At 41.8% G+C, this 69,980-nt stretch overlaps 3 protein-coding genes and 1 long non-coding RNA gene across 6 annotated transcripts; 1 reads left to right on the forward strand and 3 right to left on the reverse strand.

The window, feature by feature from the left end:
• Window positions 1-21,617: 21,617 nt before the first annotated feature.
• On the reverse strand, window positions 21,618-35,856 carry LOC123501391. 2 transcript variants are annotated; one of them, XR_006673620.1, is made up of 4 exons: window positions 35,013-35,856; window positions 31,224-31,430; window positions 29,524-29,802; window positions 21,618-21,675 (listed from the first exon to the last, which is right to left on the reverse strand). It is a non-coding gene; the product is annotated as an uncharacterized LOC123501391 (long non-coding RNA). The 2 variants fall into 2 exon arrangements; XR_006673621.1 differs by lacking the exon at window positions 21,618-21,675 and adding an exon at window positions 22,611-22,702.
• An 11,719-nt stretch (window positions 35,857-47,575) lies between these two features.
• LOC123501392 (ficolin-1-like) lies at window positions 47,576-50,186 on the forward strand. Of its 2 annotated transcripts, XM_045250214.1 has the most exons (4): window positions 47,598-48,348; window positions 48,598-49,040; window positions 49,472-49,573; window positions 50,019-50,186. In XM_045250214.1, exons 1-4 carry the CDS (start codon window positions 48,034-48,036, stop codon window positions 50,182-50,184), a joined length of 1,026 nt encoding a protein of 341 aa, XP_045106149.1. In that variant the 5' UTR covers window positions 47,598-48,033; the 3' UTR covers window positions 50,185-50,186. The 2 variants fall into 2 exon arrangements, with proteins under 2 accessions (XP_045106150.1, XP_045106149.1); XM_045250215.1 differs by lacking the exon at window positions 49,472-49,573 and having other exon boundaries at window positions 47,576-48,348.
• Window positions 50,187-58,602: 8,416 nt separating this feature from the next.
• Window positions 58,603-59,445, reverse strand: LOC123501713. Its single transcript, XM_045250718.1, has one exon. The coding sequence runs from the start codon at window positions 59,443-59,445 to the stop codon at window positions 58,603-58,605; it is 843 nt and encodes a 280-aa protein (XP_045106653.1).
• A 7,912-nt stretch (window positions 59,446-67,357) lies between these two features.
• On the reverse strand, window positions 67,358-68,320 carry LOC123501714. Its single transcript, XM_045250719.1, has one exon. The coding sequence runs from the start codon at window positions 68,318-68,320 to the stop codon at window positions 67,358-67,360; it is 963 nt and encodes a 320-aa protein (XP_045106654.1).
• Window positions 68,321-69,980: the final 1,660 nt, after the last annotated feature.

The following is a 69,980-nucleotide window of genomic DNA, read 5'->3' on the forward strand; positions in this document are numbered from 1 at the left end:
GAAGTTCGCCTACATTCAGCCTGTTCCTAAAAGGGTGACCGTTCTAACCCCTCAAACTACCGTCCTATAGCTTTAATCTCTTGCTTGTCTAAAGTTTTTAATCTATCCTGAATAGGAAGATTCTCAAACATCTGTCACTTCACAATCTTCTGTCTGATCGCCAGTATGGCTTCCGTCAAGGTCGCTCTACTGGTGATCTGGCTTTCCTTACTGAGTCTTGGTCATCCTCTTTTAGAGATTTCGGTGAAACTTTTGCTGTTGCGTTAGACATATCAAAAGCTTTTGATAGAGTCTGGCATAAAGCTTTGATTTCAAAACTGCCCTCCTACGGCTTCTATCCTTCTCTCTGCAACTTTATCTCAAGTTTCCTTTCCGACCGCTCTATTGCTGCTGTGGTAGACGGCTACTGTTCTTCTCCTAAACCTATTAATAGTGGTGTTCCTCAGGGTTCTGTCCTGTCACCCACTCTCTTTCTATTATTCATTAATGACCTTCTTAACCAAACTTCTTGCCCTATCCACTCCTACGCTGATGATACCACCCTACATCTTTCCACGTTCTTTCAGAGACGTCCAACCCTTCAGGAAATCAACAGATCACGCAGGGACGCCACGGAACGCCTGACTTCCGATCTTTCTAAGATTTCCGATTGGGGCAGAGAAAATCTAGTAGTTTTCAATGCCTCAAAACTCAATTCCTCCATCTATCAACTCGACACAACCTTCCAGACAACTATCCCCTCTTCTTCAATGACACTCAACTGTCTCCCTCTTCCACAATGAATATCCTCGGTCTGTCCTTTGCTCATAATCTTAACTGGAAACTTCACATCTCATCTCTTGCTAAAACAGCTTCTATGAAATTAGGTGTTCTGAGGCGTCTCCGCCAGTTTTTCTCGCCCTCCAACTGCTTACTCTGTTTAAGGGCCTTATCCGTCCCTGTATGGAGTACTCTTCGCATGTTTGGGGGTTCCAGTCACAGCTTTGCTTGATAGGGTGGAATCGAAAGCTCTTCGTCTCATCAACTCCCTCCTCTGACTAACTGTCTTCAGTCTCTTTCTCACCGCCGAAATGTTGCATCCCTTTCTATATTTTATCGCTATTTTCATGGTAACTGTTCTACTGATCTTGCTAACTGCATGCCTCCCCTCCTCCTGCGGCCACGCTGCACAAGGCTTTCTTCTTCCTCTCATCCCTATTCTGTCCAACTCTCTAATGCAAGAGTTAACCAGTACGCTCAATCATTCATCCCTTTTACTGGTAAACTCTGGAACTCCCTTCCTGCATCTGTATTTCCGAATTCCTACAACTTGTCTTCTTTTAAGAGGGAGGTATCGAGGCATTTGCTCCCCTAATTCTGGCTGACGGTTTTGGCACTTTTTGAACTCTTTGGAGAGCCAGCGCTCAAGTGGGCCTTTTTCTAACTTTCTTTTTTTTGCCCTTGGCTGGCCCTCTTCCCTACGTAAAAAAAAAAAAAAATGTGTTATGTGAGGAGTTTACCGAGTGATATTACCAAAGACTATAGATAAAACAAGACTGAAAAGATTGCCATTCACCATAAGAAATTCGTGTCGCCAGTAAAGATGCCAGATACCGCTAGAATAGTGGATAACAGCGCCATCCATTGAGTGAACTGCAAACTAACGTCTTTGTAAACAAACAGCGCCACGATTTGAATAATCGCTTTGAGTTCCTTCCTCCACACACACACACACACACACACACACACACACACACACACACACACACACACACACACACACACACACACACACACACAGGCCCGGTAGCTCAGTGGTTAGAGCGCTGGCTTCACAAGCCAGATGACCGGGGTTCGATTCCCCGGCCAGGTGGAGATATTTGGGTGTGTCTCCTTTCACGTGTAGCCCCTGTTCACCTAGCAGTGAGTAGGTACGGGATGTAAATCGAGGAGTTGTGACCTTGTTGTCCCGGTGTGTGGTGTGTGCCTGGTCTCAGACCTATCCCAAGATCGGAAATAATGAGCTCTGAGCTCGTTCCGTAGGGTAACGTCTGGCTGTCTCGTCAGAGACTGCAGCAGATCAAACAGTGAATTACACACACACTACCAATAATGTATTGTAGTACAGTACATATTTACTTCATCCACCTGTGACCCCGTTCAAGCTCCCTTGTATCCAACTTGAGTTATAAGTATATCATAGAGATATATGTATATTGTACATGTGCGATAACTATTTATAATTAGGGAGTCGACACACACACACACACACACACACACACACACACACACACACACACACACACACACACATAATGAGCTCTCAGATCGCACCGTAATGGGCAACGTCTGGCTGTCTCGTTAGAGACTGCAGCAGATCAAACAGTGAACACACACACACACGTGTGTGTGTCGCCTCACTAATTATAAATAGTTATCGCACATGTACAATATACATAATATACATATATCTCTATGATATACTTATAACTCAAGTCGGATACAAGGGAGCTTGAACGGGGTCACAGGTGGATGAAGTAAATATGTACTGTACTACAGTACATTATTGGTAGTGTGTGTGTGTGTGTGTGTGTGTGTGTGTTTATTTACCTATAGTTGTGCTGTACAGCATGGCACATTATCCTGTCTCCATATCTATAGCTATGCATCTAGCTTGTCTTTAAAGATGTGTGTGGTGGCTGCAGTAACCACCCTTTCACTTATTTCACTTAAGCTATTCCAGATGTCCACTGTTCTTTGTGTGTGTGTGTGTGTGTGTGTGTGTGTGTGTGTGTGTGTGTACTTTCTCTATTTATAATGTACTTTGGTAAATTACATGTCACCTACTTAGTTACATATTTTCAAATTGGTTCAAATAAGCCAAATTACAGATATATATATATATATATATATATATATATATATATATATATATATATATATATATATATATATATATATATATATATATATATACACATACATATACAAACTCCATTAATTCGGCTCTTAATACCCTCAAAAGGCCAGAAATCCAGATTTTTAAGGCCAAAAAATTAACAATTAAAATCAGGAAAAATAATTAAAGTTTCACAGAGTATGTTTTTTGTAGTTGAATTCTTCATTTTCTTTCATTTATATGGAAATACAGAACAGTGTTTGATATGCATACTTTATGTACTGAAAAGAGATAAAACAGTATGCTGAAAATATGTAATATTCCTGTGTTTTGTAACTGTTGTGTTTGGTGTTTTTTGTTGGCGTTGGGTACTACACAGTAAGAAAGTAATATGCGTATGTACTGTACCTGTTTGGTGCTCTACACATGGATTACTTCAGCATATTAATGGTAAATACAAACACAATGTTTTTGTAAGTCATACTTTTTATTTATTTGCCAATTTTGAGTGCAATGAATTTTTTTTTAAGTGTTATCCAGAAATCTGGATTGATTGATTGATACATTTATTGTTGAATTAATAAATAATTACAACAAAGGAGGAGGATGGGCCTTGCCACCACCCCCCTGGGCAAGGACTTAAGGTTAAAGTATCACAAAAATAACTCTGGACAGTAAACACAGCAAGAATACAAGTATTTCAATAAATAAATACACATATTGCACACCTTATTGCCTAAGACATCCTACAGTCTGGGAGCAAACTGAGGATATTCCCTGAGTATTTCCTTGAGGGTGGCAGAGTCTAGGAGATGGTCAATGAGGCTGTACAAGTCATGCTGACCTTGTGGGCTAAATTCAGCAATGAGAGGACATTCCATGATATAGTGACACAGAGTGTGTCCCCTTGGTGCAGCACACAGCACACAGCACACACCAGGAGAAGCACTGACTTCCCAAAAGTATTTGTAGCCTAATCTGAGCCTCATTGCCACCCTGTCATGTGATGCAGTATGTCTCCCGTAGGTGTAAGCACAGCTCAGGGAGACATGTGCATAGTGAAGACTAGTGACCCTATGGCAACAAAGCTCCAACTGATCACTAATGCTACTTTATACAAAGTCTTTAATGCTACTCTTAACATAACCCAGAGTGTACTCAGTGCCAGGGTTCACTGTGTCATCTTGTAGGGCACACTGAGCAAGGTGGTCTGCTTTTTCATTTAGCAGGATACCCACATGAGAGGGTATCCAGATGAAATGGACCGTGGCACCAGCACCTTCAAGGGCGTGGATGAGATCAAGACACTTATTAACTAGGTCACAGTCCATGGGGGAGATGGATTGAAGGACGTACAATGCAGCCTGACTGTCAATAAAGAAATATACATTCTTATGGAGAGGCGCCACAATGTAGAGCGCCTCCAGAACAGCATACAGTTCTGCTCTAGTGGAAGACATGGGTGTAGGGAGCTGCCTGGAAACCTCAGTGTCAGTGTAGAGACTGGCAGAGATGTAGTCACGGATGAACAGCCCACATCTAGATCTGCTACCATTGACTGACCCATCACAATAAACATGAATAGCCTTAACATGTGGGTACTTGGATAATTTAGTCATGAACATGTCTTGCAGCACATGAGGGAGCCAGTCCCTCTTGGGCTGATGCAGTGAGTGAATATCAACACTTGACACGGTGAGGGTTCCAGGCGGGTTGCAGCGGTGACATAACAACGTTAATACAAGCCACGGCTACACCTACACTTGTCGGTACTCCCAAGATCTTCCTGAGGTATGGTGTTGTAGGAGTGCAAGGATCATGATACAGGAGGGTCAGTGATCCCTTTAGAGAGTCAGAGCCCGTGCATAGCATCCGACTAATTGTGCAACAAGTAATTTCCTGTACCCTACACATAATACTCGGCAGGTGCAGTTCAGCTCTGAGGACTTCAATCCGTGCAGTCCTGGGGCATCCCAAGATTATCCGCATGGCTTCATTCTGTACAAGCTCCAGGGGACGGAGTTGAGTTGCACTAAACTGTATTAAAACAGGGGCAGCATAATCAATAAGGGACCGTATGACAGATATATAGAACATTCTTAGGACTGGAATGCCCGCCCCAGGCCCCTGTTGGCTAGCAGCCGAAGTGGTGCTAGCCGTGGCAGACAGAGGTCTCGAACATAGTGGACGCCTTGAAGAGACTTCCTAAAGCTCATCTGAACACCCAGGTACTTGTGTATATGAACTCTAGGGATGGGAATGTTATTTACAATGGGCAGCCGAGAGACCTTCCCTTTAGCTTGAAATTTTGTTTTACATTCATTAATCACTAGTCCCATTTGGACACACAACACTGCCAGTTGTGACAAAGCAACCTGGAGAATCCTGGGTGTGGGGCATTGGAGGAGTATGTCATCAGCATAGATGAGGACCTGGGTGCCCTGTGGAAAGGAACAGCACGCAATTTTGTACATTAAAACATTGAAAAGCATTGGACTAAGGACTCCACCCTGTGGTGTTCCAAGCTCAAAAACTTCCTCAGAGGAGATTGCACCTTGAAACCAAACCTGTGCTGTTCTATTGTACAAATAGTCCCTGATCCATCCTAATAATCTACCTTTGACACTTTGAGAATGAGTTCCTCCATAATAACATCTTTGTTGGCCCTGTCAAAGGCACCCTTGAGATCAACGAAAGCTCTGCAGGTAGCATCCTTATTTATAAGACACTCAACAAAACAAAGACTTGTAGAGTGACCTTTTAGGAAGCCATGTACATTGCCAGAGAGTACATGGCCCACCTTGTATATAAGCCTGTTCAATATTACCCGTTCCATCATCTTACACAGACAGCTGGTGAGACAAATAGGGCGAAAAGTGTCATCACCTTTGGGAATTGGGATGACGATGGCTATTTTCCAAGAGCAGGGAAGCTAGAAATCTGGAATTCTCATGAAAGGAAAAGCACATATCTAAGCAAGTTTAATAAGTTCATTGGAAATTATAAACATAAACAATTACTAAAACAAGAGGCCTAGATTTTAGAATGGAAGCTGTTACAAATATAGCAGAAGCAGGCAAGCATAAGCAAACAAATATCATGCAGGTTTATACTGATTTGTACAGGTCTCAACCAAATCAAGTATACTACGATCCACATATTATACACCAGTACTTACCTGTCATGATCTTTAGGAAAGCGATGGAAGACCAAGTGTGGGTGGGTGCCCTTTGTCCTGCAACAAATAACACATGGATGCCCCACTCTAGTGTTCATTTTTGCGGATTTCTTGAGAACATGCGGCGTGTAACCTGTCACTGCTGTGGGTCCACTTGTTTGAGTGTTGACACATGTAAACATGCAGACGGATCAACGGTGCTGATCTTGATCTTAAGCTGCAACAGCAGCGCCATCGCGTGAGTGAACCGCAAACAAGAAGAGTTGCCAGTTTCCCTAGGCTACGCTTTCCAGTCTTGTTTATTTATATAGTCTTTGATATTACGCCTAATCCAGTCATCATATCAAAGGTGTTATACAGAATCGGACGGGTGTGGGGTACTCGCCTAACCCCTCCACCACCACCACCACCCTGAAGAAACCCTAGACCACTCCTTCTCTACCCCAGTATCGCATGACCCTCTTCCCCGATTCCCTCTTAGTCTGGTGGCAGAATGAGGATTTTTTGCCTGGGTGTGTTTTGGCGTACATACAATGTTTTATTGGTGATTCTGGTAAAACAAACCATACAGAACCCAAATCCGCGTGATGCCACTCTGTCATCCTTGAGCAATTTTTTTTACTGCCAAAATTCAAAATGGCCGCCGCCGAGATCACCGAAATTCGATTTTCGCCTATACCTTCGCCAAAAATGGACATAGAAATCTGATTTTGGTGTCTAAACATATGTTTTAAGGGTCTGGTAATCCATTAGAACACACAAATAAACTCTATCTCCCCTCTGATGATTTGTTTTACCGCACAATACAGTCATTGGCATAGAACGCATAGTAGAATAGTTGTTCTTATGGGCATGGTCTCTGTTGCTTTCAAAATATTTCCTACACAATGCACCTCTGACCGCTGGCGTATATTAATCATGCTAATATTGCAGAAACCTAATAACATAACTCTTTAAACTCGCTTTCTATCATATATTCCTTTGGTGATGGTGTATCCTCATTTTCAGGCTGTCAAACAAGATGGATTCTTCATCACAGCCCAACACCGCTTGCCTTTTGGAAAGTTGCATGACCTGTAGTGATGGTGAAGCACCTCTAACAGTTGCGGGACCCGACAGACTCAATTCCATTGTAGCTGCTAGTAAACGTAGGGGTGATGGGCTGCATGCTTCATTGACATCCACATTACAAGATACATCTAGATCATTGTTCGTGCATAGAAACTGTGCTTCAACATACACATCAAAGACTCACATAAAACGCTTCTTACAAAAACAGAGGAAATTGTCAGAAGAACCAGATGTGAAACGATCTCGGCGTTCGACTATCACACCCTTCAAATTCAAAGAGCATTGTTTAATATGTGGTGAACAGTGTTCTTCAGAACCAGATTCGAAAACCCTGAACGATGGCGCCGTGTCGTTCAATGCCGAACTGCTGATCGCGGACATAACCAAGACACCTTGAAGGATGTTATCCTGAAAGCATGTGATGCGCGAAATGATGAGTGGGCACAACAAGTACGCATCAGGGTGGAAGGTGCTGTCAGCGACTTACATGCTGCTGATGCTCAGTACCACAAAGACTGTATGTCAACTTTTCGTGGTCCTCGCAACATCCATTTTGCTTCTCATAAGCCTGTACAAGTTGAAGATGAAGCTTTCAACGGAGTCATACATGATCTAAATGAAGACCGTACACGCATCTGGAACTCCATAGAACTGCATGAACAATACATTGCTCACGGAGGAGAGTCCCTGACGCGCCGCAATCTGATGTCGAAACTATCACAACATTTTGGACATGATATTCTGGTCCTGTCCGGTGCGGGTGTAGCGAGTATTCTCTCGTTCAGGAGTAAATCGTCTAGCATTCTGAAGCTCGTGGCAAATGATGAAGACGATGACGATGCAGCAGTATCGAAGGTGGCAAAGCTCATTGTCGCTGAAACTAAGACACTCAAACATGACAAGTCCAAATACCAAACTAGAGTCAGCTTAGAAAACTCACTGGATGATGCAAGCCAAACCCTGCTGCACCTGCTGTCCCTGCTCTCCACTAAATTAGACTCCACATTACCCGCAGCTATGATAGGAAACATCGTAACTAGTATCGTTACAAACAGACACACAACTTTGCAGGTCTCGCTTGGCGTTACAGTCAGAGAGAAGTCCCTCATTGAATGTCTACATAACTTCCGAGTCACGGCGTCGTATGATGAAATACTGCGATTCAAGGCCTCTGTAGCCCATGCTGCTGCCCAGAGCCAAGAACTCACAGGTCTGAAAGAATGCAGCTCTGGGCTAGTTCAGACAATAGCTGATAACTTTGACGCTAACATTTCGTCACAGAACGGATGTCACGGTGCAGAAAACTGCGGCAACGATCAAACTAAATCATCTGTCCTGGCAAATGAGGATTCGGATGAAGACTAATGATGACATTTTGGGATTGTCACAAGATTTGTGTGGTTATGTTGGCAAATTAGCATATAATTTCCGTCTTGCATACAACGGATCTCTGCTTGGTTCATTTGACTGTTTCCGTTCTTGACTGCTGTTTGTTTCTTTCATCCCTATGACTTGTTAATCACGTTAACTGTAGCGTGTGAATATATATGTTTTCAGCTTAACTGTGGGATATAAGTGTGAATAAAACATTTTGCTAAACCCATATTTGTCTAAACCCTATGCAGCCATCACTGGCATCACACTTTGAGCACTTTTATCGTCGAAATGTGAAAATCCATATTCACAGAAGGCAAATCGAGCTTATTTGTGTGTTCTAATGGATTCCCAGACCCTTAAAACATATGTTTTGACATCAAAACCAGATCTCTATGTCCATTTTTGGCGAAGGTATAGGCGAAAATCGAATTTCGGTGATCTCGACGGCGGCCATTTTGAATTTTGGCAGTAAAAAAAATTGCTCAAGGATGACAGAGTGGCATCACGCGGATTTGGGTTCTGTATGGTTTGTTTTACCAGAATCACCAATAAAACATTGTATGTACGCCAAAACACACCTACACCCCTCTGCCACCAGACTATCTTCACCCTCTATTCACACCATCAGCCTTCCACCTATGATTTTTTTTTCCCTATTGTAATTACATACGTATAGGTATAATAGTTATATACGTCAGTATGTACATACATATCATACATTAATAATATTATTTAATACAATTGCTGGTATATGTGGACATGAAAACCAGAGTGGGTCAAACGACCGTGAAAACAATAGCTAATTCCGCTGTTAATGGCCGTATAGCTGGATAATAAGCAACGTATCTAACAACAAAATAATATTATATATAAACTGGACCACTTTTTTATGATCAATAGGTAGACAGTACGCAATAAGAGTATCAACTTTTCCTAACAGTAGAAGGTCCAGGTCACAAGTAATTCCAGCACATCATGTTCACATGGTTGACCATAACGACTGCAAACATGGCCCTTCTATATACTACACGTAAACGTGCTGTTGTACAGTAATTATCAACGTGAACCACTTCTTGCCTTCATGATATTGTACCATATTCGTTAATAATCATATCTATACATACACACTTACAGAACATTATAATGTATAAATACAGTGGTGGGAGAAGTAGGGAGGGACACAGAAGTGAGGGAGGCGAGGAGCTAGGGAGAGGAGAGGAGGGATAAAGAGGGCGAGAACTTCCGAGGCGGGGGAGACGTAGTAGTGGTTAGGAATGGTTTGGGTGGGTGTGTGGGGGGGCCACACTTTCATTCGAATGTGTCAGCATGACTCGTCGGCTTTGTGTTATTTTTCACGAGTAAACTCCTCACATAACACATATAGCACTGTGGTATGTTAACCATAAATTACGAACGGGTGTTCAAGGTAGTGTGTTGAAATATCATACTCATCCAACGATTCGTTTAGGAGATATCTGCAAAAAACACCGTTTGTCCACCGCTGAAATGTATAGTAGTAAAAACTCTCTCAGACATGAGAAAATCCATCTGAGATTTTTTTAGTTAGTAGGTATTTCCCCTGGCATTATTTCCCCAGTGGCAGCTTCAAATTTCTTTGTTAGTCATAACATAACAGTTTGGGAACCACTGTTATAGAGTATCTGTAGTGACCTCGTCATCTTCTTTGTTAGTCGATACATTATATACTAATTCTAGATATTTGGCCCATTAACAGGGGTAAGTTGCTCCTCTACAGTGTTGGGGATCATGTCTTGTTTAACTATAGTAAATTTCTTATAAAAACTATCATGCAGTGCTATACATAATCATAAATCTAATAAATTTAAGTGCTTATCTAATCTGTTTTAAACATTGTCAAACTAGTGCTATTTACAACCGTCTCTGGCAATGCATTCCAGAAGTCTACCACTCTATGACTAAAGAAATATTTTCGTGATTCTGCCATGATTTCTAGTCCTATTTCCTCCTCTACTCACTACTACTACTACTACTACTACTACTACTACTACTACTACGCTTTAATGCTGGTACATCCTAGTTGCTCTTCTCTGAACTGCTTCTAACATGTTGATATCCTGCCTATAGTGGGGTGACCAGGCCTGTATGCAATACTCTAAATGGGGCCTAACATAGGAATTATATAAGCTACGCACCACTTCCTTACTTTTATAACTAACATTTCTATTTATAAAACCCAGGATCCTATTTGCCCTATTTCTTGCTTCTAAACATTGCTTTGACTATCACTACTAAATCTACTACCCATGCTATCAGCCTACTACTACTACTACTGCACATGCTATCTTAGTATCATCTGCAAACTTTGATACTTTGCTACTAATTCCTATATCTAAATCGTTAATGTACACCAAGAAAAGAAGAGGTCTTAATGATTTTCTCTAGTATCTTACATACTATACTAGTTAAACTGATCGGTCTATAATTATTCGCATCATCCTTCCTACCTTTTTAAATATTGGAGTAACATTAGCTAACTTCCAGTCCTGAGGTATCTCAGCAAACCTAAGTGATCTTTCAAAGATTAACTTACAATACTGTTTGTCATGTAGCTCATCAGGACCACTGGCTTTCCTATCAGTTCAACAAAAGCTGTAACTCTCAAAATCTTGGACTGTATTTTGTAAGGGTATTGTCAACATATTAACGTGTAAGGCTCTGGGAAGACGCCAAATAGAAGGACTGAGGCTACATCGGATCACTGTTCAGGTTAGGGTTCCCACATGTCCAGATCTTCCCAGACATGTTCGTAATTCACGTCCTGAAATCTGCGTTCCGAGGAAATTTTTAAAAACTTTAAATGTTCGGAATTTTACCTTCCATCGAAAGCTTTAAGAAAAAAAAGTCATATTTCCGTAGGTTAAAAAGGTGGGAGAGAGGAAGAAGGAAGTGTTTATCGGGTGGCAGCTGATTGGGGGGGAGAGGGATTGCCTCATCTGAATTCCTGTAGGCCTACCCCTTGAGATTGGTGGTGCGCCGCTGCCAGCGAAGCGAGCCTTATCAGCTGGAGGTGCCCTGGAGAAATTTTATGAAAACAGCAATTTTTATGCTATTTTTAAGCTGTTTTCTCTCTCTCTCTCTCTCTCTCTCTCTCTCTCTCTCTCTCTCTCTCTCTCTCTCTCTCTCTCTCTCTCTCTCTCTCTCTTCCCTTTTCCCAGTTAAAGATGAACAGTCTACCATAATTTGGTGTGATAGTTATCGCTCAACACTTGTACAATTATCATGTTGTCTAAAATTTAATGCATAGAATAAATTAATACAGCGACTTCTTGGCCAATTTGAATCACAGGAGATTAAACACAAAGGATGATCTTTCTAGTATTGATGGTTAGTGATTAATAACCAAGTGTGTTGCAGGTGTTTTGTTGTGCCTCTCAATATCAATGAAGCAATCTACCAATTTACTTATTACTTCACTGTAAAGAAAAATGTTGAAATGTTTATATAATTGAGTCTTTCTATAATGTATACTGGGTTTTGAGTTCCTGTGCGAATTTGGAGTAGATCATTAGGCGTGAAGCTTGTACAGTATCGAAACATTCCCCCGAGGCCTCACTCACTCACCCTCCCTCAGCCTTTCTCACGGTGTTTGTTGCCTTGTCTCTAAATCTACATAGCTTTAATTGATGGATTTAATGTTGCACTAAGGGAATAGGCTCTTAACAAGGTTGGTTGACTTTAGTGCGAGGCGGACAGGTGAAGTTGATGCCTGTCTGGGTTCAAAGGTTGATTTGGAGATTCAAGACGCGGTCGAGAAGGAAGTGAGTGGGTGGGTTGGGTGGGAGGGGAGAATAAGTGAGGTGAGGAGAGGAAGCCGGCAGGGCCGCGCGTCGTAGTTAGCAAGATAGCAAGGATGATGGTGGAAGTGTTGTGGTATGCAGAGTGAAGTTGAAGGCGGCGGGTTTTCGAGTCCTTAGTCTAAAGGAGGTCAGTGTTAACGGTGGATGTGGTGTTATTACGGCTAAGTGTTGTGTGATTAAGTGTATGAGTACGAGTTGGGACAGATTATACAGTACCTCTATAGGTCATCTCGTACGAATAAGCCTGTAGACATGAACGATAACTGTTGATGTATATCATTTGCTTCAGTACTGTGATGTGGTAATTCACTGTTCCGCCAATTTTCGTTAATGCCTAGGCTGGCTGGCTGAACGACGGTACTGCTTGTTATGCATGGTGGCTGGCGCGGCGACTCGTCTGTGTCTCCGCCAGTGCCAAGCAGCTGTACCAGGTATTGTCAAGGAATGTTGTGTGGATATGATCATGGTTTTGTAATCTTAAAGGATGTTGTGTATGAACGCGAGTAAGTTTTTTTCATGGCTTGTTTCAGTAGTGTTGTGTGGAGTTAAGTGATTAGTTTTCATTAGGTGTATGTAGATTGGCTGGATGAGTGACTGGGCTGCTTGGCGTGCGGCGTGTCTCATGTGTGGCAACAGTGAAACGTGCTTAGAAGCGTCTCTACCAACAATGGTTGTCTCGCGATTCTCTGCCAGCGGTAAGGTAAGTATAGTATTAAAGGTCGTTACGTGAGTGATCGTTATCGATTTGCAATATTCTTCAGAGTGCAAGGTTGTGAATATGTGCTATCATCTATGTGCTGTCTTTAGAGCCTGAGCGATGTTGTCATTGCGAGCAGATAAGTCGGATGATTGACTACTGACAGGCTAACTGCTGTTTGACGCGTGTGAAGCAGCGGTAACTAGGTCAAACAAGCACGCCTCCACTACCTATGGTCTACTCAAATCTGTGGTCGCCAAGCAGGTGTGGTGGGTGTTGCATTGCATAGAGCTATGGAACAGATGAAGTGAACCTGTTTGCAATATTTAGATAAGAAATTAGAGCTATTATTTGTGTTAGTGGTAAAATTAATGGTTTTACATTACGTGTTAGAGTTTAGCGGAGTGACTGGGATTACCATGTGCATTGGCTGCATGACTGACTAGCGGAGCTGTGACACGTGTCAGTGGCGAGGGTGTCTACAGAGTTTAGCGGAGTGACTGGGATTACCATGTGCATTGGCTGCATGACTGACTAGCGGAGCTGTGACACGTCTCAAAGTGGCGAGGGTGTCTTGTCTATGTGCAAGCATCCCTTCAAGCACTACAGCTAGTCGCCGAGCAGGTAAGTAATGTAAGGACGAGATCATAAGTTATTTGCCGTTTAGAAGATATTTCATGCGTGCAGATATGAATGAATGTATTTTTACGGAATGAGTAACTTGCAGACTGCCTGAATGGTCGACTGACGGCGACTGGTTTACTTGACCCGTGAGTGAGGCGGCGCGGCGGTGAGCCATGAGACTGCCTGGGGCGTCTGCCAGTGACAAGTGGGTATGTTAAATGTAGTGATAAAGTACACTTGAATTTTTAAGGCTTAGGTTAGTAATATGCTTCTGTTGCGTGCTGGTTGGTAGGATGTTTGACGGAGAGGAGTGACAGATGGCGCTGATGTCTCGAGCCTGACTTACAAACGGTATTGGTGGCTGCTTCGTCTTCCAGCGCCGAACAGCAACGTGGAGGGGGATGGATGGGTGCTCTCGACGAAGTTGGTCGACTCGTGTGGTGGCAACGGTGAGGCTATGGGTGAGACAAGGTGGCGGTGGTGGTGACATGCGCGTTACTACAACTTCGGATGTTTTTTTTTTTTTTTTTTTTTTTTTTTGCAATACTAGCCAGCGGACAGCGGTAGTGACGAGTGCCAGGATTTGCAGCTATAGCTTTTGACTGGTAGTGTGGGGCTATAATAGTAATCTGGTGTTTATATGCACGATTTCCAATTAATTTAGGGACTTAAACCAGTTGTCATACTTCATTCCGTTACAATTTTGTCAATTTATTTTCCTTGCAGATCATTCGTTGTTCCTGGTCGCTGGCCCCTTACCTGCTGCCGCTGTCGCCGCCGCCGCCTGTTCAAGACTTCCTCTCGTCACCTGCGCTTGAGTAGCGGCCGAGGACGCTACGTACTGCATATCCAGAGGGGCGCCTCCCCATTCCCCGGCGTGGGTGAGCCGCCTACCGACCCTCCACTCATGGATCAGTAGTGTTGCTGGTTAAATGAGTACATGGTCTGAAGAGTTTGAGAGACTCTCCACTTTTGAATTTTTTTTTTTTTTTTAATAAATTTTTCGCTGGGAATTCGAGATACCCGTTCTCCGGACGCTCTTCGAGGTATTTATTTCGTGAAATAAATTTTTTTAAGCAAAATGGTTTATTAATTTGCATAATTCTTTGAACCACTTCCAAACAACTTCCAATCAATTTACTAAAATGTGAAATGCTTTAAAAGGCCTTCACAATTAGTTCGTACACACTACCGTACACACTACATGTAAGAACGTTTGTATTTACAATGTGTAAATATACAAAGGTGTAGATTGTAGTATCAGATCAAATCAAAACAAAAACTACTGCCTCCACACACAAATCAAATTAAAACTATCCTAAAATAAAATTTCTTTAACTGCCTTCAAAAATTTCTTTTTAAAAACTGCCTAAAAAAAAAGCCTATTTTTTTTACAAAACTACCTCCAAAACAAATTTATTAAAACAAATTTAATTAAATTTGTACTGCATACACAACACAAATTTAATTAAATTTGTACTGCATACACAACAAAGTAAAATTGAACGAAGTATTAAATAAAAAACTGCCACAAATTTATTTAAACTGCCACAAATTTATAAAAAAAACTGCCTCCACAAATTTATTCAGCTATAGTATATTATTGTCACTGTATATCTAAAAACTAGGTTTCTTTTCATTGTCAACCTGAAAAGAAACTTACGGACCCCAAAGTATGGAAATAGGGACAGGAGGGGACACCCCAATGTATGGAAATAGGGGTGTGGGACAGGAGGGGACACCCCAATGTATATATACATAACCTACACATTCTACTAGAGCCAACTAACACATTTCTGGCACTGTATAACCCAAGGTATAGAGGGTAACACACCCAACCCCCCTGGCACCTACACATTCTACTATACCAACAAGACCTGCCCTACCCATTCGTAACCTACCCTATTTATTCACTTGGTATATACCAACTAAATCCCCCTACAAAAACACCCTCCCGGCCACATTACCCCAACTAATACTATCCAAACACCACATTACCCCACCTAATTATCCATCTACTCTATGCTGCTACTACTACTCCTCCCTCCTACTATCCATTATCCATCACTCTATACTCCTCCCCACCTACTATCCATTATCCATCACTCTATACTCCTCCCCATCTACTCTATAGTATACCACCACCTCCTCTATACTATAGAGTGTATATATGGTAGAGTATAGATTAGAGGAGGTATAGTGTACTCTACCTCCTCACACTCGTACACCAACAACTTCTGCTTGAGGGTGGATGTGTGAGGATGAGAGGGGGACTTGGAAATGATGTTGTTGATATTATAATCTCAGCCAGTATCCTAAGAAGGCTGAACAGATAACATTGTGGTAATAAGAAGGGCCCCTTCCACCATGTCCCTGGTCAAGTCCCCTTTATACTATTGAGGAAGCCCAGCCAGCCAGCTTACGTGCAGTAGGATCTCCTCCTGTCATGTAAACAGGAAAGGTGAGTCCACTGTACAGAAACTTCCAACAATACAAAGGCCACTGGACTAGGGACTTAGTTACAGGAGGCCCTACCTATCAGGCTCATTAAATCTATCTATAGTCTTCATAAAAATAACAACAATAAAAATAATAATGAATGAAGGCTTCAGATAAGAATAATAATAATAATAATAATAATGAAATAATGAATGAATGCTTTAGATAAAAGAAGTGATTTTTAATAAGAAAGATATGATTTAGGGACTTTGGGATGCCAAGCAACAAAGTGACATGAGACAAAATTAAGGTAATGGATGGAAATGAAGAAGTCACTGTAGTCTTGCCTCAACCAATCTTGTTCTCTCTGGAATCTTTGTAGTCTTGTGGCAGCGAGTTTGTTGCACTCTGGAATTGTACAATGACAAAGAATTAATATGAATAACCACAAGGACAAAAATATCAATAGACCTATATCATTAATTGTTATAAAATCATTATTGCACTTGCTCACACCTAGTTAATCCTGTTGTGTCTCTCCATCTCTTAAGATATTCAAGAGAAATTCACTCTATCTTTTTGGGTACTTCTTCAAGACACAGAGACAACACAAGACATAACTGAACTTACCCACAGTTGGGGTGAACCAGTGCAAATCAGCCATGGAAACAACCACCTCTTGGATGCAAACTAACATTGCATCTGTGCTTCCTGCCACCACTTGGAGAGACTAAAGTTTGAAAATGGTTTGAGAGAAGGCAGGGAAAGAACACAAAGATGGCATGTGGTACGGTAGAGGACACCAACCCTCACTTCTGGAAGAGACCAGCCACCACCGATCTAGCCTGCCTGGCCACACAGTCCCCTCCCATGGTAGTCTGCTTCATCCAAACTCATGCCAACACACACAATCTTCTACATACTCCGTCACTCTCACCATCACAAACACTACACCACCATCAAATCCATCACCAAAACAGTAATTTCTTGATTCTTCAAACTCAATGTTGTGCACATCAAGACCACTCCCAGCTTGCCAGATTCCTTACTTTATCATGAACAAAATACATATGTCCATGTAGAGGATTTTGCAATGTGATACCAGTTCTTTTTGTAGAATTTTAATGCACAACTTATCATTATTCACAAAGATTTTTCCAAACTTCATAGACGCTGATCTCGTGACATACATGTGAATGTAGAAAATATGTGTGAATACCATACATGGCTCCAGCAACAGTATGAACCAATGACCGGAATGAAGAAGACCTTCCCTGGCATGTTAGCAGCATATTGTTTGACATGATAGCACTTCCTCACTCATCTGCATGAGATGGGTGCTGGAAAGTGAATGCCTACCACAACAGAACCACAGACTGGGATACAATGAAAGGAAAAGAGTATAAACTGAAAATGTATTGGCAATAACAATATATAGACTATTGCCACTGAAGTAACACTCTCTAGACACCTCTTCCAAGAAGGTGTGGGGGAAGAAATAGTTCTAACTCATTTTTCTCAAGCAAGTGTAAACACTAAAGCTACGTTAAAAACAAAGCATTATCTGCAATTGCTTCTATACACTACACATACAATTAAATACTTACAAATGTCTACTTTTGTAAGCAATGAAATATTGAACAGCAAAGCTAAGACAAAACTTGAAAAGACGATCTGGATGGTTCTTCTCTATCCAGCAGACAATGTATCATCAAAAAGTCTCACAGTGTGACTCAAGAACAGTGGCTCAGGAACATATGGAACACACACACACAATCAAAGAAAGCTGTCGCCACTGATGCAAATGCATGAACAAGCAATACATTTCTTGGTGTCCACTGTTCCTTTCAACAAACACATTCATTCTCCACTCTCACCATGAACACTATGATGTGAGTGCAACACTGTCACTGCACACCACCATATTTTGAAAGGCTCCATACATACAGCCTTGTTCACTCTCACATCATTGCTTTCAAATATAAAGTGCCCAAACAATAAAAACATTGTGATTTTTCTATGTAAATAAAAAAAAATATGACAGATATATTGTCTACATTCCTACTAGAAAAATGGCAAAAACATTCCCTTAGATATGGTTAGTGTAATGTACTGTGACTGACAGAGAGCACCACACTCCAGGCAGGGACAAACCCACAACTACAGTGCACCTCAAGATTGCCAAAGAAATAATACTCAATCATTATGAGAAAAATATTATGTGTACATATGATGAAATATGGACAGAGAGGTTTGCTTGTTCATATAGTTCACCAAATTCACAGGAAACATCCACACAGTGAGTGAGTGATGCAGGCATACAGAGGTGGGCTGCCAGAGCATGACTGGAGAGGGAAAGAGGCTGTGGAGCAGAGGGATGAGGGATGCTAAGAGTATACAGAACAAGGGACAGACACCGGACAATGGCACACTTATACCTGTTGTGGTCACTCTCTGGAGGGAACACAGTACCAGATGGAGATGGTTCAGTAGCCTTAAGCCGTCATGAAATGCACCTCAATGTGTATTAGCAAAGATTCTTTCACACCCACTTGGGACAACAGGGCAAACTTGACCTCAAAAACAGACCTTTAGTCCTGCCATCCTACTCTGACCCAACTCGCCACCACTCATCACTTAGGGAGGAACACTTCCACTCACTGTGTGGCATCAGGTGTGCTCTCACTCACTCACAACCAAGAGACCAAAGAGATGAGAACAAAAAACAAAATTTGGTGTGTGAAATAAAACCCAGAAATGCTGGAAAACCAGACATTAATTAATCAGAGCATCAAGAGTCAATGAAGGAGGAACCATAGCAGGCAAGATGTTAAAGACAATGATGGTGAGACTGATAAATGAAGGAAGATCTCACGGAACAAAAGAGGAACTGAGTGCAGCCAACAACGAAAAGTGGACCAAATAACACCTATAAAACTAACTCTCTTTGATGAAAGAGAGATATGACAGGAATGGACAAGGAGACAGAACACAGAGAGCTTAGCTTGGGCCCTGTAATACACAAATAGGTAAATACACACACACACACACACACACACACACACACACACACACACACACACACACACACACACACACACACACAGGAAATGTGCACATGGAGGACATTAAGATACCTAAAAAAGTTATATAAAATGTTGGAGGAACTTAAAAGATGATAAAGCGATGGGACCAGATGAAGTTTCAGGAAAATTATTGAAGGACTGTAGAGAAGAATTGATTGATCCATTATATGATATTATAAGGTGCTCATTAGAAACAGGGGAAGTACCAATAGAGTGGAAGAGAGCTGAAGTGGTGCCCATTTATAAGGGAGGCAGTAAGGAAGAGCCTCTTAACTATAGACCTGTGTCTCTAACAAGTGTGGTCGGTAAGATTTGTGAGAGGGTGATAAAGAAATATTGGATACGGTTCCTGGAGGATCATAAGTTATTATCGGATCATCAATTTGGCTTCAGGAAAGGGAGGTCATGTGTAACAAATCTACTGAGCTTTTATTCAAGAGTGGTTGACAAAATACAGGAGAGAGAGGATGGATGGACTGTGTATATTTGGATTTAAAGAAAGCTTTTGACAAGGTACCTCACGAGAGACTTATGGAAAGTAGAGATTTATGGAGGACTGAAAGGAAAAGTGTTAAAGTGGATGGAAAACTACTTGAGATGGAGGAGATGAGAACGGTAATAAGGGATGCAAGGTCGGACTGGTTGGTGGTGGAGAGTGGAGTCCCACAAGGCTCAGTGCTGGCACCAATACTTTTCCTGGTATATATAAATGACATGCCAGAGGAGTAAACAGTTATATTAATTTGTTTGCGGATGATGCGAAGTTGTGTAGGTGTGTGAAGAGTGAAGAAGATTGTGAAATTTTACAGGCAGACCTGGATAAGATTTGGGAGTGGAGCAAGAGGTGGCAAATGGAATTTAATCTGAGCAAAAGTCATGTGATGGAGATGGGAAAGAGTGGAAGACGGCCAAGAGGGTCATATAAGATGGGTGAAGAAGTAGTGTTGAAAAAGGTGGAAAAGGAAAAGGATTTGGGAGTGATAATACAAGACCATGGGCAGTTTGAGGCTCATATTGATAAGATGTTTGGAGAAACGTATAATTTGATAAAAATATTGGATTAGCCTTCCATTATATGGATAAAGATATGATGAAGAAATTAATTAGTATGGTAATTAGACCAAGATTGGAATATGCTGGAGTGGTTTGGTCCCCTTATAAAAAGAAGCATATAAGGAAGTTGGAGAGATTGCAGAGAATGGCAACAAAATGGTTCCGGAATTGGCAGAAATGACCTATGAGGAGAGATTAAAAGAAATGAATTTGCCTACCTTGGAACAAAGAAGAGAAAGAGGAGATTTAATACAGGTTTATAAACTGTTGAATGGACTGGATGAAGTGGATAATGAGCAAATGATGTTGAGAGAGGAAAACTTAAGTAGAACTACAAGATCGCATAGTAAAAGATAGCCAAGGAATATGCTTGAAGGATGTGAAAAAATATAGTTTCCCACAAAGATGTGTGGAGGTGTGGAATGGTTTGAGTGAGGAGGTGGTGTCAGCAAGGAGTGTGCATAGTTTTAAAGGAAAGTTGGATGTGTGTAGATATGGAGACGGGGCCACACGAGTATGATACCCAGGCCCTGTAAAAATTACAACTAGGTGAATACAACTAGGTGAATACACACACACACACACACATACACACACACACACTACAATATCTAACAGGGAGTAAAAGTGGTGACATGACACTCATGTCAAATAAACACCAGTGATCACCAAGCATTCTCACCTTCTCTTTGCTAACACTGAACTGTGATGAGGAACATAACAAAATGATGGCTTTCTCTTTGATAAGCCTATAAAAATCTCTCTCTCTCTCTCTCTCTCTCTCTCTCTCTCTCTCTCTCTCTCTCAACAGTCACAACCCACAGTCTCTCTATCACACAATACCAATAAAATACAAAGCAAATACAATTGTTGTCTTTCCTTTAAATGGAATGTACATAAGAGAAGGAAAGGAAGAGCAGGGAAGGATAGAAGACTGGAGGAGGTGGAGGAAGTGACGAGGGAAATGATGTGGGATTGTGGGAGGAAGGAAGAGAAAAAAAGGAGGATAAAGAGAATAAGAAAAGATTATGAGATTACAGAAGGATGAAGAAAGGCTGAAATAGGAGGAGGAACAGGAAAAAAGGTTGAAAAACACAGAAGAGGATGAGAGGTAGATCAATGAAGAGAAAGGGAGGAGGAGGAGGAGGAGGAGAGAGAGAGAGAGAGAGAGAGAGAGAGAGAGAGAGAGAGAGAGAGAGAGAGAGAGAGAGAGAGAGAGAGAGAGAGAGAGAGAGAGAGAGAGAGAGAGAGAGAGAGAGAGAGAGAGAGAGAGAGAGAGAGAGAGAATCTTACAAAACTAACATTTTTTCTTTTCTCTTTTCCTTCCTTTGTTTTTTCTTTTCATCTGAGTTCCTCCTCTTCCTCCTCCTCTTCTCTGCCTCCTCTCCTGATTTTCTTCCTCTTCTCTCACTTTTCCTCCATGTCTTTGCAATCTGAAGTCAAGAAAATGGATTAATACCAAAGAGAGAGAGAGAGAGAGAGAGAGAGAGAGAGAGAGAGAGAGAGAGAGAGAGAGAGAGAGAGAGAGAGAGAGAGAGAGAGAGAGAGAGAGAGAGAGAGAGAGAGAGAGAGAGAGAGAGAGAGAGAGAAGAGAGAGAGAGAGAAGAGAAGAGAAGAGAAGAGAAGAGAAGAGAAGAGAAGAGAAGAGAAGAGAAGAGAAGAGAAGAGAAGAGAAGAGAAGAAGAGAAGAGAATTTATTTCCATTATTCCAGTGGTTATTCTTGACATAGCTGGTATATATTCAATAAATTAATAGAACTGAATAGGAGTCCCATACAATACGGCCAACGGAGAAACTAAATTTAGGCACAGAGTAGTAGACAAATACGTAAAAAGTAGCAGACCTACATTAACCTAATAAAGAAAACACACCAACAGCGCTGAGTCAAAAATATAATAAATAAAATAAACAAAAGAAAAAAAATGAAAAAAAATACAAGGTGTTAAAATAGCACACAGTGATACAGGACGAGGCCTGTCACAGTCAGTAATAAAATAACTAACATGTTGTGTGGGACCAGAAAATTACTGAAAAAACTAATATGAGAGAGAGAGAGAGAGAGAGAGAGAGAGAGAGAGAGAGAGAGAGAGAGAGAGAGAGAGAGAGAGAGAGAGAGAGAGAGAGAGAGACTTTGTGACAGCATTAATATTGTGTGTTTGCTTACAGAAGTGATTGAGAAGGAAGAAGAGGAAGAGGAAGAGGAAAAGGAATATGAGAAAAAAGGAAAGATAAGATGAAAGAAGAGAAAGGAAGAGGATATGAAAGAAGAGAAAGAATTAAGAAAAGAAAAGAATATAGATAGGAAGGAAGAAAGAAGATAACGAAGAATTCTCTCTCTCTCTCTCTCTCTCTCTCTCTCTCTCTCTCTCTCTCTCTCTTCAAGACCCCAATCAGTTCACATTGGAAACTTCAGAACCTTTCCTTGAGTTCCACCAAGAGTTCCTTCATGGCGGCATGGCCTGCAAATAAATTGAAGGATTAAATAAAAGGAACAATTGTGAGCAAAATGTTTGTTATTCTATTCCTGTGATGTAAGTGGAGGGAATGGAATGGATGGACACACACACACACACACACATGCACACACACATGCACACACACACACACACACACTAAAGAAACTTACATATGAGCGAAATGTAATGTATTCCAACATAAATGGAGTGATATCGGGGATTTTAGAACTCAACGATTACTTGAGGGACAAGAACCCAGATATTGTGGGTCTTACTGAAACAAAACTGAGAGAGGGAGAAGACCTGATGATGGTTGGAGAAGGGAAATATAATGTTTGGAAAAGAAATAGAGTAGGTAAGATGGGAGGAGGAGTGATGTTGCTGGTTAAAAAGATATAAAGGTGGATCAAGTGAAAAAGGTATGGGAAAGGCAGAAGTGCTAAAGATCAGAGCAGAAACTAATGAAGGAAAAAGAGGCACTACATAGTGGTGTACGTACCACCTAAGACAAATGCATGGTCAGTACAGGAATATGAAGAAATGATAAGTGATACAGGAACATGTCTGGAAGAAATGTTGGGTGGCTGTGAACGAACTATAATGATGGGAGATTTTAATTGTAAAGAGGTGTGTTGGGAGGACTGGTCAATGGAAGGATCAGAGACAACATGGGAAATACACTATTGACACTGGCAATGGAAAATGTGTTAACTCAGTGGGTCAAAGAAGATACTAGGTTTGGAGGAGAGGGAGCATCGTCAAGACTGGACTTGGTCTTTAGTACAGAGCCAATGGTCATTGAGGAGATGAGGGTGGAGTGCCCTTTAGCAAAGAGTGATCATGCAGTTTTGGAGTTCAAGGTGATAGATGAAGAGAAATCTAGAAGAAATGAAGAATATAAAGTGGGAAGATGGAATTATGCCAAGACAGATTTTGGAAACCTAAAGAAATTCTTTCAAGAGACAAATTGGATGAAATTCAAGAGTGCTAAGGAGCAAATGAAAAGTGGAAGGAATTTATAAAATATACAAAGAAGGTGAGAAAAATTTGTACCAATAAGACAACATAGAGAAGTTGGAAAGCAGGACTGGTTTAACGATAGATGTGAAAAGGCTAGAACAAGAAAAGAGGATGCATGGAAGAGGTGGAGAAGGAAAAGACGGATTAAGCAGTGGGAAAGTTACAAAAGAGCAAGAAATGAATATGTGTTGATTAGAAGAGAAGAAAGAAAGAAACAAGAAAAGGATATAATTGATAAATGTAAAGACCAACCAAGGCTTTTTACAGACATGTGAACAACAACATCAAAAATAGAGAAAGTATTGAAAGTTTAGAAGTAAATGGAGTATGCAGTGAAGATCCCAGGAAATGGCAGAGGCTATGAATGGATGCTTTCGGAAGGTATTCACAAAGGAGACTGCTTTTGACAAACCACTGGTAATGGAACAGAAAGGGATTATGAAGGAGTTTCAAGTAACTGTGGAGGAGATCAAGAACATGATGGGGAGTTTAGAAGTGAGAAAAGCTGTGGGACCTGATGGGGTATCAGGATGGATTTTAAGAGAATGCAGGAGCAATTGGCAGAAAAAGTTTGTGAAGTAATTGATGCCTCATTAAGGGAAGGTGTAGTGCCCCAAGACTGGAAAAGAGCTAACATTGTCCCAATCTATAAATCAGGTAACAAGAGAGACCCATTGAACTATAGACCAGTGTCACTTACAAGTGTGGTAGCTAAGATGTGTGAGAGGGTGGTGAAGAATAGATGGACAGACTTCTTGGAGAAAAATGACATACTTTGTGAGTGTCAATTTGGTTTTAGAAAAGGGCGTTCATGCACGACAAACCTGATATGTTACTATTCGAGGGTGATAGATGTAATACAGGAAAGAGATGGTTGGGCTGATGGAATATATCTGGATTTAAAAAGGCCTTTGATAAGGTACCACACCAGAGACTGATCTGGAAACTTGAAATGGTAGGAGGAGTGCATGGCAGTTTACTAAAATGGATGGAAGACTTTTGGTAGGAAGAGAAATGAGAACAATAATTAAGGACAGACCATCAGAATGGGGATTGGTGGAGAGTGGAGTTCCACAGGGATCAGTGTTGGCACCAGTAATGTTCGCGGTCTACATAAATGACATGGTGGATGGGGTGTCCAGTTATGTGAGCCTATTTGCAGACGATGCAAAATTGTTAAGAAAAGTGAGATGTGACAAAGATTGCGAACTACTCCAGGAAGACTTGGACAGAATATGGAAATGGAGCTGTACATGGCAAATGGAGTTCAACACGACAAAATGCAAGAAAATAGAGTTTGGCAAGAGTGAAAGAAGAATCAGGAGTATGTACAAGATAGGAAATGAAGACATAAAACCAGTCATGAAGAAAAAGACCTTGGGGTGACAATTACCAATGACCTATCGCCAGAGAGACATATAAACAAAATAATTGGAGAAGTATTGAACTTATTGAGGAACATAAGAGTGGCGTTCGTATATTTAGATGAAGAAATGATGAAGAAAATAATTACTGCAATGATAAGACCGAGGCTTGAATATGCAACAATACAGTGGGCTCGAACTTAAAGAAACACATAAGGAAACTAGAGAAAGTACAGAGGGCTGCAACAAAATGGTGCCTGACTTAAGAGATTTGACTTATGAAGACAGACTGAAAAGAATGCAACTTCCAACCCTGGAAAACAGAAGAGAAAGGGGAGACCTGATAGCAATATACAGAGTGATGATTGGCATGGAAAAATGGATAGGGAAGATCTGTGTATGTGGAATGAAAGAATGTCGAGAGGGCATGGGAAAAACTAAAATGGCCACTTATAGGAGAGATGTGAAAAATATAGCTTCCCTCATAGAAGGGTGGAAGCATGGAATAGTTTAGACGTGGAAGTGGTCAACGCAAGGAATATTCATGATTTTAAGAAAAAGCTGGACATTAATAGATATGGAGACGGGACAACACGAGCATAGCTCTTTTCCCGTATGTTACAATTAGGTAAATACAATTAGGTAAATACACACACACACACACACACACACGCTGTCGCTGAGAGGACTCGTCGTCGCTGTGGACGGGAAGAAGGAAAATACCTATGGTGTTACAGGGCCCGGGTAACTCTAAGTTAGTGTCCTGTTAATGTCCTACTGTCGCTTAGTGTTGAAAGTGAGGGATATGGAAAGTGATCCCTGAGAGAAGAGTGTGGGCGGTGATTGTTTCGGCAGTAATCAGCTGACGATAACAAACATGGTGTCTAGACAAGCCAGAGACTTTGAAAGTTTTATAACTATGCCAAAAGGACTGGAGAAATTAGATATGGATGCAAGAATCCAGGCACTGGAAAGTAAGTTCCTAAACATTTTATCCATAGAAGAAAAACTGGATAGAGTTCTAGCCGAGAATGATTCGTTCAAAAAAGAGATCTATTTGTTAACGTTAGCGAATAAAGAGCTATTGAAGGAAAAAGTAGAGATGGAGAAAGAAAACCAACAACTAAGGAAACAATGTGAAGAGATGAAGGCTAAACTCATGGAAATGGAGATAAAAATATCCGAAGGGGACTTGAGGAAGGAGGAATGCCTTAATCTAATTGATACCAGGATGAAAGAAGTGAACCATGAACATCAGGAGGTACAAAGGTCGTTTAGGGAGATAGTAAAAAAGCAGGAAGAGAAAAATAAAGGGATTACGCAGAGGGAAATGGTAAAGGCACTAAAGGAAAATGAGTATGTGGTGAGAGATATTGCTGAAAAGAAAAAATGTGTGATCATAATAGGATTGCGGGAGGAAACTAACAGGAATTGGCAGGACAGGAGGGATAAGGAAAATGACAGGATTAAGTCTTTACTGAACAAGATCTCTGTGGAAGAAGAGGACCTATATGCTGAGGTAGAAGAAAGTGTGATATTGGGAGCTTTTGAGGAAGGCAAGAATAGACCATTAAAATTGAAATTAAAGTCTCAGGTGGCAGCGAAGGCCTTGTTGACGAGGGCTTGGAAACTTAAAGACTCTGAGGAAACCAGAACAATTTACATACATCATTGTGTGGTTGGGATATGGGTACTACTACTACTACTACTACTACTAGTACTACTACGGGTGCAAGATAATGATTTTACAGATGTGCTACAACTGAATTTTGCAGATTTTTCATAAGTGCGCAATAACGCCTAAACGCGATAACGGAAGGGCGCGATAATGTAGTGTTAGGTGTATAGCCATAGATGCAAAAGTTTAAAAAATACATACTGAAGAAGATAAAAGGATCACAATACTGTACTTGAAAAAATAGCAAAAAAATTAAGGAATAAAACACAAAGACACTATTACAATACCTTAAATCAAACAAATAATATGCCAACAAACTACCAAACACTGTCTGTGCTGAACACTGAACAGCTGCATGATGTGGGAAGAGGCAGGCCAGCAGTGAGTGGCAAGCCTCATGAATTAACCCCTTCAACACTGAGACACATTTTTACCTTGATTTTTGGGAACGATTAGACAATTTTATTTGCATTAGGAAGGGTCTATGGAGGTCAGAAGATTAATGGCCAGAGTCTTCACTATTCTAATCTCAACATATGTTTCTGAAGCTGTATAAAATTGCCAAATAGTAATCAGAAAGAATATGAAAACGAGTCCAGGTACTGAAGAGATTAAGCCAGTTACAGTTACCATCATGCAATATTCCCTTTTCTCCCCTTAATTCTTCAATGTGGTCTGGTTTTCAGAAACAGTTTGTCAGACATGCCACAAACTGAGATTCACACTTCACTTTTCATGAGAACTTTACCCTTTATTACCACGATGCATTTCCACATTCATCCTGGTTACTATTTGCTGATTTATACAGCTTCAGAAACTCATGTGAGGGATTAAAATAATGAAAAGTCTGGCCTTTAATCTTCTGACCTACATAGACCCTTCTTAATGTCAATAGAATGGTCTAATCGTATGCAAAACTCACGGTAAAAAAGTGTTCCAGTACATATTGAAAAGATTAATTCTTTATTGTGGGCTGAGAGTCAAACTTCACCTTTTGACAAAAACTCAAGCACAGACTCAGGACTGTTGGAGTTTTGACAGCAGCTCTGTAACTCCTTCAGTACTTTTACAGTGAGTTTTGGATGTGATTAGAAAACTGTATTTACATTAGGAGCTCTGGAGGTCAGCAGATTAATGGGAACAGTCTTCACTATTTTACTCCCCACATGAGTTTCTGAAGCTGTATAAAATCACCAAACAGTAACCAGAATAAATATGAAAGATGTGTCAAGGTACTAAAGAGGCTATTAGGTTAGGAGAGCAAAGTACTGGTAACTAACTATACCTGTAAATTTGTGATGGATGTGTCATGGTGGTGATTGTGATGTCTACAGAGTGTTACTGTGAGGCATGTGGTGGTGGTGGTGGTGGTGGTGGTGGTGGTGGTGGTGGTGGTGGTGGTGGTGATGGTGGTGGTGGTGGTGGTGACGTGTAGGGGCAAACTGTGACGTGTGGTGATCTGAGAAGAGATGTAATACTGTGTGGTGATGATGCCAGATGAAGATGCTGTGTTGTCTGTGGCAGTGATGGTGTTGTGGTGCTGTGGTGTGCTGACAGTGTTACAGTGATGCTGTTAGGTTGTTCTTAGTCAACATATCACCTCAACATCTTTATCTTAGACTTAACATTACCATTTTTACATCTAACAACATCACACCATCATTATCTGAGGTCTAACACCATCACACCATCATTATCTGAGGTCTAACACCATCACACCATCATTATCTAAGGTCTAACACCATCACACCATCATTATCTAAGGTCTAACACCATCACACCATCATTATCTAAGGTCTAACACCATCATCATTATCTAAGGTCTAACACCATCACACCATCATTATCTAAGGTCTAACACCATCACACCATCATTATCTAAGGTCTAACACCATCACAATCTAAGGTCTAACACCATCACAATCATTATCTAAGGTCTAACACCATCAAATCATCATTATCTGAGGTCTAACACCATCACACCATCATTATCTAAGGTCTAACAATCACACCATCATTATCTAAGGTCTAACACCATCACAATCATTATCTAAGGTCTAACACCATCACACCATCATTATCTAAGGTCTAACACCATCACACCATCATTATCTAAGGTCTAACACCATCACACCATCATTATCTCAGGTCTAACACCATCACAATCTGAGGTCTAACACCATCACACCATCATTATCTAAGGTCTAACACCATCACACCATTATTATCTCAGGTCTAACACCATCACACCATCATTATCTGAAGTCTAACATCATCACACCATCATTATCTGAGGTCTAACACCATCACACCATCATTATCTCAGGTCTAACACCATCACACCATCATTATCTCAGGTCTAACACCATCACACCATCATTATCTGAGGTCTAACACCATCACACCATCATTATCTGAGGTCTAACACCATCACACCATCATTATCTGAGGTCTAACACCATCACACCATCATTATCTGAGGTCTAATACCATCACACCATCATTATCTCAGGTCTAACACCATCACACCATCATTATCTTAGATCTAACACCATCACACCATCAATCTTAGCAATGCTGTGATGCTGTTTTACTTGTGATGGTGTAATGCCTAAAATGATGGTGCTGTTACAGTTATGCGATGCTGCTGCTGCTGCTGCTGTAATGCCTGAAATACTGATAATGATGCTGCTCTGTCTGAAATAATGATGCTGTGATTCTGCAATGCTGAAAAAATTAACAGACACTCTTCTGTATCCTACCATGAATCCTGCTGTCCTGTCCAAATCCTAACAGCATTCCTCCCGGTAGGGCTGGACTACAGCAGCTTAGGGGGATGGGTACAGCAACAGCAGCAGCAGCAGCAGCAGCAGCAGCAGTGGCAGCAAGGAGTCTGAGCTGCAGTCCTTCCTCATGATGGAGCAGCAGTAGGAGCAGCAGCAGGTACAGATGCAGGCCATGGTGAGGCACTGGGGCACTGAGGCAAGCTGCTGTGTCACCTGCTCCATGCTTGCTTCTCTTCTTCTTCTTTTGGTTGTTTCCTATAAAGTATGAGCCTCCAATTATATCTACTTCATGCATCTTCCTTCTATCATCTCGCAGTTCTCCTCTGGACATTTCCTGAGTAGTGGCTCTCAAACTGCAACTTTCATGGAGGTAAACAAGCACCACACTGAGAAGCAAACTTGTGCACCACTAACCAGTAACATTTGAGAACCTCTGCTCTGAAGTGAAGGATTGCCACTCTTGATCATTCAAACTCCACAAAGAAGAAAAAGAATGAAATAGCAATGATGGAAATACAGAATAAGACCTGGAGAACTGGAAAGCAAGAAGAGTTGGTAGCATGTACTGTGCCAAGTACCTTCATTACAAATTCAAACTCCACTCAGAGAGAAGAAGAAAAGACTGAACCAAATAGCAGTGATGGAAACACAAAATAAGCCTTGCAAAATTGAAAAGGGTAAACATTTGAGCAGAGAGAGATGCATAACCCATTCAGGCCTGTAAAGATAAAACACAAACAAATCTACAAACATAACTCCAGAAAAGATAAACTAAGAACATTCAACCAAATAGCAAGCTTCCTCTAACCCAAGGATTGTCAACCTTTTTCTCGTTAAGAACCCTGAGTTACAAGGCCACCTACCCCCTACCCAAACCCACAGTAATCTGGCACCAAACACAACGTTAGTTTAATGACTGACACTAACTCAATATGCAATGGTGCTGCAAAGGACATTATTAGATCAGTCATCTAAGTAACCTTGGAAATTTTCTTGTGAACCCCTGTGGGTCTGCAAATCCTAAATTGATAGCCCCTGCTCTAACCTAACACAACCCAACCCAACCTAACCCCAAACCAAAACCAGCACAAAAAAAACCCAACCCAACCCTATCCCTCTAATCCAGGGATTCTCAACCTTTTCCTCATCAAGAACCCCCTGAGTTATAAGACCATCAACCCAAACCCACAGTAATCTGATATCAAACACAATGTTAATTTGTGACAGACACTAACTCAATTTGCAATGGCGCTGCAAAGGACATCACTAGAACAGCTATCTAAGTACCCCTGGAAATCTTCCTATGAAAGGCTGAGAATGCTCTAAAAAATAACTACCTAACCAAAAAACACAAAAAAAAAATCAACCTAATCTAACAAAATACAATTCAACACAGCCTACACTAGTCCAACTCAGCCCAACCCAACCAGGTGGTGAATGTGCACAGGGACGAATGCTGCTGGCTAGGGAACAGGTGGAACAGATGACCGAGTGGAGGAATTGAAGGATTGCACACCAAAAAACAGGAAGGAATAGATATTTGAGATTAGAACTGAAGGAATATAAGATAAGGATGAAATAAATCATTAAAGAAAAGAATATGCAATGTGGATACTAAGTACTGCTACTGTATTAAAGACATGTGAACTGGAAGGCAGGAAAACTTGAAGACTCACCTGGCACCACCTGGATGGAGGGCTGTGAGGGACAGGAGCACAACAGGAGACATGTCCATCAGATGAGTCACAACCATCAGAGTGAGGGAGAAGTTAGCAAGCCGGCAGCCAATGTGGGAAGAGGTGGTGCCATGGCACTGAACCCACGACCACCACCACCGCCACACGGCTGTCCAATGAGCCGTACAGGTGCAGCATTAAACTCACCTGTGAGGGAGAATAACAGTGAATAAATGAAAGAATGAATGAGTGAATGAATGAATTTCTAACCAAGAGGTGACCAAAATTAGGACAGAACCCTTTCAGAATAATGAACACCATGATAAGATCAACTCTCATCAACCTTCCTTTCATGGAATAAAGACTCAATCTAGCAAGATGTTCACTATATGACAGATCATGAATACAGGCAATTTTCTTAGTCCACCTCCTCTCAATATTTTCTCAAAGCCTAATGTCACCTGTATCACCAGTGAACCAAACCACAAAGGCAAAGTCCAGAATAGGGCCAATATGTGAAATGAAAGCTGCCTTCATGAAACCAGATCTGCACAGGGTAGGTGTCCTTTGACAGTAGCTACTGTAAGCAATGACTTCAGCCTTGCCAGTGATTTCTCTCATATGCAAGTGAAACTTCAGGGAGGAATCCTCTGACTAGATGAGATTTACAGTCATCTACATCTTGAAAGGTTTGGTTTCCTATGAAGTAAGGAAAAGAGCAGGAGCATCTAGGAAATTTCCGACAAAAGATCATTCTGGCACATTTACCAACTGAGAAGGATAATCCCAAGAACTGCTTGTGTTGCAAAGTGTGTTATTGTCGCTCTGCTAAATACCGTGAGATATAAAATGGTTAGACTTAGGCCATATTTGGCAGACGGGAAAAAGTAAAGAATGGCAACTCCTTTCTAATCATTGAAACAATTAACCATGCAGGTGATAGAGTACTTACTGTACAACATGTCTGTGATGTTTTTAATGTGGGGACGGCTTTTGTAAGGCCATAGTAATTAAATGAATATTCCGGTGCCTGCAGAATCTAAGTCCACAATGATCAGTCATATCATTTCTCGTATGTTACCAGTACCTTACAGGAATGGAAACTACTTGGTATCACTGTGGTACTTCTTGTCTTAAACCTATGAGTAAAATTACATGCCATTATTCTACACATTTTCAACCCAAAATAATTAGTTTCCCTGAAAATACCAGTTTTTGCTATTTGGTTTTTTGGTATTTTTGGTTAGTGTCTGCATTTTGGTTAGACTGGATTGGTGTTCATGGTAAGGTTAGGTTAGGTTAGAATAGTTTAGGGAGGGTCATGGGAGCGCAGCCCCCAGGCTAGCAGGTTATTATGTTAGGTTAGGCTAGTTTCAGCGAAAATTATCCATGAATTTTTACATTTTTCAAATTTTTCCTTAAAAAACTGCAGTTTTTGTCCTTAGATTTTTTCGGATCGATATTTTCCTCTTTGGCTCCCTCCCCTAAAACATGATTACACAGTAAGCTTGCTGGGACAGGTGGGGGATGGAGGAAAAGGAGGTCCTATGTACTACAGAAAGGACCTCTTGTAAATATTACAAAGCTGATTCACTACACCAAAACACACACAATGAAAAGATGACCAGCTGGGAGGAGAGGCGACCGTGAATTTAATACAAGAGAAATATAACTTATTTTTGGAAATATACAAAACTGGGGTCAGGAATATGTTCCGAAATATAGACCTAAAGAAGAAGGAAAGAAAGATTGGTTTAATGCAAGATGTGCTAGGGCAAAGGAGAAACGAGATGGAGCATGGAAAAGGTGGAGAAGAAACAGAAATCCAGAAAATAAGGAAAACTTCAAAACAGCAAGAAATGAATATGCTAAGGTGAGAAAGGAAGAAGAAAAGAACTATGAAAAGGACATTGTTGAAAAATGTAAGGAACAACCAAAATTGTTCTACAGATTCATAAATGGAAAAATAAGACAAAAAGAAACAATAGAAAGGTTAAAAGGAGAAAACGGAATGGTGGAAGACCCAAAAAGTATGGCAGAACTGTTAAATAGTAAATTTAATGACATCTTTACTAAGGAATCCAAATTTGAAAGACCACAGGGTAATAGAGAGACTGTCTATATGAAAGAGATTAAAGTAACCAAGCTTGAAATAAAAAAGTTGATGACGGAATTGGATGAGGAAAAGGCAATGGGACCGGATGAAGTCTCAGGCAGAATACTGAAAGAATGTAGGGAAGAACTAGCAAGTCCAATATACAACATCATAAAATGCTCAATACAAAATGGAACAGTGCCAGTGGAGTGGAAAAGAGCTGAGGTGGTTCCCATATATAAGAGCGGAAGGAAGGAAGAACCTTTAAATTACAGACCGGTATCACTAACTAGTGTAATATGCAAGATGTGTGAAAAAGTAATAAAGAAGCAATGGATTGAGTTTCTTGAAGACAACAAAATATTATCAAATAGCCAATTTGGTTTTAGAAAAGGTCGGTCATGTGTGACAAATTTATTGAGTTTCTACTCTAGAATAGTTGATAAAGTACAAGAGAGAGAGGATGGGTTGACTGTATTTATTTAGATCTAAAAAAGGCTTTTGATAAAGTGCCACATGAAAGATTACTATGGAAGTTAGAGGAGAAGGGTGGCTTAAAAGGAAGCACATTGAGATGGATGAAGAATTACTTAAGGGGGAGAGAAATAAGGACGATAGTTAAAGATATGAAGTCCAAGTGGAGAACAGTAGACAGCGGAGTGCCACAGGGGTCAGTATTGGCACCAATACTTTTTCTCGTATATATAAATGACATGCCAGAGGGAGTGAACAGCTACATAAATCTGTTTGCGGACGATGCGAAACTGTGCAGAGTCATTAAACAAAAAGAGGATTGTGAAATACTACAGGAAGACTTAAACAAGATCTGGAAATGGAGCAAAAAATTGGAGATGGAATTCAATGTGGACAAAAGCCATGTCATGGAAATGGGAAAAAGTGAAAGACGACCAGTGGGAATCTATAAGATGGGAGATGGAGTAGAACTAGAAAAAGTAAAAAGGAAAAGGACTTGGGAGTGACAATGGAAGAAAATAATCAACCGGTAAGCCATATTGATAGAATTTTCAGAGACGTATAATTTGCTAAGGAATATTGGAGTAGCATTTCACTATATGGACAAGGAAATGATGAAGAAATTGATAAGTACTAAAATAAGACCTAGATTGGAATATGCAGGAGTTGTGTGGACTCCCATAAAAAGAAACACATAAGAAAATTAGAGACTACAAAAAATGGCTACAAGAATGGTTCCAGAATTTAAAAGGATGACATATGAGGAGAGACTAAAGGCAATGGATCTACCAACCTTGGAGCAGAGAAGAGAGAGAGGGGATCTGATACAAGTTTATAAATTGATTAACGGAATGGATCAAGTGGATAATGAGAAACTGATCCTGAGAGAAGAATATGACTTTAGAAGCACAAGATCGCATAGTAAGAAACTAAGGAAGGGACGATGTCTGAGAGATGTTACAAAATTTAGTTTCCCGCAAAGATGTGTTGAGACTTGGAACAGTTTGAGTGAGGAAGTAGTGTCAGCAAAGAGTGTACATAGTTTTAAAGAAAAATTGGATAAGTGTAGATATGGAGACGGGACCACACGAGCATAAAGCCCAGGCCCTGTAAAACTACAACTAGGTAAATAAATACACACACAAGGAAAATCGAGAAACCTAAAAAAGTTCAGTGTGATCACCTCCCAAAACAGGTTATTTTGTGAGGTGTCACCTTACCTTTGTGCTTATATCTGCGTTATTACTCTTCCCAGCTGCTCTCTCTGGGTCAGCATTTTGGCAGGGAGGTCAGCAAGGTGCAGTGACGAGGTGATCTTCCAGGGCAAGGAACGTCAGCAGTGAGAAAAAAATGGTGCAGTGTGGCTGCGTGGCAGTGTCTCCGGCAGCCAGTGTCATCAGCGGTGGCGTATCGTGGCATTGCATTCCCATTCGCCAAATTGCTTCACTGTCACTGGCGGCGGCGGGAAGCGGGGAGGGCTCCACAACTTCCTCCCATCTTGCCTCAAGCTGTGGCTGTTTCTCAATACATTATTGGAATTCTGATATAGTTCATATAATTTTTTTTATTTGTCTTGTTTGCTCAGAAATTGGTTTAATTTTTCTCAAGTATATATTGATGCTTATAATGTATATTTTGTAACTTTGGCTCAAAATTTGGCTATTTTTTTATAAGTTATTGTTTCCTAAATCTGAACTTTATTTTGCTATTTGCTTGTTATGAAATATTTGCAATCTATTTGTTTGTTGATTCCTTTCATGCTGAATTGCCCACTTCGAGCCCTAATTTGCATATTTCTTCGCGCTGCTCAAGCAGTTTCAGTATTCATTATATCTGCCTTATGAAGTTATGAGTCTCAAATACTCCTGGCTAGTCGGCACGGCTTCATTATTTGCTATGTAAGTGTCTATTTCGGCTCTCTTTCACTTATCTCATTACAAAGGTACGTACCTAGCCTACCGTTTTGAGGCTTCGTTAATTATCTTGCTAGTTTCAAGTTATATGGCTCGTTTATGCCTCACACAGATATTCCAAATTCTTTACCTTATTTCACTCTCAATTATTTGGTCTCTATGTGAAATATCTTCGTTCAGCCTCAAAGTGTGTAATTCACCACGGTCGTCTGCTGGTCACCCAGCCAGTTTTCCCTACTATAGAGCGAGCTCAGAGCTCATAGACCGATCTTCGGGTAGGACTGAGACCACAACACACTCCACACACTGGGAAAGCGAGGCCACAACCCCTCGAGTTACATCCCGTGCCTTTCTAGGTGAACTGACACATTTAAGAGGCATGCCCATTTGCCTCGCCGCTTCCCGGAAATCGAACCCAGGCCCTTCGTTCCGGCTTCAAAGTGACTACACTGTGTGTGTGTGTGTGTGTGTGTGTGTGTGTGTGTGTGTGAATGAAAATTCAATTTCATTATCATGTAGGAAAATAATGAGCACACAATCTATAATGCAGATATGTAGCTACATAGAGTCTATGAATGTTTGTTTATAAATATTCCTTTTGTTGGTGGGAACTCCGGAAGAATAGTGCGTGTGGTGACCTGACAGTCAGTCTCTCTCTCTCTCTCTCTCTCTCTCTCTCTCTCTCTCTCTCTCCTACTTCTTACATTAAAAAGTTTTATTTGAAAGTAGGAATTGCAATGAACTCTAGTAGAGGCTAATGAATGGAGGACAGGCCTACTATAGCTGAAAACAGTGCCTACCTAAAGAGTAACCCTTTGATAACTGTGGTTAATGAAATATTTGGATGCAAGAGAGGAGTGTGATTTCCAAAGACTTAAGTGTTGGAAAATTCAAGGCGTTTCTTTTCTTCTTTGGGGTCTTCATTTTAATAGTCTCAATGGAGTTATAAGTGTTAGTCACTTAAAAGTAGCATCACATGTGGTTATGCAGATATATATATATATATATATATATATATATATATATATATATATATATATATATATATATTAAGAGAGCAACCACAACCAGCGGCAAAACAACCTCAGACGTGAACCCAAAAATAAGAGTGTGAAAAAGCTGTTGAATCTAAAGAGTCATTGAATTCATCATGTTAAGCAAACAAATTAACGCTTTCATTTTAAAGAAACCAACCGTTGAACTAACACAACATAATTATCATATTGTCTGACTTCATATACGAGTGTGAGAGAGCTATTGAATTTAAAATGCTATTGAATTTAGATAATCAAATTTAGATTAACAAAACGCTACACACACACCGCTACACTTACCCTTGCCTCGTTGATCTCCTCAAAATCCTTGTTGCAATCCCAGGCGATTATGTTACGGTCCCGCCAACCTCCTCTTCACAGCATGCACTGCGCCCTCGCTGACCAACTTGAGAGCATTGATGGCGCTCTAGTTGGCCTGAAGGCGGAGCAAGAGAGGCGTGAATAGGCCAGAAGAGAAAGAAAGAGACAGTTAGACCAGGAGATAACAGAAACAGAGGGTTACTGAGTGGATATAGATGGAAAGTATCTGCACTCTTGATAGTAAGATGAGTTGGTATGAAACAGGAGTGAGCATGTGTGAGTACGAGTGAGTGTGTGTGAGTAAGCTGTGAGATGGGAATTCCTTACGACTGTTTATAGGTGTTTGTTTTATGCCACTCCAGGACGTAACTGCATGAAAATTACCTTATGACTGTTTATACGTGCTTGTTTGTAAAACACCTAGACATTTCTTTTCTACAGCCATCTCTAAACACCATGTAGTACTAGCTAGTCAATCAATCAATCAGGCAGCTTGTAACCCTCAGGGCATACAGCTCAATGAACTCTCGCCACCACTGGCTATCTTGTGCTATCTCCTGAAGGTCTGTAACATTTATCACCTACTTCTAGTTTCATTGTCCTACAGCCACCTCTAAACACCATATACTGCTAACTAGACCGTGAAAATATATTCTTTTAATGTTTTAAAGATCTCGTAGTTCCACCACTTAACTCCTAAAATTCTTCTAAGTGCCTTATTTTCAAATACCAGTATGTACTAACTGGACTGTGAAAATATATTCTTTTAATGTTTTGTAGTTTTTTTTTTTTTTTTTTGTGAAGAGTGGAATGCTGCAGTTAAGAGGCAGTGTTAGTGGCAGTGATTGCCGAGTGGTTAATTAAGGCGTCTCATGCGCTAGACATCCACAGATCACTGACTTACACTGTACACATTATCGCCAAAAAGTCACCAAAATAGGAAAAGCACTATCATTGAGCTTCTTACTAGATACTATTACATATATCTCAATCTCCTCCCCTCATCAGGCCAGCCACTGTCACACGACAATGTCATCTGCAATTACATAATTCATTCTCCTTAATGTCTTTTCTTTCCTTTTCAGGACACTTACTGCCATGTGCTGATGGAATTGTATTTCCATATATCATCGCTTCTCAGGTCACTGTCATGCGCTAATACACTTATATTTTCACATATAGAGAGTTTTTCATCGCTTCTCAGGCAACTGTCATGTGCTAAAACACTTATATTTTCTTATATAGAGTCTTTCATCGCTTCTCAGGCCACTGTCATGTGCTAAAACACATATTTTCACATATAGAGAGTTTTTCATCGCTTCTCAGGCCACTGTCATGTGCTAAAACACATATTTTCACATATAGAGAGTTTTTCATCGCTTCTCCGGCCACTGTCATGTGCTATAACACATATTTTCACATATAGAGAGTTTTTCATCGCTTCTCAGGCCACTGTCATGTGCTAAACCATATATATTTTCACATATAGAAAGAGTCTTTCATCGCTTCTCAGGCCACTGTCATGTGCTAAAACACATATATTTTCACATATAGAAAGAGTCTTTCATCGCTTGTCAGGCCACTGTCCTAATGTTAATGTCACCAAGTTCTTTATTTTAGTTTACTTCTCTTTCCTCTGACATCTGCTGGCTTCATCAGTGTCTACCTAGGGGGTTGTGTAGTGCAGAATAGGCACCCATATAGGTCCGAGTTACAAAACCTTACAGGGTGCCGAAAGAGTTCTTAATTAACTTCTGAGGTATGTAAGAAGTATTTCGTAACTATTTAGTGAATAATTCTTAGTATATATAGGCATTTCTAGAAATCCGTAGCTGTTTAGTGTGTGTGTGTGTGTGTGTGTGTGTGTGTGTGTGTATAGGCATTTCTATAAATTCGTAGCTGTTTAGTGAATAAAGGATTGCATTAGTGGCGGATGCGGTGCCAAGAAACACTTCACGGAAGTTTCAAGGAAAAAAAAAGATGGCAACTTGAAAATATATTAGGTACCAGAAGACAAAACATTAATTAAGAGGTTGACACAAGCTTTGGGAAATATAAACAAGTCAAGGGAGGAAAAGGAGGGAGAGAGGACGAGAGAAATACACTGACACCGGAAACAATGGGAAGAGAAGTATGGGAAAAATACAAACAGATAGGTAAATACAGTCAAACAGAATACACCTGGCAATAACCACGCCATCCCAGTCAGTCACAGCACACATAGGTCAGCCCCAAGGAATATACAAGGTCTAGAATCCTTGGTCAGCCCCTTCCAGCAGCCCCTATACAGCTGTCAGAGAACCCCATGACGATCACTTCGCCCTTCGTGTGTACATACAGTACTTTAAACTCCACGCCTTCCTTCAGGTAGTCAACTCGCCAGTACGTACTACAACTTGGTGATGTGAGTCGTTCAAATAAAGCGCCACGTCGCAGATCAGTCTCCAAGCGGGTGTGTTGCGAGGAAAACGACCCCAGGAGGACTAGTGAGCAGGACCTCGACACGCACCACCTTCACCTACATCTCTCTCAGCGACCGACCCCTCATGTTCCACTGCCTGTGCCTTGTGCCGCTGAAGGAGCCACGTCGCTGAGTCCGGCACAGGCTCTGACACGTTTCATCTCACTCTCATTAATATCCCCCACCATCTCATTATACTACGTTTATAGAGTCTAGTCCCTCATCATCATAATATCTACAACCCTAGTCCCCATGACTACGATATCTACATTCCCAACTCTCATTCCTATAAATCCTCTTAGCCCCATCACTACAAAATCACACATACACGGTCCTATATACTGTATAGTGCTTACATAACCCATCCCTTCCCGTCCGTAGCCGCTTCCTGCATCCACCCATTCACCAGCCTGAAGTGTGTGTGCTTCTAAACCTTCTCCTCAAGAAAAGTTATAGTCCCCAACCACCTCTGACAGTCTTTGCCCCTCATCTTTACGTAAAGCCTTCAGATCCCAAAATGAGCCTATAAGCATAAATCTCACCAGAAATACCTAAACAATGAAAATTGGTGAAAAAAGGATCAGTAATAGGAACATAAGAGTGAAAGATGCATAGACGAAAGAAATGCGTTGTAGGTAAATGTAATGAGAAGAGAATCGTTAGTAAAGAAAAGACACAAAGAAATAAGTGATTGAATGAAAACATGAACACATAAATGAATGATAAACGTCCAAGGAAGACTGAGTGAATAGAAACAATAAAGATACGTATTTACTACCACCACCACCACCACCACCACTACTACTACTACGACTCTTTTCCCCACAAACACCCTCCACTCCCAGCACACGTGTACTAAGACTCTTGTGCACTCTCCCCTCACCTCCAGCATCTCCCCGTCCTCCTCCTCCTCCCACTATCAGGATGTGTTCTTTAGCCCCACCTCTCCTTTAATTCTGCATCAATACATCACCTCTCCTCCCACACCACACCCCTCCATCCATTACCCATTCACCCCTCCTCTTCCCGGCCCTTCCCCTACTAAACAGTCTTGGTCTCACAATTAACCCTCTCTCTCTCTCTCTCTCTGTGTGTGTTTTCATACTGTGCTAGTTAATTAAGAGATGACTCAGAAACTACGCATTTAATACTCAGAGAGAGAGAGAGAGAGAGAGAGATTAGTCTCCATTCCTATGAAAGAATAATAAGTGAAGAATAAAAATCCAAACAATTGAGATAATGACTTTCCTTACTAGAAGCGTCACAAAAGTATGCAACTAACAGCAGATCCAAACTAAACTATATAATTAATACCAGATCTAACCAAACCTAACCTGACGTAACCTGACCTGACCTGAGCTAACCTCACTTCACCTGGCCCTGTGCTTGGCACCTACAGTGCACATGGATTCATTAAGCACCCAGTTATGTAGCGTTTGCCGGCATAAACATCGCCGGTTACGTTTCCCTCGTGACGGTGGAGAATGCTAGCCTGCCTGCTGGCCTACACCGCGTTGGCACCACCTGCACTGCTCTGCACTGCTGTGTTATCGCTGCCGCCGCCGTGCGTGTGTCGTGTCACAGCTGCTGCACATATTGAACATTTGTGAAGATTTACGAAATTGGTTATGAAATCTTCATCTCTTTTAATATTTTGCTCAAAGTTTAATAAACAATGTTTTTTTTTAACACTAAATCAAATATTTTAGTTTGTCTATAAGTAGACATGTAGTTACTCATATATTCACATTTCAAATGATATCGATTTGGGGAGACATCCTGTAGCTACACACACACACACACACACACACACACACACACACACACACACACACACACTGCCTATAGGTCCTACGAGGACGCCCTGACCTGCCTGAGTCTGCCGAGGCTGGCCACAAGACACCAAGAAGCCTTGGAAAAATTTGGGGAAGGGCTGCTGCATCATCCACATCTCCGCCACCTGCTACCCTCAGACGTGCCTCTCCCTGCCCGCGCCACCGGACACCAGAATCGCGTGGCGCCCTTAAGAGCAACGCGCACTGACAGGTACCACATTAGCGCGGTGCCCACTATGGTGCGAGCCATAAATAAATAAATTAATTAAATAAATAAGTTAATTCTTGGTTAAGTTAGATTCATAGTTAGGTTAAGGATTTCATTGTTTTAATGCCCCCGCCCCCGGAACATTTTCAGTGTAAACTTTTTGAGGCACTGCCAAATTAATAAACCGTATATTATTATTATTATTATTACACACACACACACACACACCGCGTAGTGTAGTGGTTAGCATGCTCGACTCACAGTCGAAAGGGCCCAGTTCGAGTCCCGGGAAGTGGCGAAGCAAATGGGCAAGCCTCTTAATGTGTGGCCCCTGTTCACCTAGCAGTAAATAGGCACGGGATGTAACTCGAGGGGTTGTGGCCTCGCTGTCCCGGTGTGTGGAGTGTGATGTGGTCTCAGTTCTACCCGAAGATCGGTCACTACGAGCTCTGAACTCTTTCCGTCGGGACAAGGCTGGCTGGGTGACCAACAGACGACCGTGGTGAATAACACACACACACACACACACACACACACACACACACACACACACAGACACACACACACACACACACATGAGGGAATTTGGGCAGTGGCTAACACTTCATCCGTGGACCGAGGTACTGGAGGTGGAAGACGTCCACACAAAATGGCGGAACTACTTCACTACCACAACGGAAGCGTTCCACCACTACTTTCCCACCAAGGACATCACAGTAGACCCATCTGATGCCCCTTGGATGACGCCCTGTATCAAACGACTCCTTCGTCAGCGTGACAGGGCTTTCCACTCTAGCCCTGACCAGTACAGGAGTTTAAGGAACAGAGTTATCAGGGAGATCAAAACAGCCAAGGCAAGCTACTACCCAGACAAAATTCACCATCTCAAGCTTACTAACAACAGACAGTGGTACGACAAGATTAAGTCTTTGTGTGGTTTACAAAAGCAAGCCTCTTCTTTCCCCTGTGTTTCACACCTTTCACCTGACAGCGCGGCCGAAGAGATTAACGGTCACTTCGCTGCGATCTGTCAGACACTCCCTCCCCTTCACTCCACTACTCTCCCAGCCTACCTCCCTGCCTCCTCCCCTCCACCCCTTGTCCAGGAGGTTGATGTTTACAGGAAGCTTCTTAAATTTAAACTAAACAGATCCACCACTCCCACTGACCTCCCCATCAAAATTTACAGAGAATTTGCCCCAGAACTTGCCACACCCCTTTGCTCTATCATCAATGCCTCCCTTGCTCAACATTCCTGCCCCGATGACTGGAAGACATCTTACGTCACCCCCCCCTCCCCAAAATTTCTAATCCACAGTCACTGAATGATCTAAGACCAGTCGCCATCACCCCTATACCCAGCCTTATCTGTGAAGATTTTGTTTTCGACTGGGCCTATAACAAAATTTGTAACTCTATTGACACACAACAATTTGGCAATATTAAATCCACCTCCACATCTCACTACCTTGTCAGCTTCCTGGAATTCGTCCACAGCCACCTGGACAAACGCAACACTTCTCTAGCTATTGCTTTTGTGGACTTCAGAAAGGCCTTTGATCTTGTTGATCACACTGTTGTGATAAATAAAGCCATCACTCTGGGCCTCTCTCCCTACCTGATAGCGTGGTTGGCAGACTTCCTCACGGGAAGGCGTCAGGCCGTTCGTTATCAGGGCTCTGTCTCCTCTTTCCAACAGCTCACATGCGGGGTCCCTCAGGGGACCAGGATGGGTCCCCTGTGTTTCCTCATCCTGATCAACGATGCTCTCGTCCACACCCCCCACCGCTGGAAGTATGTGGACGACTGCACCGTGGGCGTACCCGTCAACAACACCAACCCAGACTTCTCAGCACTGCAGTCCACTCTAAACCAACTACAGACGTGGACGGAGGACAACAAATGACCATCAACCACACCAAGACCGTGGTGATGCACATTTGTACCTCCACAGCAGCAGTTCCCCTCCCAGCTTTCTGTGGGCCCTCACTCCCTCCAGGTGGTCCGCAGCACCAAGCTTCTAGGTGTCTTGGTGGATGATCAGTTAACATGGAAGCAGCATGTTTCCAACATCATCAGGTCAGCCTCATATAAAATCTATTTACTGCGCCGACTCAGGTCCCTGGGAGCACCGGCAGATGAGCTGAGGGGAGTGTACCTCATCTTTATACTCCCTAAGCTCATGTACGCCGCCCCAGCGTGGTCCTCCTCCTGAACCTCACACAACGACAACAGCTGGAGAGGGTTCAGAGGAGGGCGTTCAGGGTCATCCTTGGGCCTGCCTACAGGTCCTACGAGGACGCCCTGACCTGCCTGAGTCTGCCGAGGCTGGCCACAAGACACCAGGAAGCCTTGGAAAAATTTGGGGAAGGACTGCTGCGTCATCCACGTCTCCGCCACCTGCTACCACCCGACGTGCCTCCCCCTGCTCGCGCCACCCGACACCATAATCGCGTGGCGCCTTTGAGAGCACCGCGCACGGATCGGTACCGGCTCAGCGCGGTGCCCACTATTGTGCGAGCTTTAAATAAATAAGTGAATTTCTAGGTTAAGTTTATCCATAGTTAGGTTAAGCATTTTTAGTTCATTGTGGTAATGTCCCCCTGTACATTTTCAGTGTATTTTTTTTACATTGCCTAATTAATAAACCGTTTATTATTATTATTATTATTATTATTATTACACACACACACACACACACACACACACACACACACACACACACACACACACACACACACACACACACACACACACACACACACACACACACACACACACACACACACACACACACACACACACACACACACACACACACCACAAGCAAGAACACAACAGAACAATGAGTCTTGTACGATGAACAGTGTTTGCTACGAGTGATGCAGCGAATAACATGTGAACATCAAGGAATTTTCATCCATTTCATGTGCATGTTTTTCAATGGCACAGGACTCATACCAATAGACGCAGCATTGAATATACTACCATCTGATCCTCAACTCCAGACACAATTTGAGTTATAGCGAGTTGAAAGTTGTATTTGTCTGGCAAAGTACAGGTAGATGTTCCTATTAGGTATTCTGCGCTGCATGGGCGGTTATCGACGCTCACTCATGGCTATCAAAGAGTGTTACCGGTAATAATTTACTTCAGAATTATATAAATGTAACGACAATAATGAATATTCTCCGAGGCAGATCAAGGTACCGGTACATCTTGATTGGCCAGCCAGCCAGCCAGCCAGTCAGGCAGTCTCCTCATCTCTTGCCAACAACACAGCCAGCCTTGACTCCCTGCTTCCTCTGTAGGTTAGTTTGTAAGTGGTTCCCGCCATCCTTATTTCATGTCTTTCACATAAACAACCAGACGAAACCAGACTTATTGTGTTGCTGTTGATGTTGTTGTTGGTTGTTGATGTTGGTTAAATGTTGTTGTTGTTGTTGGTTAATTATTGCTGTTGTTGTTGTTCCACTCCCCTCTTACTCTCTCCCCTTTCATTCTCTCCCTTCTCCCTCTCTCCCTCAGATCAATAGGAACTCTACTCCGATGGCGCCAGAGGGGGCAGAACTCCCCTCTCCCTCCCACATTATTGCATCTTTTAATTCATGAGGTTTTTCGTGTGTGAGGTGGTCAGTACATTCACACGTACTGACTGGCTGGCCTCCTCTCTTTTCGAACTCAAGATCAGTGACTGAAAATTACTGACAGGGAACCGTCGTTTGTTTTGGCAGACTGTGGTGGCAGAGGCGCAGTGAGTCACTCATGCAACGTATGTGTACTGCTCATTGGTCCTCCTTAGCTTACTTAGTCCATGTCTGTAGCTTGTCGGTGTTTGTGAGTCACCAGGTGTGTGTGTGTGTGTGTGTGTGTATGTGTTCTAGATAGTTGTCTTGTTTATTCATGTTAACAAGAAAATTAACTGGATGATTAGGGTCAATTAGCCTGTTCGCACTCAGCGTTTTGATGCCAGACAGCGCTAGATTTTGTAATTCTTGCTGGAAAATAAGTACTTTTTGGGGCAAGTTTTACAAGCTGACACGGGTGTATAGTTGCACACAAATGCATCTGAAATTTAAGTAAATTAATTTCATGATAACTGACTGCATATAACATTGTTTGAGCCTCAATTCATAATTTCAGATGATGTTCTTAAAACAGCATAAAATTGTATCAAGGCAAGCAATTTATCATTTCATACTATTATCAACAGATGTATACTGATACATAATTTCATTTGAGTATAGTAAATAACAGACAAGTCCATGCAATACATAGAAAACATAGTATTGTGTCGCAGACTTAATGCTTTCCGGTACGATATCGTCAGCTGCTGGCAGCAAATCCAAGCCTTACCAGTCTTCTTAACGGCTCGAAGTTCAGTGCGTCTTACGTCCGCCAGGATGCTGATTGTTTTTCTTTCACTGATTATCTTTATATATAGGACGTGACAGTGATATCCATATTTTTCAACACTCAGATAAAATGCAGATACCGAAATTGGCATAATTTTATTTTTAGTGCTCATACTTACTTGAATAAATATGATTCTTTTTTTTTTTTAACTTTATCTTATAATTTCATTAACAAAGACTTTTCATACACCAGCAAGTTAGAATAATAACATTGAATTATACTTTTAATTTTAAATGCACATGTGCAACAATTCATGTTGTACTTTTTTCTACACATCGATTTCCAGATTAGCTAAGTCACCCTTTTGCCCCCAGGAACTCTGAGAATATTAAAAATTCTAGCGCTGATAGGTGTCTACAAGCCTATATAGCTATATAGCTGCGAACAGGCTAATTACGGCGGTGGAGACAGGCCTGAATATTAGGTGAAGAAGCACAACACTAACAGCAGCAGCACTAGCAGGCCCGCCACCTGCATGGAGCGTGAGAAGCTGCAACCAGACACGGGTAGCGGGGCATCTCAGCCCCTCGGTGGTGGATCACATGCTCTGCAGAACATGACACGTTCCTTCAGCGTCGCCAGCTGATCCTTCAATTTTAGGACGCCGGAATCCCTGCGTCGACTTCGCTGCACAACACTTTCTACTTTTCCTCATCCCTTTTCTGTCCACCTCACTAGTGTAAAAGTTAACCAGTATTCTCAATACTTATTCATCCCTTCCTGTGGTAAACTCTGGAACTTCCTGCCGACATTCTTTTGGGGAACTGGCGGCCAAAAGGGACTTTTCCTAGTTTGTTTTTTTTCTCTCATGTATGTGTGCTGTCCTTGGCCAGTGTCCTCCAACACAATAATGGGAAAAAAGAAAAGAGAAAAGAGATCGTCCCAAGGTGACGATGCATCCGAGAGCCGAGATGATGTACTACGTGGTATTCAGCTCATGTCACCACATTGCTTGCTGTCTGCGTGGTGATGTTGACTTGAAATATAGTGGTTTGATAACACGCACATGACGTGAAGATTCTACTCCAGCTAACTGAACTTTTGTGAAAAAGTAAGTAGGCTTGTGAATCTTGCAGTTTTACTAGTAACTAGAAAATTGCGAACCAACCAAACCTAATGATTTGCATCTCTCTCTCTCTCTCTCTCTCTCTCTCTCTCTCTCTCTCTCTCTCTCTCTCTCTCTCTCTCTCTCTCTTCACAGATCACAAACATTATTACTTGGCTTCCCTGGATGATTTGTTTTCCCAGACAGCCTTAAATCTCCGTTAATTTATTACTAGGATCCAGGAAACACTCTTAAAGCCCTTTGTAAAATGCTTAGTAAAATGCTTGCGAATGTTTCACTACCAGCGCCTTGGGATTCCCCTCCTGCATGGTACAGTGAACGTGGAGGGGGTAAACTGTGAAGCAAGGCTGACGTGGCGGCGCCGCCAGGCAAACCTTCAGTAGAGGAAAAACGAGTTTGTCTTTCATTACAACTATGAGGCAGCCATCCCGACAATAACTGTATACTCGTCATATATGCAAGATTGCAATAGAGCTAAGTGATTACCACGTGAGTGATGAGTTTTGGGCCTCACTCATAAAACCATGACACAGACAAACTAAATTTTGTTTATGTAATTTGCCAAATAACATTATTATTCAACTTTATATGTGAACACTTACCACTTATTTTTGTCAGGCTCTCCAAGTGAAGATTGGTCTGTGATCAAGTACGTACATATATCTTCAATGGAAGACCATTACTCTATCTATCCTCCATACATGAGGTTGTGGCCACCGTTCAAAGGTGTAGTACCTACCTTCAGCACATCATTTCAGAAATCTCTCCAAACTGTGCTTAGCTTTACCAATACGTCAGCCTTGCTCATGGCAGCATCACATTCTACTTATGTAGTACATGACGTCACAACTCCTAACACCCACAACACTATAAAGATGGGAAGATCCTGCTGGTGTATCTGTTGCTAGCGCGATAACAGGCGAACTGGCATCCTTACCAGATGATCGCCATATTCTTGCGACTTTCGTGACCAAGACTAAGTTGCCCATGGAGAGTCAAAGGCTACAAGACATGCCACTCCACTCCACACTGCTCACCGCCACGGTCACCTTGGTTAGCTGCTCTGGACAGCAATTACTTGCGATGAAGTTCCTTGTGCTCCTCACCATGAGTGTGGCCGTGACCCAGGTAAACAGCGCGCTTCCCGTTGCTGAGAAGAATAGCTGTTCAGGCCTCAAGAACGATCGCTCTCTTTTATCCAGTCTACTGACGGTCGCAGGCTACAGTGACACTTGCGTGGCTGCCGCCCTGGACTCCTGTAGGACGGGGCAAGAGGTCAGCCGCTACGCGTCCCTCGTGGAGGTAAGAGTCAAGTTAGCACTATACCTGACACGTTGTCTGGCTCTTCAACAAGACGTCGTGTTATCCTAAACAGAATCTTCTAGACCTATCGAGCTGTGATGGTTTCCATAATGCATTTTGATGTAAGCTTGAGACTCAAATGAGTCACCATCCTTGTGTTGGATGTTAATGAATGGCAATGCAGGACGCCGAGCTCCGTCTCCACGTGTGACGTAAACATGGCCTCTCTCTTTGCCCTATGCTTTGCAGGATGCAAGGGAAGTGGTGCAGCAGGTCAGTGTTGCTGTAAACAAATGGGAGTCTCGGCCACGTCACTGCAAGGACTTACTGGACTCCGGGGACAGTGGGAGCGGCCTGCGCCAGGTATACCCTTTCCCTGGACAACCCCACCACCGCGTCACCGTGTTTTGCGACCACACCGTCGACGGCGGGGGTTGGACCGTCTTCCAGCGGCGCACCAGTGATGCCGTCCGCCAAGATTTCTTCCGTACTTGGATCGAGTATCAGTTGGGCTTCGGCGACCTGGAGGGTGAATTCTGGCTGGGCCTTGACCTTCTGCACCAGCTGACCTCCACCACCTTGCAGGAGCTACGGATTGACCTGCACGATTACGAGGGTGAACATCGGTGGGCTAAGTACGGATTCTTCCACGTGGGCACACCAGAAACCAAGTTCCGCCTCAGTGTTGGAAGGTGAGACTCCCCCCACCCCCATCCCTCTCTCTCTCTCTCTCTCTCTCTCTCTCTCTCTCTCTCTCTCTCTCTCTCTCTCTCTCTCTCTCTCTCTCTCTCTCAAGTATATACCAGATGGAAATAATGTATGTTAATGTTTTTGCCTGCGCCACACCCTTCCCACCTTTACCACCCACCTCCGCCTCGCCAGTGATTCAGCCACCAATGGTGCATCAGCAGCGGCCACCACGTCACTAAGATTGTACTGTGCCATCACCGCTCATTATATTCAATTCTTTTATATTCATCTTGTTTACAGTAATAACCATAACAGCCGTACACAAACACCATCACCACATGCATGATTGCTGCCGTGCCTGAAAATATACTATTCTCTCAATTCATTGTAACCATTTAGTGTGTGTGTGTGTGTGTGTGTGTGTGTGTGACAGGTACAGTGGCGATGCAGGGGACAGCCTAGCAGGTCAGAGCGGTGTCTCATTCAGCACACGTGATGCTGACAACGACAAGGCAAATGACAGCTGCGCCCAAAAGTAAGCAATGTTGCACGACACAACACGACACGATGCAACACAACACAACATAAAAGTGCAGCAGAATCTGCTGGAACAACAACAACAACTTACTTTGGTTGTCTTTGTTAAGATTGTAATAATTACTAATCTTAGTCAGTTTCACAATAGCTACAGGAAATACAAGAGTTAGCACTCGGGAGGACGCCAGTTTTTGTCTGAAAGAGAGACCAGTTAGGCTGTCAATGAAGAGAAAGTAGTAATTCAGAATTGACTGCTTCATCTTAGGAAATGGAGAGTAAGGCACCATGACTTTCGTCTTTGGTGGCAACGTCCTGGCCATGAGTGGAGCATAGTGCATTACATCTTTAGAGTTCTAACCATTTCAGCCCTCAAGGCACAAGGTCAAGCCTCTCTCCAATGTATGGCAGCATGAACACCTTAGTGAGTGCTCTGTTGCTTTCAGATTCCGGGGAGGCTTTTGGTACGCTGCGTGCCACAGAGCAAACCTGAACGGCTATCAGCACGTGGGCAACCACACCTCCTTCGCCGACGGCATCAACTGGTTTGACTGGAAGGGCTACCACTACTCCCTCAAACAAACGTCCATTATGACCCGCCCCGCCTTCTGAGCCGCTCTCTTGTTGGCAGCGGAAGGCACGATGAGAGGCGCGCACACTGCACACAAGCACACACCACACTGTACCTAAGCACAGGACGCTGTGCCAGACCACAACTGTTATGTATCACTATTTACAGGACGCTGTGCCAGACCACCACTGTTATGTATCACTATGCACAGGACGCTGTGCCAGACCACAACTGTTATGTATCACTATGCACAGGACGCTGTGCCAGACCACAACTGTTATGTATCACTATGCACAGGACGCTGTGCCAGACCACAACTGTTATGTATCACTATGCACAGGACGCTGTGCCAGACCACAACTGTTATGTATCACTATTTACAGGACGCTGTGCCAGACCACAACTGTTATGTATCACTATGCACAGGACGCTGTGCCAGACCACAACTGTTATGTATCACTATGCACAGGACGCTGTGCCAGACCACAACTGTTATGTATCACTATGCACAGGACGCTGTGCCAGACCACCACTGTTATGTATCACTATGCACAGGACGCTGTGCCAGACCACAACTGTTATGTATCACTATGCACAGGACGCTGTGCCAGACCACAACTGTTATGTATCACTATGCACAGGACGCTGTGCCAGACCACAACTGTTATGTATCACTATGCACAGGACGCTGTGCCAGACCACAACTGTTATGTATCACTATGCACAGGACGCTGTGCCAGACCACCACTGTTATGTATCACTATGCACAGGACGCTGTGCCAGACCACCACTGTTATGTATCACTATGCACAGGACGCTGTGCCAGACCACAACTGTTATGTATCACTATGCACAGGACGCTGTGCCAGACCACAACTGTTATGTATCACTATGCACAGGACGCTGTGCCAGACCACAACTGTTATGTATCACTATGCACAGGACGCTGTGCCAGACCACAACTGTTATGTATCACTATGCACAGGACGCTGTGCCAGACCACCACTGTTATGTATCACTATGCACAGGACGCTGTGCCAGACCACAACTGTTATGTATCACTATGCACAGGACGCTGTGCCAGACCACAACTGTTATGTATCACTATGCACAGGACGCTGTGCCAGACCACAACTGTTATGTATCACTATGCACAGGACGCTGTGCCAGACCACCACTGTTATGTATCACTATGCACAGGACGCTGTGCCAGACCACCACTGTTATGTATCACTATGTACAGGACGCTGTGCCAGACCACCACTGTTATGTATCACTATGCACAGGACGCTGTGCCAGACCACCACTGTTATCTATCACTATGCACAGGACGCTGTGCCAGACCACCACTGTTATCTATCACTATGCACAGGACGCTGTGCCAGACCACAACTGTTATCTATCACTATGCACAGGACGCTGCGCCAGACCACCACTGTTATCTATCACTATGCACAGGACGCTGTGCCAGACCACCACTGTTATCTATCACTATGCACAGGACGCTGTGCCAGACCACCACTGTTATCTATCACTATGCACAGGACGCTGTGCCAGACCACCACTGTTATCTATCACTATGCACAGGACGCTGTGCCAGACCACCACTGTTATCTATCACTATGCACAGGACGCTGTGCCAGACCACCACTGTTATGTATCACTATGCACAGGACGCTGTGCCAGACCACCACTGTTATCTATCACTATGCACAGGACGCTGTGCCAGACCACCACTGTTATCTATCACTCACCTACTCTTACGACCAGTCCCCTGTAAAGGAATACCCCAAGCTGTCCGCAACATACCCTACCATCATAACATATTCTTTTTACGTTATAGCCAATAGCGCCTATAGGCACACTTGAAGAGTAAGTGGGAAACGCTGTTCAGCTTCCGCCCATTAGTGGCGCAGGAATTTTATTCATAATGGTATCCATATTAGGGCCCACATCACCACCCAAGTGCATCTTTGGTGTAAGGCAATTACATCTCCACCTACAGCCTGGGTATCATGGTGACATGTAGGTAACTCTAAACCACTCGACAAATGACATTCCTTCAAGCGGTATGTGGTGGGATTCGAACCTACGCGTGGACGTCTTCCCGATCCCACGCTCACCACCTTATCTACTACGCAACCCTCCTCTCTATACTGTACTAACAGGAAAACTCGAACGTGGTATAAGCCTCAGTGACGAAAACGCAACACAAACACACACACACACACACACACAGTCACAGTCACAGTCACACACAAACACACACACACACACACACACACACACACACACACACACACACACACACACACAGTCATACACAAACACACACACACACACACACACACTGTCACAGTCACAGTCACAGGCATCACACACACACACACACACACACACACACACACACACACACACACACACACACACACACACACACACAGTCACATAAAACACACACACACTATAAGGCAAATGGGCAAGCCTCTTAATGTGTGGGGTGTGTTCACCTAGCAGTAAAATAGGTACGGGATGTATCTCGAGTGGTTGTGGCCTCGCTTTCCCGGTGTGTGTTGTGTGATGTGGTCTCAGTCCTACCCGAAGATCGATCTATGAGCTCTGAGCTCGCTCCGTAATGGGGAAGACTGGCTTGGTGACCAGAAGGCGACCGAGGTGAATTACACACACACACACACACACACACACACACACACACACACACACACACACACGCCCGGTAGCTCAGTGGTTAGAGCGCTGGCTTCACAAGCCAGAGGACCGGGGTTCGATTCCCCGGCCGGGTGGAGATATTTGGGTTTGTCTCCTTTCACGTGTAGCCCCTGTTCACCTAGCAGTGAGTAGGTACGGGATGTAAATCGAGGAGTTGTGACCTTGTTGTCCCGGTGTGTGGTGTGTGCATGGTCTCAGGTCTATCCGAAGATCGGAAATAATGAGCTCTGAGCTCATTATTTCGTCAGAGACTGCAGCAGATCAAACAGTGAAACACACTCACAGTCACAGTCACACACACACACAGTCATAGTCACATAACACACACACACACACAGTCATAGTCACATAACACACACACACACACACACACTCTCTCTCTCTCTCTCTCTGTTTCGTATGTTAGGTTGAAGGATATATACTATGAATACATATCTCTGACTCACAAGCATTCTTCATTAAGTTTTGTATTTGTAAGCTCTGCAGTCGGTGGAACATTTGCTTTTATTTCTCTTCTCAATGCAACTGTTCAGGTCTGTATAAAAGCCTCGGCTTAACGGACCTTGCCTTATCACTATCAGTATTTATTGTATACAATATATATATTTTGTCAATCAAGAGGAAAAATAAAGATATCAATATCAATATCTCTTTCTCGTCATGTTTGTACATGTACGAGTAGATAGAAGAGCAGACTTAGATTCACTCATTAGTCAGTCAGGACTCAGAGTCCAGTGACTGCTGGGATAGTGTCTCTATGTAGGGCGACTGAAGGTGACAGTCTATTGGATATCCTTTACTGTAGACACCCCACAAAATGAAAAGGCAGATGTATTGGCCAGGAATGCGGTTGAAAAATAAGACATTAATGCGCCAAGTCACATGTCTACGTATGAAACCATTACGAAGTAGGATTGGGCAGAATGATCAGGGAGCATGCCAGCAAAGACACCTTTAACTCCTTCAATGCTGGGACACATTTTTACCATGAGGTTTGTGTACGATTATACCATTCTATTGACATTTAAAAGGGTTCATGGAGGTCAGGAGATTAATGACCACAGTCTTCACTAATCTAATCCCCCACATGAGTTTCTGAAGCTGTATAAAATCACCAAATAGTAAGCAGAATGAATATGGAAATGAGTCATGGTAATGGACAGGTTAAGTATTACGGTAAGGTCAGTAGCTAATAATACTGCATAGTTGTAATAAAGTAACCGTCGGTAGAGCTTATTGAAAGAAAATATGCCTACCATCAGTCCTATATGGAACAAATGTTATTAAAATATAAATTTTAAAAAGAAATAGCTAAACTGTAAACGATTGAAAACAGTGTATACAGACAGATTCTAAGAGCTCCAATATATGCACAGACCTGCATTCTAAGAGAGGAAATAGGGGCATCTGCCATGAAGACAAGAATAATGGAAGGAAAATTAGGATATGCAAAATCTCTAATAGAAGAACACAGGATAATGAAATAAGGCGTGAGGAATCAAGAAATATGCTGCTGAAAGAAATACTAAGAAGATTGCAAGAGAAGTACAGCTAGACAAAGAGTTTAAATAAATACCTAGAATGTTTAAAGATTAGAACAGTAGAACTGGAAACAATGACTCGGGAAGAGTTACGAAGAAACACAAGAAGCTGGGACACAGACTAATGGAATAGATCGTTAAATGTAAAAAGAAGCCTGGAAATTTATCATTTAAGAAAATATCAACTGTGAATAACAAATAATAACACACCAGCCTCCATAACACTTTACAGAGCAAGGACTAACGACTGAGGGTTGAATGGCAGAGAAAGGTTCACTAAAGGAAACACGACATGTATAATCTGTGAAGTAGAACACATGGAACATTTCATCTCATGCTACCTGGGGCATTAAAGTGTGCGCCAAACATCAACAGGACAGCAGCAACCCTACCAACAACACAACAACATCAACATCAGAAAATTCCTATTTGTAGAAAACATTGCCAGTTTAGAGGAAGATAAAGAAATATTGCATAAAATGTGGAAAATAAGATATAACAAGAAAATGCAGCAACAACAATAACAAACAAACCAAAATAACAAGACATGAGGAGCTGCCATTACAAAGGCTACAGTACAGCTCCGCATCTACATCTACTACATCTCCATCCATCTGGTGTTGAGCTGGAGCATTCCTTGGCCACGCTCACACTCGTCGTCCACACAACCGCCCAAAGAACACACTGTTTACACATTGTTAGTATCATCACTATTATTACCATCATCATTACTATTAGCATTACTACCATTGCCATTATCATTATTATTATTATTATTATTATTATTATTATTATTATTATTATTATTACTATTATTATCATTGGAGGAGGAGGCGTAAGGAGTTGATCAGGAAATATCGTAAACTCAAATCACTACACCGGTGTTCTCCTCACACCTCCTCCTCCTCCTCCAATGATGATAATGATGAAGACAATAATAATAATAATAATAATAATGATGATGATGATGATATATAATAATAATAATAATAATAATAATAATAATAATAATAATAATAATAATAATAATAATAATAATAATAATAATAATAATAATAATAATAATAATAATAATAATAATAATAATAATAATAATGATAATAATAATAATAATAATAATAATAATAATAATAATAATAATAATAATAGCAATAATAAGAATGATTTTAAAATAATAATAATAATATTAATGCTAATAATAATAATAATAATAATAATAATAATAATAATAATAATAATAATAATAACAGCACATCATCAGAGAGAATTATTACAGAGAGAGAGAGAGAGAGAGAGAGAGAGAGAGAGAGAGAGAGAGAGAGAGAGAGAGATGCCGGTGGAGACTATAGTGACCTTGTGTGTGTGTGTGTGTGTGTGAGAGAGAGAGAGAGAGAGAGAGAGAGAGAGAGAGAGAGAGAGAGAGAGAGAGAGAGAGAGAGAGAGAGAGAGAGAGAGAGAGAGAGAGAGAGAGAGAGAGAGAGAGAGAGAGAGAGAGAGAGAGAGAGAGAGAGAGAGAGAGAGAGAGAGAGAGAGAGAGAGAGAGAGAGAGAGAGAGAGAGTGTGTGTGTGTGTGTGTGTGTGTGTTTCACTGTTTGATCTGCTGCAGTCTCTGACGAGACAGCCAGACGTTACCCTACGGAACGAGCTCAGAGTTCATTATTTCCGATCTTCAGATAGGCCTGAGACCAGGCACACACCAAACACCGGGACAACAAGGTCACAACTCCTCGATTTACATCCCGTACCTACTCACTGCTAGATGAAAGGAAACACACCCAAATATCTCCACCCGGCCGGGGAATCAAACCCCGGTCCTCTGGCTTGTGAAGCCAGCGCTCTAACCACTGAGCTACCGTGTGTGAAGGACCCACCGGATAGAGAGAGAGAGAGAGAGATTGTTTGTGTTATGTCACCACGACAGATAAGTTCAGAGGCAACTCAAGTGTCTAAGTTACTTGCTCCTAATTTTCCAAAGCCAAGTGAGTGTTCGCACATAAGTAAGTAATTCGAGCAATTAGGCTTAGATCTGAGATCACTGGCTGATCTTAAGAGTGTGTTTTCCGGGATCTCACCATCACTTATATAACCACCGTGATACTCTGAGGATATCACCATCGTTGCTCTACATGGCAGTGGCAAATATAGTAATTAATAGTGTGTCAAAATCACTGTATTGTGAAATATTCTGGATACAGAAATAAAAGCTGACAGACATAAGCAAATATCGGTAAGGAAGTGGACAAATCGAAGAAATGAGCGTGGATCTTCAGCGAAAGTTTTTAAGGGAACTGTATTTCGGAAAATCGAAAAGAATACGGAGTACATGCTTGATGGTGTCCCTGAAAGCGTTTGATAACTTACTAAATACAGAGAGGGCATGGAATATGCAGTCAGCTGACACCTTGATGAGAGATCCATCACCAGCTTCAATCTTTTAGAACAGTAAATAAAAATCAAACCAGTTAAATGCCACGGAGGTGATGAAACTATAATCATATATATATATATATATATATATATATATATATATATATATATATATATATATATATATATATATATATATATATATATATATATATATATATATATATATATATATATATATAATGGAAGGGTGGATGGTTTTTTTTTTTTTTTGGAGAGTATAATTTACCGGTAACCAATAAGTAATATACAATTACATATAAGTGTAATTCACCTCGGTCGTCTGCTGGTCACCCAGCCAGTCTTCCCCATTGCGGAGCGAGCTCAGAGCTCATAGACCGATCTTCGGGTAGGACTGAGACCACAACACACTCCACACACCGGGAAAGCGAGGCCACAACCCCTCAAGTTATATCCCGTACCTATTTGCTGCTAGGTGAACAGGGGCTACACATTAAGAGGCTTGCCCATTTGCCTCGCCGCCTCCGGGACTCGAACCCGGACCCTCTCGAGTGTGAGTCGAGCGTGCTAACCACTATACACTACGCGGTGTGTGTGTGTGTGTGTGTGTGTGTGTGTGTGTGTGTGTGTGTGTGAAAAGTGAGTGACCTGACTGACCTTAGCTCGACCCTTTAGGGACCAAGTTAAGGAGGACGGGGCAGGAGGAGGAGGAGGAGGAGGAAGAGGTGGAGGGAAAGGAGGAAGAGATGAAGGAATAAAAAGTGATACAAAGGAAAGCCAAACAGCAACATACCTGGCTGCTTGGTAACTACATCTAGAGTCTCCCAAAGCCTTTGTGGTCTGGGAGGCTGTGGTCCGACCTGAGGTGGAGCCCGTCTGAGCGTTGCCACTTCTACGTTTCGTCCACCCATAGCTGTCCTAAAAATAGCTTGACGATCCCTAGAGAGCTTTCCCTCGCCCTAATTGCTCTAGAGCTCCGCCCTTCCCCCCCTCCTCTCTCTCTCTCTCTCTCTCTCTGATGGATGGATGCACGTTTATCGTAATGATGATAGTAATAATAACGATAATAATAATAATAATAATAATAATAATAATAATAATAATTGTAATAATGATCATAAAAATAATAATGGTAATAATTATTAATTATAATAATAATTAAAATAATAATAATAATGATAATAATAATAATAATAATATTGATAATTATGATAATCATTTTGACTTTTTTTCCACACCACCTCTGGGGTAAAAGTCATAGGCGCGTTTTTATAGAGGTATCCCTGTAGGCCTAATCCTCTCTGGTGCTTACTCAGATAACTCGTCGTCTGAGCTCTCTTCGATGTTGACAACGAATGACTCCACAAATCTCTCAACCGCTATGTCTTGTCTTGCATCTTGTTCTTGAAGCTCTTCTGCATGCCTCACTGCCTGCTTCCAGTTTTCTGGTGTTATACTGTCGACAGCTTCTTCAACCAAAGGCTTCAGTTCAGCAGATTTGAAAGTGTTTTTCTTTGCAACGTAACACTTGACCTGAGCCCAGATGAGCTCAATCGGGTTATACTGACAGTGGTATGGGGCAGCCGTACAACCTTATGTCCTGCCTCTGCAGCAATAGCATCGATGACATAAGTTTTCTTGCCATTGCAGAGTTTCTTTGCAAGGTCATAGAGCTCCACCTTCAGCATGTCGTCCCGTGGTTGTGCTCCTTCGCTATCAGCCACTCCTTAATGGCTTCTTTTCTCCATGCTGTAGTTGGGTTTCTTTCTAGATGAACAGAATGATAGGATGCATTGTCCATCACAATGACTGAGTTCTGGGGATATTTGGGAGCAGCTTAGTCTCAAACCATTCTTGAAACACTGTAGCATTCATCTGCTTGTGGTAGTCGCCGTCATTTTTCGCCTGGAAAATGTGCCTTGCATTCGGAACAAACCCTTCTTTGGTTCCTGCATGGACAATAATCAATCTGCTTCCTTTACCAGTAGGCGGGTTCACTCCTGTTGCTTTGTCAGAAGAGGTGTCAATCAAACATTTTCCGACAGTGTAGTTTTGATTTACCCATGTTTCATCAAGGTAAACATAGTTTTCAAATGACTGTTTGCACTGCCGCATTTGTCTTAAAAATCTGGTGCGAGTCAGTGCCACATCACTTCGCTCCATAAGGAACTTGCGGCCATCAATCTTCGAAAATTTAAATCCTATTTTCAATAATACTTTTCGAAGGGACTCGACGCTGCCTTTGTAGGATATTTTTTCCCGGAGAATCTCCGTGATTTTGGAAACTGTAGGGATTTCCTTCCTTTCATATAACTCCAAAACAGTTCTTCTCAGGACACACTGATCAAAATCATCGAAATTTGTCACTGTTGCCGGCTGAGTTTTTTTCGGTGAATGGAACACAGGCTTTTGATGTTCATCTTCTGTCTCCCATTGCTGGTTTAGTTTTGAGCAAATTCTTTTAACTGTACTTTGGCTTACTTTAGTGGCACTGGCTGTCCGAGCAAGAGCTTGCGTGACTGGCAGTAAAGGTCCTCGGTTGGCTTTCTCATCCAAGAAATATCGATTTACGTTGTAAATCACTTCCTTTGCTTGGCTGCGAAGACGAGCACTCTGAGGGGTGGCGGCGGCAGGTCTCTCCATGATGCAGGAACAATCAGGAATGACCGATTCATGTGGATAGGAAGAGTGGAGGAAGCAGGGCATTAATCCGACTCCACCCATTCCCCTCACATCCAGCTCCTAATCTCATTCCACACCTTGTTTCAGGCAGGGGATTAAAAAGGTGTGGCAGGCACCAGGTGCGAAGAGGACTCCAAGTGGGGTGTGGTCACCCCCCGCACAAAAGAGAGAGAGAGAGAGAGAGAGAGAGAGAGAGAGAGAGAGTTGCCCTATCTGCACTTTATGTATTTTGTCAATTGGAATGTTAATGGACAAGGACACACACACACACACACACACACACACACACACACACACACACACACACACACACACTTTATTTTTTTATTTTGTGTTTTTCTTATTTAATCTATTTTTTCTTTTTTTTCCTTAATGATTATCTTCTGTCCTTTGCTTTTTATTTGATTTGTTTTGTCTCTTTCATGTGTCTTTCTTTCTTTCTTTTCTTTCTTTCTTTATCTTCTTATTTCTTCTTTCTCATTAAATTTATTCCTCATTTTTATCCTCTTTTCTCTTTCGTTTCTTTTTTCTTCTATTCTCTTCCTTTCTTCCTCCCCATTTTCGTCAATTCTTTGTTTTTCCTTTGTTTTTACTGTTTTTTTTTTTTTTGTTAACTTGTATCTTCCCTTTATCACATTCCTCTTTTTCCTCTCTGTTTCTATTCTTGTTTTCTTTCCCATCTCCTTCCTTCTCTTCCCACCTTTCTCCTCCTTCTTTCCCTGACAGTTCGGCCTGTCCTTCACAATGGGATAATCCCTCGTCTCCTCCTTCTTCCCCTCCTTGACCCGCCAGCCAGGTGACCCATGTGCTGCGTGGGCCGGCAGCGTCGCAGAGCTGAGGTGTCACATCCAATAAAAACATAATGGTCATTTGCTTTTAGAACAAACACCTTGACGATTACAAACGTATACAGCTTTGTTGTTGCATTTAGTATTTACGACATACTTCATTGATGCTTAACAAAGCGAGAAACACTTGGCCATCACCGTGGTGGGCACCTGAGCGGCAACGCTGGAGGAGTTCCTCAGCCGCGCCGGAGAGACCAGAAAGGCTGTGTGGGGTATAACTACCCACACAGAATCGAGGCGGGATAGTAGGTACAGGAGGAGGAGGGGGAGAAGGATCGGGGTTATGGGTGGAGTTGATGAAGGAAGTGGCAAAGGAAAGTAAAGAATAAGAAATAATATTGAGAGAGAGAGAGAGAGAGAGAGAGAGAGAGAGAGAGAGAGAGAGAGAGAGAGAGAGAGAGAGACAGGCGCGTGATTTTTTAACTTGTCTTGACTCGCCTCATACGCAAGATAGGACACTTTTTTTCCATCATTATACACAACAGTGATTGTAGAATTCTGGTAACATTGCTAAAATTAAGTAAAACAAAATATAAAATAAGTTAATTTGAACCCATTTCAATCTTGACAAGGCATAGTCAGAAAGGATTAATGCAGGTTGAGTGGCACACAGCTGCTGTAATTAACACCACCTTGTCACAAAGCACCTTAGACTTCATAGTCCTCACGGGACATAACCTGATCTCCCATCTCTTCCTGTTGAATCCAAGCCTGTGGGCGGTGCCAGATATCGTTTATCATATATTTACAATAAGGTTCATGGTCTATTTAGAATAGTTTGGCCGGATGGCTGGCTGAGGTGCGAAATGGCCAGTATCTGCGGTATGTAAGAAAGTAAAGGATGACCTGCAGCCGATCGTGAATTCACGAGATTCGAATCTGTCTTAATTAAGAACAATTTGTTTACAAGAGAAAGAGAGAGAGAGAGAGAGAGAGAGAGAGAGAGAGAGAGAGAGAGAGAGAGAGAGAGAGAGAGAGAGGGGTCTGGTGATGTGAATTCATGTTGTGTCAGGGTGAAAAATTCCACGGCCCAAACAAAGCCTTGGTCAAGTGTCACCTGGTTCGGACGTAGAAGTGAAGTTTGGGGTAAATTTTGCACTTATTACTCCCCAATCTCTCTCTCTCTCTCTCTCTCTCTCTCTCTCTCTCTCTCTCTATCTTATCTTTTCCTCCTCATTATCATCTTCCTTCTCCTGTCATATTTTACCGTCTCCTCTTCCCTTTTTTTTTTTTTTTATATATAGGTAGAGAAACAATCAATCATTCGTTTACTTTGCCTTCTATTTTTCAAGTTTATACAAGTTAAATCGACCATCATAATATGAGACATACTTAATATTATAGCGCAAACACACACACACACACACACACACACACACACACACACACACACACACACACACACACACACACACACACACACACACCTTCCTTTCTCCTTAAAGTTCCTCCACACCATTTGTCACGTGTGTGTGTGTGTGTGTGTGTGTGTGTGAGAGAGAGAGAGAGAGAGAGAGAGAGAGAGAGAGAGAGTGTGTGTGTCCATATTTTCCTTTCTGTTTTATTTCTTTTTCTTTTCGTTGTATCTTTTTCTCCATTCACGTAGCAATTATAGAATTCCTGTATGCTTTCACTTCCTCATCCTCCTCCTTCTTCATATAATTCCTTTTCAGTATTGAAGTGTTACTATTGAAAGTAATGAAATTTTATGATATATCTCTCTCTCTCTCTCTCTCTCTCTCTCTCTCTCTCTCTCTCTCTCTCTCTCGAATAATACACACACACACTCTCTCTCTCTCTCTGTTTCGTATGTTAGGTTGAAGGATATATACTATGAATACATATCTCTGACTCACAAGCATTCTTCATTAAGTTTTGTATTTGTAAGCTCTGCAGTCGGTGGAACATTTGCTTTTATTTCTCTTCTCAATGCAACTGTTCAGGTCTGTATAAAAGCCTCGGCTTAACGGACCTTGCCTTATCACTATCAGTATTTATTGTATACAATATATATATTTTGTCAATCAAGAGGAAAAATAAAGATATCAATATCAATATCTCTTTCTCGTCATGTTTGTACATGTACGAGTAGATAGAAGAGCAGACTTAGATTCACTCATTAGTCAGTCAGGACTCAGAGTCCAGTGACTGCTGGGATAGTGTCTCTATGTAGGGCGACTGAAGGTGACAGTCTATTGGATATCCTTTACTGTAGACACCCCACAAAATGAAAAGGCAGATGTATTGGCCAGGAATGCGGTTGAAAAATAAGACATTAATGCGCCAAGTCACATGTCTACGTATGAAACCATTACGAAGTAGGATTGGGCAGAATGATCAGGGAGCATGCCAGCAAAGACACCTTTAACTCCTTCAATGCTGGGACACATTTTTACCATGAGGTTTGTGTACGATTATACCATTCTATTGACATTTAAAAGGGTTCATGGAGGTCAGGAGATTAATGACCACAGTCTTCACTAATCTAATCCCCCACATGAGTTTCTGAAGCTGTATAAAATCACCAAATAGTAAGCAGAATGAATATGGAAATGAGTCATGGTAATGGACAGGTTAAGTATTACGGTAAGGTCAGTAGCTAATAATACTGCATAGTTGTAATAAAGTAACCGTCGGTAGAGCTTATTGAAAGAAAATATGCCTACCATCAGTCCTATATGGAACAAATGTTATAATTTTTAAAAAGAAATAGCTAAACTGTAAACGATTGAAAACAGTGTATACAGACAGATTCTAAGAGCTCCAATATATGCACAGACCTGCATTCTAAGAGAGGAAATAGGGGCATCTGCCATGAAGACAAGAATAATGGAAGGAAAATTAGGATATGCAAAATCTCTAATAGAAGAACACAGGATAATGAAATAAGGCGTGAGGAATCAAGAAATATGCTGCTGAAAGAAATACTAAGAAGATTGCAAGAGAAGTACAGCTAGACAAAGAGTTTAAATAGATACCTAGAATGTTTAAAGATTAGAACAGTAGACCTGGAAACAATGACTCGGGAAGAGTTAAGAAGAAACACAAGAAGCTGGGACACAGACTAATGGAATAGATCGTTAAATGTAAAAAGAAGCCTGGAAATTTATCATTTAAGAAAATATCAACTGTGAATAACAAATAATAACACACCAGCCTCCATAACACTTTACAGAGCAAGGACTAACGACTGAGGGTTGAATGGCAGAGAAAGGTTCACTAAAGGAAACACGACATGTATAATCTGTGAAGTAGAACACATGGAACATTTCATCTCATGCTACCTGGGGCATTAAAGTGTGCGCCAAACATCAACAGGACAGCAGCAACCCTACCAACAACACAACAACATCAACATCAGAAAATTCCTATTTGTAGAAAACATTGCCAGTTTAGAGGAAGATAAAGAAATATTGCATAAAATGTGGAAAATAAGATATAACAAGAAAATGCAGCAACAACAATAACAAACAAACCAAAATAACAAGACATGAGGAGCTGCCATTACAAAGGCTACAGTACAGCTCCGCATCTACATCTACTACATCTCCATCCATCTGGTGTTGAGCTGGAGCATTCCTTGGCCACGCTCGCACTCGTCGTCCACACAACCGCCCAAAGAACACACGGTTTACACATTGTTAGTATCATCACTATTATTACCATCATCATTACTATTAGCATTACTACCATTGCCATTATCATTATTATTATTATTATTATTATTATTATTATTATTATTATTATTATTATCAGAGAGGCTATTATTATCATTGGAGGAGGAGGCGTAAGGAGTTGATCAGGAAATATCGTAAACTCAAATCACTACACCGGTGTTCTCCTCACACCTCCTCCTCCTCCTCCTCCAATGATGATAATGATGAAGACAATAATAATAATAATAATAATAATGATGATGATGATGATGATAATAATTATAATAATAATAATAATAATAATAATAATAATAATAATAATAATTATAATAATAATAATAATAATAATAATAATAATAATAATAATAATAATAATAATAATAATAATAATAATAATAATAATAATAATAATAATAATAATAATAATAATAATAATAATAATAGCAATAATAAGAATGATTTTAAAATAATAATAATAATATTAATGCTAATAATAATAATAATAATAATAATAATAATAATAATAATAATAATAATAACAGCAGAGATCAGATAATTAGATAGAGAGAGAGAGAGAGAGAGAGAGAGAGAGAGAGAGAGAGAGAGAGAGAGAGAGAGAGAGAGAGATGCCGGTGGAGACTTCCTATAGTGACCTTGTGTATGTGTGTGTGTGTGTGTGAGAGAGAGAGAGAGAGAGAGAGAGAGAGAGAGAGAGAGAGAGAGAGAGAGAGAGAGAGAGAGAGAGAGAGAGAGAGAGAGAGAGAGAGAGAGAGAGAGAGAGAGAGAGAGAGAGAGAGAGAGAGAGAGAGAGAGAGAGAGAGAGAGAGAGAGAGAGAGAGAGAGAGAGAGAGAGAGAGAGAGAGAGTGTGTGTGTGTGGGTGTGTGTGTGTTTCACTGTTTGATCTGCTGCAGTCTCTGACGAGACAGCCAGACGTTACCCTACGGAACGAGCTCAGAGTTCATTATTTCCGATCTTCAGATAGGCCTGAGACCAGGCACACACCAAACACCGGGACAACAAGGTCACAACTCCTCGATTTACATCCCGTACCTACTCACTGCTAGATGAAAGGAAACACACCCAAATATCTCCACCCGGCCGGGGAATCAAACCCCGGTCCTCTGGCTTGTGAAGCCAGCGCTCTAACCACTGAGCTACCGTGTGTGAAGGACCCACCGGATAGAGAGAGAGAGAGAGAGAGATTGTTTGTGTTATGTCACCACGACAGATAAGTTCAGAGGCAACTCAAGTGTCTAAGTTACTTGCTCCTAATTTTCCAAAGCCAAGTGAGTGTTCGCACATAAGTAAGTAATTCGAGCAATTAGGCTTAGATCTGAGATCACTGGCTGATCTTAAGAGTGTGTTTTCCGGGATCTCACCATCACTTATATAACCACCGTGATACTCTGAGGATATCACCATCGTTGCTCTACATGGCAGTGGCAAATATAGTAATTAATAGTGTGTCAAAATCACTGTATTGTGAAATATTCTGGATACAGAAATAAAAGCTGACAGACATAAGCAAATATCGGTAAGGAAGTGGACAAATCGAAGAAATGAGCGTGGATCTTCAGCGAAAGTTTTTAAGGGAACTGTATTTCGGAAAATCGAAAAGAATACGGAGTACATGCTTGATGGTGTCCCTGAAAGCGTTTGATAACTTACTAAATACAGAGAGGGCATGGAATATGCAGTCAGCTGACACCTTGATGAGAGATCCATCACCAGCTTCAATCTTTTAGAACAGTAAATAAAAATCAAACCAGTTAAATGCCACGGGAGGTGATGAAACTATAATCATATATATATATATATATATATATATATATATATATATATATATATATATATATATATATATATATATATATATATATATATATATATATATATATATATATATCCTATGGAAGGGTGGATGGTTTTTTTTTTTTTTTTTTTGGAGAGTATAATTTACCGGTAACCAATAAGTAATATACAATTACATATAAGTGTAATTCACCTCGGTCGTCTGCTGGTCACCCAGCCAGTCTTCCCCATTGCGGAGCGAGCTCAGAGCTCATAGACCGATCTTCGGGTAGGACTGAGACCACAACACACTCCACACACCGGGAAAGCGAGGCCACAACCCCTCAAGTTATATCCCGTACCTATTTGCTGCTAGGTGAACAGGGGCTACACATTAAGAGGCTTGCCCATTTGCCTCGCCGCCTCCGGGACTCGAACCCGGACCCTCTCGAGTGTGAGTCGAGCGTGCTAACCACTATACACTACGCGGTGTGTGTGTGTGTGTGTGTGTGTGTGTGTGTGTGTGTGTGTGTGTGTGAAAAGTGAGTGACCTGACTGACCTTAGCTCGACCCTTTAGGGACCAAGTTAAGGAGGACGGGGCAGGAGGAGGAGGAGGAGGAGGAAGAGGTGGAGGGAAAGGAGGAAGAGATGAAGGAATAAAAAGTGATACAAAGGAAAGCCAAACAGCAACATACCTGGCTGCTTGGTAACTACATCTAGAGTCTCCCAAAGCCTTTGTGGTCTGGGAGGCTGTGGTCCGACCTGAGGTGGAGCCCGTCTGAGCGTTGCCACTTCTACGTTTCGTCCACCCATAGCTGTCCTAAAAATAGCTTGACGATCCCTAGAGAGCTTTCCCTCGCCCTAATTGCTCTAGAGCTCCGCCCTCCCCCTCTCTCTCTCTCTCTCTCTCTCTGATGGATGGATGCACGTTTATCGTAATGATGATAGTAATAATAACGATAATAATAATAATAATAATAATAATAATAATAATAATAATTGTAATAATGATCATAAAAATAATAATGGTAATAATTATTAATTATAATAATAATTAAAATAATAATAATAATGATAATAATAATAATAATAATATTGATAATTATGATAATCATTTTGACTTTTTTTCCACACCACCTCTGGGGTAAAAGTCATAGGCGCGTTTTTATAGAGGTATCCCTGTAGGCCTAATCCTCTCTGGTGCTTACTCAGATAACTCGTCGTCTGAGCTCTCTTCGATGTTGACAACGAATGACTCCACAAATCTCTCAACCGCTATGTCTTGTCTTGCATCTTGTTCTTGAAGCTCTTCTGCATGCCTCACTGCCTGCTTCCAGTTTTCTGGTGTTATACTGTCGACAGCTTCTTCAACCAAAGGCTTCAGTTCAGCAGATTTGAAAGTGTTTTCTTTGCAACGTAATACTTGACCTGAGCCCAGATGAGCTCAATCGGGTTATACTGACAGTGGTATGGGGCAGCCGTACAACCTTATGTCCTGCCTCTGCAGCAATAGCATCGATGACATAAGTTTTCTTGCCATTGCAAAGTTTCTTTGCAAGGTCATAGAGCTCCACCTTCAGCATGTCGTCCCGTGGTTGTGCTCCTTCGCTATCAGCCACTCCTTAATGGCTTCTTTTCTCCATGCTGTAGTTGGGTTTCTTTCTAGATGAACAGAATGATAGGATGCATTGTCCATCACAATGACTGAGTTCTGGGGGATATTTGGGAGCAGCTTAGTCTCAAACCATTCTTGAAACACTGTAGCATTCATCTGCTTGTGGTAGTCGCCGTCATTTTTCGCCTGGAAAATGTGCCTTGCATTCGGAACAAACCCTTCTTTGGTTCCTGCATGGACAATAATCAATCTGCTTCCTTTACCAGTAGGCGGGTTCACTCCTGTTGCTTTGTCAGAAGAGGTGTCAATCAAACATTTTCCGACAGTGTAGTTTTGATTTACCCATGTTTCATCAAGGTAAACATAGTTTTCAAATGACTGTTTGCACTGCCGCATTTGTCTTAAAAATCTGGTGCGAGTCAGTGCCACATCACTTCGCTCCATAAGGAACTTGCGGCCATCAATCTTCGAAAATTTAAATCCTATTTTCAATAATACTTTTCGAAGGGACTCGACGCTGCCTTTGTAGGATATTTTTTCCCGGAGAATCTCCGTGATTTTGGAAACTGTAGGGATTTCCTTCCTTTCATATAACTCCAAAACAGTTCTTCTCAGGACACACTGATCAAAATCATCGAAATTTGTCACTGTTGCCGGCTGAGTTTTTTTCGGTGAATGGAACACAGGCTTTTGATGTTCATCTTCTGTCTCCCATTGCTGGTTTAGTTTTGAGCAAATTCTTTTAACTGTACTTTGGCTTACTTTAGTGGCACTGGCTGTCCGAGCAAGAGCTTGCGTGACTGGCAGTAAAGGTCCTCGGTTGGCTTTCTCATCCAAGAAATATCGATTTACGTTGTAAATCATTTCCTTTGCTTGGCTGCGAAGACGAGCACTCTGAGGGGTGGCGGCGGCAGGTCTCTCCATGATGCAGGAACAATCAGGAATGACCGATTCATGTGGATAGGAAGAGTGGAGGAAGCAGGGCATTAATCCGACTCCACCCATTCCCCTCACATCCAGCTCCTAATCTCATTCCACACCTTGTTTCAGGCAGGGGATTAAAAAGGTGTGGCAGGCACCAGGTGCGAAGAGGACTCCAAGTGGGTGTGGTCACCCCCGCACAGAGAGAGAGAGAGAGAGAGAGAGAGAGAGAGAGAGAGAGAGAGAGAGAGAGAGAGAGAGAATGTTGCCCTATCTGCACTTTATGTATTTTGTCAATTGGAATGTTAATGGACAAGGACACACACACACACACACACACACACACACACACACACACACACACACACACACACACACACTTTATTTTTTTATTTTGTGTTTTTTCTTATTTAATCTATTTTTTCTTTTTTTTCCTTAATGATTATCTTCTGTCCTTTGCTTTTTATTTGATTTGTTTTGTCTCTTTCATGTGTCTTTCTTTCTTTCTTTTCTTTCTTTCTTTATCTTCTTATTTCTTCTTTCTCATTAAATTTATTCCTCATTTTTATCCTCTTTTCTCTTTCGTTTCTTTTTTTTTCTATTCTCTTCCTTTCTTCCTCCCCATTTTCGTCAATTCTTTGTTTTTCCTTTGTTTTTACTGTTTTTTTTTTTTTTGTTAACTTGTATCTTCCCTTTATCACATTCCTCTTTTTCCTCTCTGTTTCTATTCTTGTTTTCTTTCCCATCTCCTTCCTTCTCTTCCCACCTTTCTCCTCCTTCTTTCCCTGACAGTTCGGCCTGTCCTTCACAATGGGATAATCCCTCGTCTCCTCCTTCTTCCCCTCCTTGACCCGCCAGCCAGGTGACCCATGTGCTGCGTGGGCCGGCAGCGTCGCAGAGCTGAGGTGTCACATCCAATAAAAAAACATAATGGTCATTTGCTTTTAGAACAAACACCTTGACGATTACAAACGTATACAGCTTTGTTGTTGCATTTAGTATTTACGACATACTTCATTGATGCTTAACAAAGCGAGAAACACTTGGCCATCACCGTGGTGGGCACCTGAGCGGCATCGCTGGAGGAGTTCCTCAGCCGCGCCGGAGAGACCAGAAAGGCTGTGTAGGAGTATAACTACCCACACAGAATCGAGGCGGGATAGTAGGTACAGGAGGAGGAGGGGGAGAAGGATCGGGGTTATGGGTGGAGTTGATGAAGGAAGTGGCAAAGGAAAGTAAAGAATAAGAAATAATATTGAGAGAGAGAGAGAGAGAGAGAGAGAGAGAGAGAGAGAGAGAGAGAGAGAGAGAGAGAGAGAGAGAGACAGGCGCGTGATTTTTTAACTTGTCTTGACTCGCCTCATACGCAAGATAGGACACTTTTTTTCCATCATTATACACAACAGTGATTGTAGAATTCTGGTAACATTGCTAAAATTAAGTAAAACAAAATATAAAATAAGTTAATTTGAACCCATTTCAATCTTGACAAGGCATAGTCAGAAAGGATTAATGCAGGTTGAGTGGCACACAGCTGCTGTAATTAACACCACCTTGTCACAAAGCACCTTAGACTTCATAGTCCTCACGGGACATAACCTGATCTCCCATCTCTTCCTGTTGAATCCAAGCCTGTGGGCGGTGCCAGATATCGTTTATCATA

This window comes from Portunus trituberculatus, chromosome 9 (genome assembly GCF_017591435.1).
Source record: "Portunus trituberculatus isolate SZX2019 chromosome 9, ASM1759143v1, whole genome shotgun sequence".
Taxonomy (NCBI): Eukaryota; Metazoa; Arthropoda; class Malacostraca; order Decapoda; family Portunidae; genus Portunus; species Portunus trituberculatus.

Bases quoted from the DNA above. Each gene is read 5' to 3' on its own strand.
- LOC123501392 (XM_045250214.1), top strand. From the start codon at position 48,034: ATGGAGAGTCAAAGGCTACAAGACATGCCACTCCACTCCACACTGCTC. The intron at 48,349-48,597 runs GTAAGAGTCAAG...TATGCTTTGCAG, and splicing joins GCTACGCGTCCCTCGTGGAG to GATGCAAGGGAAGTGGTGCA. The intron at 49,574-50,018 runs GTAAGCAATGTT...TGTTGCTTTCAG, and splicing joins AATGACAGCTGCGCCCAAAA to ATTCCGGGGAGGCTTTTGGT.
- LOC123501713 (XM_045250718.1), bottom strand. From the start codon at position 59,445: ATGGAGAGACCTGCCGCCGCCACCCCTCAGAGTGCTCGTCTTCGCAGC.
- LOC123501714 (XM_045250719.1), bottom strand. From the start codon at position 68,320: ATGGAGAGACCTGCCGCCGCCACCCCTCAGAGTGCTCGTCTTCGCAGC.